The sequence below is a fragment of the Solanum lycopersicum genome, chromosome 3 (assembly GCF_036512215.1).
Source record: "Solanum lycopersicum chromosome 3, SLM_r2.1".
NCBI lineage: Eukaryota > Viridiplantae > Streptophyta > Magnoliopsida > Solanales > Solanaceae > Solanum > Solanum lycopersicum.
The window spans coordinates 50,011,091-50,083,179 of NC_090802.1; the positions used below are offsets into that span (position 1 = coordinate 50,011,091).

At 31.2% G+C, this 72,089-nt stretch overlaps 4 protein-coding genes and 2 long non-coding RNA genes across 17 annotated transcripts; 4 read left to right on the forward strand and 2 right to left on the reverse strand.

Annotated features, from left to right (window-relative positions):
* The first annotated feature begins 24,313 nt into the window (after positions 1-24,313).
* On the forward strand, positions 24,314-28,369 carry LOC101255179 (zinc finger protein CO3). 4 transcript variants are annotated; one of them, XM_004234910.5, is made up of 4 exons: positions 24,314-24,702; positions 26,516-26,998; positions 27,728-27,874; positions 28,060-28,369. In XM_004234910.5, exons 1-4 carry the CDS (start codon positions 24,598-24,600, stop codon positions 28,150-28,152), a joined length of 828 nt encoding a protein of 275 aa, XP_004234958.2. In that variant the 5' UTR covers positions 24,314-24,597; the 3' UTR covers positions 28,153-28,369. The 4 variants fall into 4 exon arrangements, with proteins under 4 accessions (XP_004234958.2, XP_025885720.2, XP_069151163.1 ...); XM_026029935.2 differs by having other exon boundaries at positions 24,316-25,629; XM_069295062.1 differs by lacking the exon at positions 24,314-24,702 and adding an exon at positions 25,689-26,091.
* Positions 28,370-30,336: 1,967 nt separating this feature from the next.
* LOC101251759 (histone-lysine N-methyltransferase ATX4) lies at positions 30,337-41,908 on the forward strand. The gene is made up of 23 exons (XM_010319711.4): positions 30,337-32,381; positions 32,491-32,546; positions 32,628-32,853; positions 33,069-33,194; positions 33,297-33,365; positions 33,482-33,550; positions 33,645-33,736; positions 33,810-33,905; positions 34,405-34,540; positions 35,528-35,633; positions 36,604-36,703; positions 37,078-37,202; positions 37,322-37,467; positions 38,298-38,402; positions 38,581-38,645; positions 38,806-39,013; positions 39,527-39,613; positions 39,735-39,791; positions 39,878-39,967; positions 40,292-40,378; positions 40,470-40,544; positions 41,232-41,332; positions 41,470-41,908. The coding sequence occupies exons 1-23, from the start codon at positions 31,422-31,424 to the stop codon at positions 41,558-41,560; spliced, it is 3,273 nt and encodes a 1,090-aa protein (XP_010318013.1). The 5' UTR covers positions 30,337-31,421; the 3' UTR covers positions 41,561-41,908.
* LOC104646381 (uncharacterized) lies at positions 39,949-41,309 on the reverse strand. Its single transcript, XR_740480.4, has 3 exons — positions 41,174-41,309; positions 40,572-40,749; positions 39,949-40,419 (listed from the first exon to the last, which is right to left on the reverse strand). It is a non-coding gene; the product is annotated as an uncharacterized lncRNA (long non-coding RNA).
* Positions 41,909-42,592: 684 nt separating the features above from the next.
* LOC101254880 (probable plastid-lipid-associated protein 14, chloroplastic) lies at positions 42,593-49,696 on the forward strand. Of its 7 annotated transcripts, none has more exons than XM_010319709.4 (14): positions 42,593-42,886; positions 43,112-43,467; positions 43,588-43,631; positions 43,719-43,797; positions 43,895-44,011; positions 44,278-44,460; positions 44,554-44,640; positions 45,220-45,326; positions 45,416-45,503; positions 45,576-45,656; positions 46,453-46,529; positions 47,081-47,216; positions 48,364-48,426; positions 48,947-49,696. In XM_010319709.4, exons 2-14 carry the CDS (start codon positions 43,159-43,161, stop codon positions 49,586-49,588), a joined length of 2,013 nt encoding a protein of 670 aa, XP_010318011.2. In that variant the 5' UTR covers positions 42,593-42,886; positions 43,112-43,158; the 3' UTR covers positions 49,589-49,696. The 7 variants fall into 7 exon arrangements, with proteins under 7 accessions (XP_010318011.2, XP_069151158.1, XP_004234957.2 ...); XM_004234909.5 differs by having other exon boundaries at positions 42,638-42,951; XM_069295055.1 differs by having other exon boundaries at positions 42,842-42,972.
* Positions 49,697-49,814: 118 nt separating this feature from the next.
* Positions 49,815-59,064, reverse strand: LOC101254575 (splicing factor SF3a60 homolog). Of its 3 annotated transcripts, none has more exons than XR_002027352.3 (14): positions 58,011-58,320; positions 57,808-57,921; positions 57,582-57,689; positions 56,518-56,660; positions 56,154-56,250; positions 55,355-55,519; positions 53,874-53,945; positions 53,585-53,740; positions 53,271-53,348; positions 52,251-52,379; positions 51,377-51,523; positions 50,330-50,495; positions 50,189-50,243; positions 49,815-50,110 (listed from the first exon to the last, which is right to left on the reverse strand). XR_002027352.3 is itself a non-coding variant. In XM_069295060.1 (14 exons), exons 2-13 carry the CDS (start codon positions 58,182-58,184, stop codon positions 50,349-50,351), a joined length of 1,530 nt encoding a protein of 509 aa, XP_069151161.1. In that variant the 5' UTR covers positions 58,185-58,319; positions 58,937-59,064; the 3' UTR covers positions 49,815-50,243; positions 50,330-50,348. The 3 variants fall into 3 exon arrangements, 2 of the variants coding, with proteins under 2 accessions (XP_069151161.1, XP_004234956.1); XM_069295060.1 differs by adding an exon at positions 58,937-59,064 and having other exon boundaries at positions 49,815-50,243; positions 58,011-58,319; XM_004234908.5 differs by having other exon boundaries at positions 49,815-50,243.
* Positions 59,065-61,070: 2,006 nt separating this feature from the next.
* LOC138347762 (uncharacterized) lies at positions 61,071-62,049 on the forward strand. The gene is made up of 2 exons (XR_011220293.1): positions 61,071-61,630; positions 61,737-62,049. It is a non-coding gene; the product is annotated as an uncharacterized lncRNA (long non-coding RNA).
* Positions 62,050-72,089: the final 10,040 nt, after the last annotated feature.

Consider the following 72,089-nt stretch of genomic DNA (forward strand, 5'->3'; position numbering starts at 1 on the left):
TCTTGAGGGGACCGTCACACCAGTAAACTTCCATTATACGACAAAACCATCAATTTTTTAAATTTAATTTTTACTTCCTAAGTTTTTTTTAATGAAAAATTTTTATTAATCAGAAATTTTAGATTTGAGTTTACGAATATAAAAAATTATTTGATAAGAAGCTTTTTTTCTCGATTAAAATCTTACACGATATAAATTTTAAAATAATCAAATTTTAATATAAATATTGTTCGATCGACTCAGAAAAAGATGTATTAAGGAGTTATATTACTTCTAAGTACAAGGTTTAGCCCAAATATAAAACAAACATGGTCCCTAAAAATGGACAAGCAGTTCTTTTGGGCCCATTATACATTATATATAAAGCTCAAGGGCTCACAATAATAATTTTGTGATTGAAAATATTTAAAGTTGCGGTAAATCATAATTTGTGGAATATTATGATATAAAATATAAATTTTTGTTTCAAAAAAAAATATTTACTATGAGAGATAAAAATTAAAGATCAATAAAAAATGAGGACAAAAGTGTATATGGACCATGATTTTTTTTATAAGATTTCAATTTAAAGAAAAGAGAATCTTAAATTATGATTCAAAAACTCTATCAATTACGATCGAAATTAATTAAAAAAAAAAAAAAGGGACGATGGACGAAAATTTCTTAATCTCATCAAAGTGTCGATTCAAATTCCATTGTTGATTCAATTGTAGCCCTTCATACTTATTCCGAATAAGTCCAATTTCCCTCCTCAACCTTCGTGATAAAAAGTAGAATATAAATTATTATTATTATTATTATTGTATTTTCATAAATCTTTTAATTGATGCATAGCAATACTACATCCCATTCCCAATTATATAAACGAATATAATTTCTTCTTTATTTTTATTTACTTGTTATTTTTTACTCGGAACATTTATTTAGAAAAAGTAATATACTTTTCGTTTCTTAAAAAATGACCTGATTTGACTTGGCACTAAATTTAAGAAAATAAAAAAAATTTTAAATTTTGCGGTTTTAAATTAAAGTTATATGGAATGTACAAAACTTTTTTTATTTTTGTGGCCTTAAACATGTCACGTGAAAAGTTAAAATCAAACTGTTACTAAAAAAAGAAAGAGGTCACTTTTTTAACAGATTAAAAAAAAAAGGAGATCATTCTTTTTTAAGCGGAGGAAGTAATTTATATGAGAGTTTATCATTTTACCCTTATTTGTTGATAAAGTTCTAAAATCATTGACTCATTAAAGAGGTTCTCCTTTTAAAAACATAAACTCTACAAATAAATTGAAGGTATTTATAGATAAAAAAATATCGTCTTTCTTAATTTATCAAAATTGACAAGTAAAGAATTAAAATTGAACAAGTTAAAAAGAGCAGCGAGAATAGATGAAAATTATTCATTATCACGAAAATTCATCCTATACTAGCTAATTTTGTTTTTGTTTCAAGTTTATCATATCCCTTTTCTTGAAATATAAAAAATGATAATATAAACAAAGTCATGTCGACAAAATTAAATTCAGAAGTTCTAGAAAAATAGTAGTTCTATATGTGCAAGTAGAAATTCATTATTCACCTAATGACAACATAGAATAATTAAGTAATGCTGAAATTAACTTCGATCTGAAAATAAATATTAGTAAAATTACACACCTAGAAAAAAACAAAAGATTAATGAAACAAAATGCTAACTGATTAAGGATAGTGATGTCTTGTTTGCTGAGTTAATTCCTAAAAATTGATAGGTGTATTATTATTTGATAACAAAATTTTTTAAACACAAATAAATCAAGATAGGGAGATAAAATAATAGGATTAAGTTCTACTGCAACAATTGATTACTTGATAAATGAATTATTAGTATCTTCTAATTAGTCAAGGCTTTTTTGGGGGGTTAATAATCTTTTCATGTCCTAATTCTTGTGATATAAATTAGGTGATCAAATTAGAGTCGATGAAATTATAATTTGTCTAATAATAATAGAGCTTGCATATCAGTGAGTTGTCGTGGCGAAAAATCATATCTTTGGTCCTTCGGCGAAAAATTATATTATTCTTATATTATTAAAATAATTTTTTTTTACTATATACAATAGATATCAGTTCCCATGTAGTTACTTTGTGTGTCTGTTTCTTTAAATTATAAATTTTTTTATCAAAAATTTTTGCTCCGCTAGTGGTTGTGGGATGGTTGAAATTCCTCCATCTTTAATCAGAAGTCATAGATTTGTGTTCCTTGGAATCGAAAAAGATATTGTGGGAAGATGATCGCCTCAAAATATAATTCACGATATTCAAATTTAATTAAGCTTTAACGTAAATATCAAATACCGAGCGAAAACTAAGTACAAAGTGTTTGTCTATGTCCTTAGTGTGTACAGAATTATCACGTGTCTTTTGTATAGTTATTGAAGTTTCGCATTCAGTCCAGCAAATTCATTACATGGAGAAACATCAACTTTAAATTATTCCAAGTGCCAAAAGTGGAGGCTTAATGCATCATAGTCTGCAGTGCTGTATGGGACTTTCTGCATTAATGTTTGTACATTGTACATGAATGCAACAATACCCTAAAAAGGTCTCAAAAAAGTGAAAAGTATTTAAAAAATAACACAAACTCATTACGTGTAGCACAAGAATTCATATCCAAAACAACACGAATCATAATAGCTTAGTTGATTGGTTATCTGAATTTTTATCTAATACGTGAGGGTTTGATTTCCCAGATTGTAATCACTTTCTCGGACCCCCTTCCTCCCCCCCCCCCCCCTTTTTTTTAATTTGATGGAGAGTTGTAGAAAAAAAATCTCTTTAATTCTCAATGAACCATTAATGTTGAGTTTTCTTCTTGTCCTTGTCATTTTTACACGCGTATTCACCATTATAGAGTATATTTCATGGTGTTTGACATTGTCATTTTTCAACTCTTGATTCTCACATATTTGGATTCCATGTAAAGGAATTTCTTTACTCTTCTAGTCTTATTTTATGTAATTTTTTGTAGGTCGACACCCCTTTTTTTTTTTTTGTAGTTTCTACTTTAAGCTTCACTAATGTATTTGACAAGATTAGAATCTCACAAGAACAATTCTATTATTAATCTCTATCGAGTTTTAGTGTAAGTTCATTCATGATGATCGCATCACACTGAGTATATTGCGATTACGACTATAAATAAATTTCACCTATCAAAAAAATTTCTGACAAGTCATTTTCAACAGAGTTAAGTACGTCTCTAAGTACCATCTTAAATATTTCACTGAGAATATCTTTTACAAATAAGCGAAATTTATAATAGTATTTCTGACTATATACGAAGATGTTCTACTCTCTACTCTAATTGAAGGACTAAGGGTTCCTTCTAAAGATATATAAATCGCCAACCTCGATAATCATGAATTTTATTGTTTCAAGCCTATATCGATCTAGTCAGAAAGACTTTGATGATTCAAGGTCATTGATATAGAGCAAAAACTTAAATTTGTCAATAACAAAAACCATAATTTTTTTATAGGGTTTGATGTACCTAAATTAGGTTTGGACAAAGGTTTTTTTCTACCAAAGCATATTTGTCAATGTCAACTAGGTAGATGCCACTCTCAAACCATCTAATCATCTTTTTTATGCTTCCATTCAGAAAATACAAAAAAAAGTTCCTTAGAAGTTAAAATGGCAAACCAAATGGGGTCCAATTTTTTTATTTTTTTTTTGGAAAAGCAAAATCACTTCCATTGCCCAATTCCTATTTGTCTACAAGGACAAGAGAATGCACTATGAGACGATCCACTCCAGCTGTTCTATTTTCCCTTTTTCTTTTTATTTTTTTTGAGTTCTTTTTCATACTTCCATTCCTTTCACCCCCTAAAAAAATTTCTTTAAAAAAAAGAGAGTAAGTAATAATTAAATGGAATAAAATGAAGCAATTGAAAATGAGTGTAGTAGTGATAGCAGGCAAAGTGCTAGCTTTAGTGGAGGTAGCTTTATTTTATACTCACTCTTTTTGTTGGTTTTTTTTCACGTTTTAGGATTATGATTAGTTCACACTTATATTTAGAAAATTTAATTTTAAAATAAAATATTCAGAATTTAAATTCGCGATCCTTAATTAATAATTGAAGGAGTACCGATTAATGACCACTCCATAACAACATTTTGGTGTTACTAACTTTGTTTTTTTGTGCTACAAAAGAAAATGGACAACATGCCCCACCTCTAACTCTTTCACATCACATTTATAGAAGCCAAGCCAAAACCTGTGATAAATGTGACTAGATTCATTTTAACACTATTTGTGCCATTGTGTGTGTGTGTGTGTTTTCAAGAATTAATTGTGAATTTGGTTCACTTCATTTAGACTTGTATTATTTATATTAGGAAAAAATAAAATAACAAGGTGTTACGTTATACTTTTCTTCTTCCACACTCAAACAAAGTCTTCTTTGTCAACCCACTCCCTTGGGACCAAAACAACCAAATTATAGTGTAGTCTCTGAAAAATACAAGTCATATTATTAGAATTTGCTAGACAAATTTGGTTGAGTTTTTGAAATGATGAGAAGGTTGATATAAGAAAGGATACAAGTAAACTTATGCAAATGTTATATTATGGCACAAAAATGTTGACTTTGCTTGATCTATGGTACTATTTTACTTTTATTAATTCGTAACTATATTAGGGTGAGTTTGTTCACATTGTCAGTTTCAAATTCAAAGAAAGGTCACGATAGGTTGACATTTAAAATCTATCAATTTAAGAATGAATTTTTACAATTAACATGATTTATAATAAGAATTCATATATTCGAATTAACTTATTTAGAACTAAAATATAATTATTATTACAATCTTCTTTTTATTAATAGTTGCTAAGGTATAAGTGAAAAATTGAGAACTTAGAACTATAATAACAAAGATGTTGTAGTGCTCCAAGTGGTGTGACATGAAGGCCTAATTACTAGTTGATACTACTTTTTTATTTTTTATTTTTTTGGGGGATGAATCAAATTAAAGGCAAAATAATGAGGACAAAATGAACCCAACATGCATGCTTAAAAGTGTTATTATCTAGCTTTCTCTTTACATTTCCTCTTTTTCCAAATGTGGTAATAATTTAAGGTTTTTAAATATATTCCCATCATCCAATAAAATTGAATCTTCTAGATCACCTTTCTTGTTATAAGTATTTCTTGCATCTCATTTCATATAATTAAAAATACTATTGAAATTTTAAAATTAAAATTTTTAAATATTTTTATTATAAATTTACAAATAAGTGCTTTAAGGTATATAAAATAAAATCCATATGCTTAAAAATTATATAAAAAATATTATAAATTATAATAATTAACAATTTAAAATATTTTAAAACCACATAAAGAAATTCTTCTTATTATTTTTTTAAAAAATTCTTTTTAAATAACTTGATTGACCCTCAAAAATTTAAATTGTGCTATATAAATTGAGATGAAGGAAGTATAAGCTATTGAGGATGTAATCGAAAGTAAAAATATTTTTTTTATTTTTAATTTGATATGTCAAATTTAAATTCTAGATTTGAAATCACCTTAATTATTAAGGATCATTTACCTTTGAAACAAAATATTGTGTCACCAATTTAAATTTAAGCAGATCTCAATACGAGCATCGAATGTCCAAATGTATGAGCTGGCCTGCTCGCTAGCTATTTTGTATTGTTCACTATTCTTGTTGCTACGTCTATCTCATGAGTTAAAAAGTTGGCATATACTGATTATTCATTCCACTCTATTTCCCTTAAGTTAATTGGAGCTAATTTTGGTTGAAATTCTTTTAAACTTTTCACACATACTTTACAACCCAATTTGTGAATACATATTATTCCTCACATTTCTTTTCAGACTTTAAATAACTATTTGACCTTTCACTAAAATGGCACTTAATATGGAATAATCATACTAGCTACCTAGCTAGTGCATTTTCACTATTCTCATTAATGACTACTTTTTTCTCCCAAGTCAATTCTTATTCTATGCTTCATTTTTTAATATATATATATATATATATATATATATATATATATATATATATATATATCGTAGCCCTTAATTTCTTTCTTATTTATATTGACATTTTTTTTAAGGTTGAAACAATCAAGAATTGAACATGATTAAGTGATATCTAAATTAGAACAGACAAAGTTGGATTTTTGAGTTAATAAGTTAGTGATTTTATTTTGAAAAAACATATATTTTATTGAATTCTAAATACTAATTACATGTTATAAATATGAAAAAAGATCACTACGTTAAAGTTATTGAGTTTTAACGATTTGTAAGAGGAATTATAGCCTTATCCCCCACTAAATGGATTTATGGAGCCATTCACCCTTAGCCTAAAATTGAAACGGTTCTTATTTCCTTTCTTTCTTTTAATTACTGTTTTTTTGGATTATTTGAAAAGTAAAAATTGTGGTGGAATAGTAAATATTTTTTTATTTTTAGTTAGAGATTTCGAGTTTGAGTCTCTATGAATACATAGTGACCTTTGTTAGGAAGTGTTTTACCACAATTTGAACTTTCTGGCATGCATTCAGATATATAGTCGTGCTTCAAAATGAATATCAGATATCAAATAGAAAAAAATGGAAAATTCTTTGTATGTGGGGGCATGTATAGAGTCAACTCTAGCGAAAGTTTGAACCAGTATACACCTCTCGTCAAAAAAAAATTATATAAAATATATAGATTAAATGTTAATTATATTGAGCGTAGATAATGTTGCATATCTTTAACATTAAAAAGGATTGAGTCTTTTTTTCATAAAAATTCTGATTTCGCCACTCCAACAGTGTGATGATGGGTTATGGTGCACTTTGGAGAATCCATCCTATTTAGATGACATGAGAAGTTTAAGATGCAAGTTTCCGACCTTTGCATGATTGCAAGTACAAACATCTTTTACAACAATATTCGCTGACACTCGGAATGGGACAAAAGTTTTACGGTACTCGTTTTAATTTATTTATCTGATTTTACTTTGTTATGAAATTTAAGAAAAAATAAATTAATTTTATAACTATTAAATTAAATATATATATTTTTTATATATATATAGAATATATTAACATATTGTTTAATGTTGATCTTAACAAGTTATGAAAAAATTAAATTAAAAAAATAAGACAAAAAAAAAATTACATAAAAAAATAGTAATTTAAAATATGAATATTTCCTATTACAGTTTGCAAATTGCAATGAGGAAGTGTATATATATAGAGAGGGGCTCACAACTTTTTGAAAATAGAATTTTTATGCATAATTTGATCCAACTGGAAGGTGGAATCTTTTTTTCTTTCTCAATTACAGCTAATGTATTCAGGTGTTGTTTCAACCTTTTCATAGAAATAAAACAAAGAATTCACACTTTTAATTAAATGCCAAAAAAGTTAACTCGGAATTAGTGGTTCATCCGAATCTTTTTTGATAAAATTTATGTACATTATTTATATATAATTTAAAAAATATTATGCTTATACATAAAATAGATATTAAATTCTTTTTAATTAAATTATATATTTATTTTTTCATATTTTAAATTTGTTAATGAAAATTCTGACTATAACGTTTAAAGGAAGTTTATTTGCATCTAACTTTTAGACTAGAGAATCGGAGTCCAATAGATGAGCCAAAACACGTAGAAATAGTTGCACGGACGGTGCGCTGTAATTCGTCCGTGAAAAATGTTTCGATGCTATGTTATTTACTAGTTTGCAATTTTAAAAAAAATAATTATTTTAAATTATTTATTATTTTAAAAGTTCAAGATAACATTAATACAATTTTTTCTAAAGTAATAACTGATCTTGAAGATTACCAAATATTTTAGTAGAATATATGTTTAATTAAGAAAGAGTATATTTTAAGATATAATTAGGATAAAGTATTATTAAGGTTAATTTGTTTGTGGATTTTGAAAATTTGTAAGCAAATAGTATTATCTTGTAAATATTTATATTAGCATTTTAAAATTAGAATTTAAATTTAATATATAGAGAGAATTTTAAATTTAGAATTTAAATTTAATATATATATATAGAGTGAGTGGTTCGGCGCAATTAGAACCACAGATTCATATAGTATATTAATCATATGGAAAAAGAGATAAAATTACACGTGAACTATGTGAAATAGATTGCTTATACTTTTTATTATATTTTGAGATAAAAAATGTCTTTGCTGTTATCTTAAGAGATCATATATATTGTCAAGAGTTAACACCTCATATTTTTATTGACTTGACAAGCCACGTGAGACTAATCTTTCCACCTAAATTTTGCGAAGTGGGATTCAATACAAAAGAACTACACCTTTTGCGGCGACAATAATCGCCGCAAAAGCCCAGAAAATCGCCACAAAAAGCTTTAAACATTAAATTCTAACTTTATCGTTTCTTCTTCATTGTTTTTAAAAAACAAAAATTATATCAATTGAGTAGGAGTTTGAAGACACTGTATGTTTTAATTTTATGTCATATGTAAATGTATAAAATGTACAATGACGCATTATATAGTAGGAGGTGTGAATCGAGAAGTAATTTTCATGATTTTTCGTAATAATATTGGATGTTTTTAATGTTGATGTTGCAAGTTATTTATTTAGAAAATTAGGTTGCAATAAAAAATTAATTGTCATGGTTTTTTGTTGAAAAAATAGATTTTACTAGCGAATAATTATTTGGAGCCTTAGTCACCACTAAAAATCACCCATAACCTTTAGTGGCAATATTTTAGGCAAAGTCGCCACAAAAGGTCAACTTCTTTTGTAGTGAATCTTAGTTGGCAATGCTTAGGTGGAGGGATTAGTCCCAATGTGGCTTTCCACGTCACTAAAAAATTGGGGTGTTAACTGTTGAGGGTATTTGTGGTCTCCCAAGACAACGATGGAGTTTTTTTTAATTACAAAGTGTAATTGACGATATAAATAGCCTATTTCACATAGTTCATGGGCGATTTTGACTTGTTTCTCTTAATAATATTAGGAAAATTATGCCGAATAACAAACACTTAGCCTATATTAGGTATTATACCTATAGTTTAAGAAAATTATAATTCGTGGTTATGATTTCTTCAATTATTGCTATTCAACCGATTTGTATAATCCACATGATTAGTATAATTTTGTTTCTGATTGTATAGATTTAGAATTTGTATAATTTAGTATATGATTTGTATAAATCTAGAATTTAAATAGTTTGGTATCTGATTTGTATAAATATAGAATTTGTATAATTTGACTCTTGATTGTATAGATGCAGTATTATATTATTCAATTCTTGATTGAATAAATCTAAAATTTTTGTATATGCTTACCCTAAATATTTGTATACAATTTATGAGAAATTCATAATAAACATGTTTGTATATTGACGTGTGGAATATACGAACGAAGTTCTGAATAATTTCTAAAGGTATAAATACAAAATTTTGTATGAATTTACTTTGTTTGTATATTCATAGGTTAAATATACAAATGTGCAGAAATATAGAAAACGCAACCTCCATATAAAATAAAATTATAGTTACAAAACGCAATTATCAAAATCATAATTATAAGGTCTTATTATGTTTATTATGTTTGCTATTTCTAAATCTTTTTTTATAATAATAATATATATACTTTTATATATAAGTTGAGGCAGATGTTAAAATTTAAAAATAAGTCTATAATTATATTATCCAAAGAAAATTGACAACATTCATGGAATATTTTTTTCCAAAAATATATGTTATGTAATTTAGTGTGCACCACTCTCAGGACGCGAAATTGAAACGATTAATTAGACATTACTCTTCTGTCAGTTTGTCCACTTATTTTGATTATAACTTTCTTTTTATTATAACTTTCTTTCTAATAATTTTTGTTTAAATCATTTACGCATCATAATATGATAACAAATTAAAAGATGACAATATATGTATTTGAGCTGTAAAACAATAATTTAAATTTAAATTTTTGTTATTTATCTGTTTAAAAAATTATTTTTTATAAAATATACACCATGAGCTCAGTTATTGTGGTTTACTTTTTAATGTTACGTAATTATAACTTTGATTGAACATTTGTTGTCTAATAAAATGTTTGTTGTCGATGTGGCTTTGGTTTTCCTTTTTATCTGCTTTTGAAATTTTGTTTTAAACTTAAATCTGTTCTCCCTTTTCAACTTCTTTTTCTGAATTTTTTTTGTTTTTTAGTTCATTTTTATTAAATTCACATAGTAATATTGTTATTTTTAGAACTAAGGTTTCATTTTAGTTAATAAGACGTTAGCCATATGTTTGTAATATATTACCTTAGATGTTAATTATTGTAAAAACATTCATTATTAATAGAAATATATTAATTATTTAATTCGAAGCTCTAAAAAATGTTTTTGATAAAATGTAGTTAGTTTTTGTTACAATTTTCAATATTGTTTTAACTTGAAAATTTATATTTTCTAATAAGGTTTGGATGTATAGCTTTGTTTTTGAGTTTTTCTAATTCTAGTATGGTACTTTCTCTGTCCCTAATTACTTGTCCACATTTTATGTAATATTTCGTCATTTTAGAAAAGCCAATGGAGAAAAATTTTAGGTCAAAATTTTTTTCGTATAACTTGAAATTTTTCAATCTATTCCAGATTTGTAGAAATCAGGGTCATTAAAGTCTAATAAAATGTGGTAACAATTGGATGATATAATCATAAATTTGATCACATGAGTGGATAGATTAGAAATTAAGGAACTCAATACAATGTTACTGAATTGAATTCGGGCGAGTAGAACTCCCGAAATTGATCTTAGCATGAATGGGTAGTTTCTGAGTGTAGTTGATTGAAGGTGTGTTGTGAAATGAGAATTTGAAATTTTCAAATCAATTCACTGGTTCCATGCAAGCCGTTGTGACAGAATTATTCCCGCCAAGGAAAGACAACTGTAGCGGTGTGGGGGTCGCAGCAATATTGATGGAGAAGAGTTTTGATCTGGAAGTTATGGTGAACAAAGCCTAATTTGAGCATGGGAATCATGGGTATGATAGGGTTGATACGTTTGTTAGTAATTCGGGTTATTAGTCATTGTTTATTGATTCCTGTATTATATTAATTGTTTGTAGACCAAGAACAAGGAGAACGAATTCGAAAAGGTAAAAATCAAGTTTCTTAGGATATTAAAGCTTTATTCGAGGCAAGTGATAGTTGTGATTTCATGATTGTGTCATATATGCTTGTACTTTATTATAGTATGTGTATGTATGCAAACATTGCATTATTGATCACACTAGTTGTAAATGAGATAGATGAATGATGATTCTCATGAATCATGACTTTATTGTATGATTTTTTATAAAATATATCATGGTTGTAATTGTGGTTGTTGAATGAATCAGGTGTTATGTTTCGACACACTAACTTAGATTGATTACCACGTTCTAGCATAAATATGGGATCAGTTGTCACGTTCCGTCATAATCATTGAATCACGTACCACATTCTGATATGTTAACAATTTGTTTGGATTTCATGAGAGGGCCAATGACTTGATGTAATTGTGGATCTTAAGAAATGTGAATATGTATGTTGTCGTAAATGATGATGTAATCGTATATATTCGTTGTATACATGTTATATAATATTGTGTTGACTTATGTATGTTGCACTTAGTGGGATAACCACGTGATCCTACCAATAAACTGTGGTTGTGTACTTATACTGCACTTGCTCTTTTTTTGTTGAGTATATGACATCTTCAGGCTGCTATTGACATACCTCTTTTAGAAGATTAGTGGTAGTTTGGATTCAAAGTTGAGCCATTTTTTCCAAGCTGCCATGAGCTCTCTTTCTGTCTATGTCCAAATTTCGGACTTATACTTTCTAGTTTTTTGTTTATATATTAGTTTGGGGGTTGTAACCCTTCTTGTTTAGACTTATATTGTTTTGACTTATGGATCTTATTAGAGTTTTGGTACATTCACTTTCAGGTTATAGACATTTACTTCCGCATATGTTTTAGTTGTTAGAGTTTTGGTACATTGACTTTCAGGTTCTAGGCATTTACTTCCGCATTTGATTATCCCACCGTGGGGTTTAGTGTGGGTGCCAATCATGAGGTCTAGGTCGTGACATTTCATTTTATAGTTGTCCCTAATTACTTGTTCATTTTGACAAATCAAGAAAGAACAATTCTTTTACCTATTATACCCTCAATTAATTACTTTGAAAATAGTAGAACTTTTTGAAAATCTTAAGCTTTTAATTCATTCACTTTACAATTAATAGGGATAAAACGGTAAATTCACTACGTCAATAATTTTTTTCTTAATAGGTGTGCTAATTCAAAAATGGACAAGTTATTAGAAAGATATATTTAACTAGTAAACAATATTCAAATTAAATAGTTAAAAATTTGAATATCATTTTCAAGCAATTTGTTGGAACAAATACTTGACTCCATCGACATTCAATAGTGACAATCTCATTTAGCTAATATTGATACCATTATATATAAACATGAAGTAACATTTAAAAAAGGTAATTAATCAACTAAAATATATTATTTAAGTAAAAATTCCCAAAAACATTGTTTACCTAAATAATTGGACTCAAACACACCTTTGATTCTGTAATATAGGTGAAATACACTCCTAAATTCTTGTCATGTTTATAATTGTTTTCAATATTTTTCTCGACTTTCAATTAAGAGATTCATGCTCTTATAAGAGTTTGAGTCTTTAATATTACTTGTTATGTCATATGAAAAATCTAGGTGTATTTAAAATTCTAAATTTAGTTAGTCAAGTAAAAATGCGTTTTTAAGAATATTAATAATTTAAGTACTCTCTCTGTCCCTAATCACTTGTCCACATTTTTTTTAGTTGTACCTATTTACTTGTGTATTTTGACAAATCAAGAAAGAACAATTTTTTTACCTATGAGTTGATTACTTTGAAAAAGATAGATTTTCTTGAAAATATTAATTTTTTAATTAATCTCCATAATTAATATGGGTAAAATAATAAACTCAGTATCTCAATTATCAATTTCTTAATAGGTGTGTCAATTTAAAAGTGGACAAATAATTAAAAACAAAAGAAGTATAAAATTGATAATTCACGCCAAAATCAGACGCATTTTTAAATACTTCTTACTTTTTTTTAATCAACAATTTTGGTTTTCAATAATACTCCTCTCGTACTGAAAAAACAATAATAAATTAATAATTGTCACGACCCAAACCGGGTTGTGACTGGCACCCACACTTACCCTCCTATGTGAGCGAACCAACCAATCTAAACCTTAACATTTCAATGTAACATCAACAGAAAATAATGCGGAAGACTTAAACTCATTAATAAAAACCAATTCAATAACTATCAATATTCAACATCTACTATTCCCAAAACCTGGAAGTCATCATCACAAGAACATCTACTTTAAACTACTAATTCTAAGAGTTTCTAAAAGCTAAAAATACATAAGAAGCTAGTCCATGCCGGAGGTTCAAGGCATCAAGACATGAAGGAGAAGATCCAGTCCAAGCTAGACGCGTTAGCTCACCCTGAAGATCCGGTGTGACGAAGACTGGCTTGAGTTACTGTTGAGTCGAAGATGACGGCACGTTTGCTGCACTCCACAAATAACAAGAAGAAAAACATAAAAGTAGGGGTCAGTACAAACCACGGGTACTGAGTAGATATCATCGGCCAACTCAAAATAGGGAACAGTATGTATTAAGCAATATCATAAAATCAACTAATATCCTTAACATGCAGCATTTATAGTTACCATAACCCTTGGTTACAACACCAAGCACATCAATGAGGACTCACGCCTCCTCATCATACTCATTTGGGAATTCAATTCATTAGATTGAATATATTAACATATTTCAAGATTCATTATCTTTATTCCCCTCGTGCCGGTACGTGACACTCCGCTCCTCAATATACTATCCTGGTGTCGGGACGTGACACTCCGATCCTCATTCTATCCTGGTACCGGAACGTGGCACCCGATCCATTTACTATCCTGGTGTCGGAACGTGACACCCGATCCATATTCTATCCTGGTACCGGAATGTGGCACCCGATCCATATACTATCCTGGTGTCGGAACGTGACACCCGATCCATATTCTATCCTGGTACCGGAACGTGGCACCCGATCCCCTAATCTCACCACTTTCGTTCATCAAGCCTTCTTTTATACCAAGGCATCATCATTAACAAAGTAGATTAGGGTTTATTTTCAAGATTTGGGATTCAATAGCTTCATCATGCTTATTTATTCACAATTACGTAATCACATCATTCATGCAAGCATACAATTAAGCATATAGAAGGTTTGCAATACTACTAACACATATCATTCGCTATTAAGAGTTTACTACGAATAGCATGAAAACCATAACCTACCTCCACTGAAGAATTGCGATCAACAAGCTATCTTCTCAAAATCCTTGCTATCCTTTTCGTTTCTCTCTCTCTCTACTCGTTCTTTTTCTTTTTCTGTCTCTCTTCGTTCTTTCTATTTTTTTCTTATTCAAACCCTCTTTCTTTTACCCTAATTAGTATATAATTAAGAATAAAAGATGGCAATAATACCCCACTAATTAACTTAGGGTTACCTCTTTTAACCCCCAAGAATTTGAGTTATTAATATAAACCCACGAAATCTATAATTAAGGAAAGAATAGTCCCAAAACGTCCCTTAAAACGTGTAAGGAAATCCGATTCTGCCTGGGATTTGCGCAACCTGTGACGGGCCGTCGTGCCTGCGACGGTCCGTCCTGCAGGTCGTCGCAAAGTTCAGAGAATGAATTTTCACTAAAGTCTCTGTGACGGTCCGTCACGCCTGTGACGGTCCGTCCTGCCTGTGACGGTCCGTCCTGCCATTCCGTCACGAAGTTCAGAGAGTCGATTTTCAGTACCCAATTTCAGATTTTCTAAGTGTTTTGAAACGAGACCCTGCGACGGTCCGTCGTGGGGTTCGTCGCTTCTGCCAGTTTTTCCAGAATTGAAGTCTGTTGCTCAAGACGACTAAACGGGTCGTTACAATAATATTCCACTCACTACTGTGTAAAAAGAGGAAATACTCCTTTGATGATGTAAGTTTTCTATGATCAATGAATTTTAATTTTTCATAATAGATATGTTATCCTTTTTATCAAATTATAATTAATATTTATACCTAATAAGTAATTTGAAACAAAATATTTAGGATCCGCATGTAGATTAGTTAAAGCCACCTTATTATTGGTGAGGGTTAGGCAAACCCTAATTATGTTTAAAAATAACCAATAGCAACACACATATACGAGGGGAAAAATAGTGCGTGAATTTATATATATATAGTTTTGATATCTTCATTTAATTTGTGTTCATTTTTTTTTATATATACACTCTCCTCAATTGCATCTCAATTTTATAATGTCAGGAAGCTAATTTTGATAAAGTTTAACTTCAATAACAATGTTGGAAGTTTTATATAGCTGAAATTTACGAATATATGTCTGAAGTTAATTTATTTTTACATGTGATTATAGTTTAATTAATTATGTTTGTCAAATATATTTATATATATACGCTTAAACTTCAATTATACTCAATCATTTTGCCTTAATTTTAGTAAAATGTTGTCCAAGTTCAATCTTCTGTCTAATTTTAATTATTTTCATAAAAAAAATTTATGCACATATAGCTGAAAAAGGATAAAATCGGACAAAGATAACTAAATTCAAGCATTTATAAATGAACTTCAGACATAAATACATAAAATCTGTTCATAATATCTGAAAGTTAATTTTATAATACTTAACTTCACATATCTAGCTAAACAAGCTAATATGATATAAAAATATTTTTAAAATAAAAACACATTAAATAACTAAATCAAAACAAACTTGTTACAATTTTTTTTTATCTTTTTCGAAATAGGATTCCCACTACTGAAGCCCAAACCCAATACAATTTCTTCATGTTTTAACGTGTTAGGCACAATGATTATTAAAGTTTGTGAGCAAGCCTTTCACACTCTGATCATATTCAGTGACATGATTTGTTTAATAATAACCTTTCTTGACGGTGTTTAAAGTTTATAAGAAGCTCTGATTAAATTTGAATTATGTATTGTAAGATTTGACGTTAATCAATACATTTAACATAATTTTTTTAATATATACGATTCAAACTCGAAATCTCTAGTTAAGAATGAAACAATCTTATTACTACACCACAATCCATATCGAAGCGGTGTTTGGACTATTATTAGCCACTGGCTTAGCACAGCCCCATTCAAGTGCTTTCATTATTTCTGAATCTAGCCAGTGGAATGATAAAGACACTGCAACTTGAAGGGGATATTGATTTATTTAATTTTTAAGAATATATAATTTTATATAGTTAAATTTCTTCATGTGACGATATATGTAACGACAGTTTTATGATTGATGTAGTAAGATAGTTATTTTATCTTATTATATATGATTAATGAAATACTTATTAATTAAAATTTAAAAAATTAGTATATTACTAATAAATCTATATAACTAATTGGACCGAATTGATAAAGAATTAAATATAAGAAATATAAGGTAAAACTTACCCACATCGAATATTTAAAATTTGAAAATTACATTAACTTAATCTAAGCATCTGATGCGGGTAAATTTTTCTGAAGATATGACTTGATAATTGATTTAAAATTTTAAATTTTAAATTTAACATAAATTTTTATAATCGAAATTATTATGTATATTCGAGTCTCTTAGTGACCAAGACACAAATTGATAATGGTAGTAATATGTTTCCATACAAAGATAATTTTTAACTTTATACGTAAAAAGTCTCGATGAGTAGTTAATGCTCCTGAATAAAAGTAACTTTTTATTTAGAAAAACATAGAATAGTAACTTCGAAAGAATTCGTTTCTATTTTCCTCTTATATGCAAATGGACTATATATACCTACCATTTTTGAAAGTTTTTAAGGTACCAACATGAGATGCGGTGTATTGATATAAAAATTATTAAGTATAAAATAATTAAATGATGATATCAAGGATAGTCACACAACCTCAAATATTTTTTATAACCCCTTAATCACTGTACTAAACCTTCAACTTATAAGATGTGTCTATACTTGTATAAATATTCATAAAATTAAATTTTGATCTATTTATACAATGTGATTTTCTGACAAACGGATGTCACCCCTTGTCCTAGGGTAGCTCCGCACATGTTAATCAGTTCTCCTATTCAAGTTCTAATATGAAAAAAAACCTTGTTGAAAGCGTTAATTTTAAATAGGCTCTGTAATACGTGATCTGAATTTGATTGAAACTCTAATGTAGACTGTTAAATTTAGTTAGAACTTCATAAAAATATCGATCACCAGATGAAAAATAAGATTTTGAATTGGATATCTAGTGAATTAAATATTTGTAGAAGTGAAATGAATCATGAGAAGTAGTGCAAAGGCATATACGAAGAATCTTCCCAAAGATTTCTTCAAATATCGTATGGTTTGACCGTTTGACCATTTGATTTAAAATATATTGGCTCATATTTTGTATATACCGTCAAAATAATGGGTATTATTATATATGTATATTGATAATTGATATTTAATTAAATAATATTTAGTTATTTTCAATAAAAGTATACAAAATTAAAGAGTATGAATGTAAAATATGTAAATGTCAATAATTGTTTTTTCATAAAGCTATGATTATAAACGGCGAATACATAATGCCAGTTAAATATTTTTTTGTTTTCTCTTAGATATTTGCAAAAATTCAAATTTAAATGTACATAACATTTATAATTATAAATATTATGTATATTATGTATCTTTTATAAAATATAATCACACAATATTTTAGTATGAATGTTATTGATGGATAATTCTATAAATTGTCTATGACATTATTACACAATATTATTTTGGCTATTATTTTCACATATACATAAGATCAATTCAATATATGCATGTCATGTGTCTTAATTAAATAATATATATTTTGATAAAAATTAAATTAATTTGACGTAAATAGCTGATGTGGATAAGTGTTTTCTGTGCCAACCCTACATTGTACTATTCCCCAGTCCCCACCTTAACAAATTAAAAAAAATAGAGTTAAAATGAAAAATAATTACTCATTTGATATATGAAATCATCTTTCTCTAGTTTCTTTTTAGGAATTATACATCACAAAACGATTTACGAATTTTAATTATATTTTATGTAGATATAAATTAGCACGATAAGAAAAAAGATAATATTCTTTGACTGTACGATTTAATTTTGATAAAAAATTATCCTTCCCAATCACCTCTGCACAATTATTGCTACAGGTTACTAACATGCATATTACGATTACCATCAATTCACTACAATAAAAATAACTTTTAACAGCAATAAATATTGATATTAATAAAAAATGTAAAAAAATTTATCTGCATTGGTTAATGTTATTAGAATAGATGTTGTTAAATATTTTAGGAACATATACAAAGAGTGTTAATTGTCACTAAAAATAAATATTAACGGCTATTAAAAATTAATTAATGATAATAATCATTTTTGATGTAGTGTATCATCACCAACCAATATATATATATATATATATATATATATATATATATATAAAGGAACAAAATCAAAGTTCATTTATTGGGAAGTGTCTTAGAATATAGATGATGATAATAATATGAATAAAAAAAGGTAATTCTTCTTGACAAGAAGGAGAATTTTTGGATTAGTAAACACCTTTTACTTTCAAAGGTTGCAAGTCTAAGCCACTGAGAAAGGGAACATAGAGCTTCAGAAGGGCGTGTGTGGGCAGTGGCGGACCTAGGATTCTCGTTCAGGAGATTCGAAAAATAAAAGTATAAACATGTAAATAAGTATTTAGAAATGGATTCCTTGAAGTTTTGGGTTTAAAAACACACTTTAGCACATTTTAAAATAAGGCGAAAAAAGTCTTAATATTCAGGGGACTTGTCACTTAGCCATCTATTTCTATTTGTTTTTAGAGGCTTTAAAATATGTATATTTACAAAAGTACATTAAATTTACCTTATATATATCGTGTATTTTTTTGCCGAGAAAATTCGAGTGAACCTCCTGAACCCAACGTGATCCGCCCCAGTAGGGGGGTGGGGGCGGGGGGGGGGGGGGGGATTAGAAAAAGCAAATAGAATATCTTTTATTTCCCTTAAATCATCAATCAATTTTGATAAAAGTACTAGATTTACAATTTTCTTTTCTTTCTTTCCAAAAAAACATATCAATAAAAGACCATATCATATTATTTTTTGAATTAGAAAACTTCTTTTTAGAGTATGTATTAGTACACATTTGTTTAACTCAAGAGACATAGATTTGACTTCTCACGATGTGAATTGTCATAATTTTGAGTACTCTTTAATCATTCAAAAATCATTTATAGAACATGAATCTATTCACAATATATTTAGGTTATAAAATTAGCTATTTTTGATCAAATGTCAATTATATTGCAAATGAAGGTAACACTATCCTCTTTTTTGTTACCAAAATATCATTATCATGACCCACAATCCAATAATAGGGAGACATTACGAAGGAAAAAGATTCACTTCACATGTAATAACTACTTAAAAACGGTAAACTATTCAAAACATATAGTACGGATTGTTCTATCCAAAATAACGCGTGTTACACCCTTAGGTAAGAGGTCTGTTCAGAATCAAATTTAGAATTGTAATTATATATAAGGAACGAGTACACCCACATATATGGTCGGAAATATATGTCTCTCCTATTGTTAGATAGTTACTAACTTAATTATTATATGTACTAATTAATCAAACAAAAATTATAAATTTACGTGGCAATATAAAGACACTCAACGAGATAAAGGAGATTAATCATGATATGAATTAACGAAAGATTGCTTGAGGTAAAGAGGGTTAGTCATTATTATCGTCTTCAGACTTCACCTAATCATTATCAATCTACTTGATTCTCCATACATTAAGAGAACAATTCGAAGATTTCATGTTTGAATTTCAACTAGTAGCGTACTAACTCATTTGTTTTAATTGTGATAAACATGGTTTCTGGTCACTGGTATTTATAGGCTAGAGCTAATTGCACGATGAATTAGTTGATGTGCACATAAGTTGGTCCGAACAATAATATTAAAAAAACAACTATTTACCCTCAATTTAGACATGGTTGTCACTTATTCTTTCACGATGTATCATATTGTATTGTTTAAATGAATACATAATAGCATACATCAACAATTTCAATAATAATGTGCTCATACCAAATCAATTATAACACAAAATAAATCTTTTTCATCATTATCTAATAATGAATTTAAACGATACGATCTAATTGATAAAATTAAATCTCAATCAAAATTAAATATAGTATACAAATTAATAGCATAATACAATACAATATAACAGATCGACTAACAAACCATCCAAACAATCATTTATCTCGTGATGGTTTTGTACATGATCACCAACATTATTGAATTTTTTATAACAAAATTATATGTATATCGTTCCCACAATGTGGATGCACAACGCACGTGAACAAAGGCAATGCATTACCACTAATGGAATGAGCTACTTATGGGTATCCCCACTAAAATAATAATAGTAATAATAAAAAAAGTAAATCAATATTTTACAAATATAAAAATTTTATTTAAAAAATTAAAAATTTTATACATAAATACATAATTAATTTAAAATATTTAAATCTTAAAAAATAAAATATATCGTATGAATTGAGACAGAAAGGATGTAATAATAATAATAATAATAATAATAATAATAATAATAATAATGCCTCTAAGTCTAATATAGTCAGCTTCTCCGCCATTATTCCAATTCACTAGCTACCAAACTTTCTTGGTCGGATCGATCACTTATTTTATTACTAAAAAAAAACTCAAAAAGATATATTTATAAAATAATTTTTTATTTCATTTTAAGTCACAATTAAATATCAATATTTCATTCAAATTACGTTATTTATACCATCATAATAATATTGGATATTTAAATCTTATTTAATTATTACAAACCAAAATATGCATAGAATCTATTTTTTAATATTATAAAAAATTACAAAATTATTTTAATCCCAAAGATATCCATACTTCATTAACTATCGTATATTAGAATGATTTTCACTACTTGTTATAAATAAAAGATTATTATAACTAGGAAGGTGAAATATAACATAAAAAATCAATATGCCAACAATGAAGCAATTCCAAGATTTTTATGTAACACTAGCGAAATCGAAATTTAAATATAAAGTTTATGAAATATTATAATATTTTCATATATATCAAATAATAATTTAAAACAAAAATTTTGAAATTCGATCGAAAAATTCATACATTATTCTCTAGCTCCGTCTCCGCGCACTACCAAGAAAAAAGGACGAAATTTTTCGTCCACAAGCCTGGGAGGGTTGCTTGGACTTTAGTAAGGTTCAAATGACTAGTACTTTTACTCCATAAAATATGTTCCACTAATTTATATATTATATAATAACATTAAAAAAATGGGTTTGGTGCATTCACCAGTATCCTCCATATACAAACAATATAATATACAATTGGCTTACGATTAAATTACTAAGAGTGATCATACAATTACGTAATAAATGATGTTGATGTTGTTCTTTTGTACACTTCCTATTCATCAAACACTCTTTGTTTTTTTTTTTATGTCAATGACTACATTTTTCGTCATCATTTTAAAAAAATAATAGAATGAAGTGTTTCATTCATATTTCAATTTTAATGAAATTGATAATGTAGAAATTAAATTGAAGAAAATTATGTACTTCTTTTTTCAGATTTACAATATATACGTTAAAATTGAGATAAGATTTGCTTACAGTATCTTTTACTTAAATTCCAATTATGAGATATATATTAAGGAGTAGTTTGATAGCTCACTAGAGCTGTATGTATTAGTAATATAATGGTTGATTATGAGTGAATTCACGTATTATTTTATGTAGAGGTTAATGACTCTATCTTTTATCTTGCGTAAAATAATACATAGATTTTCTCGAATACCATATTTAATTTTATACATGAATAACTCAATTGCTATCTATCCACCAAACGTCATATAAGTTATACGAAAATTAATATATAAATAACTTATTTCTTATTTAGCTATCAAATGACCCTCTCTTTCGTAATAAAATAAAATTATTCTCGTTTCGATTTTTTCTTCTGAAACGCTATATATAAAACTAAATAAAAAAAATAAGGATTTATACTCAAAACACCAAAAAGGAAAGGAAAATTTTGACGGATTATGGATTTATTTTTTAAAATAAAAACGTATATGACCAAAATTTTCAAAAGAAAACCCTTTGTAACCAAATTAATCTAAATTATAGGAGTACAATCTATTACTAATAGCTAATAAATTGTTCGGTAACTAGCATTTATATTTTAGTCCTATCTTTTTCATTTTCTTCTTTTTTTTCCCTAAGTTTCATTCACATGTTTTTGTAGGTAGGTAGATGATTTTACTGTTGTCATATTTTTCTTTGTCATAATAATATTTATATAGATTAATTTTAAATATTTATAAATAATATATATAAAATTAAATAAATAAATATATCTATTTATTACGTAGGCTAATATGACAATCTAAGTCATGTGGTACCGGTATCTCTTTTTGTGTAGACTTGCCAGAGATAAACCTACCTATTTTAATTAGTTTTAATCTATCAATTCTCTGATATTTATGGCCAATTTAATTTATCAACTTGTACTAATACCTAGAAAATGACCTTTTTATAGAGTAATAGCTTTTTGGTATAATTACATCATTATTAAATTGTCATTCTTTCTTTCAAATGTCCCTATCCCTATTCTAATATTTATTTTTTTATATAATAAGAAAAAATTCAATTTAAATAATGTGATCACAATATTTAATTCTTAATAAAATTATTTTATCATATAAATTAAGATAAAAGAAAACAATAGTAATAATGAATGCAATATAATACAATATATTTTATAATGAGTAATTTTTCTAGATAGTCACCCATATTTGAGAAATTATCCAGGAATATCACTTATGTTTGTGTTAGGACTACAATATCATCCAACTTTGCCTATTTTACTTAAAATATATTTGACATAAAAACTACATATTTCTCTTCTACTAGGGAGTTATGTCACATTTTTAATTTATTATTAATATTTTTCTAATTCTTATGAAGAACAAGAAGAACTCACATATTTTTTTGAAGAACCGAAGGAGTTCATATTACAGTTCTGTAATTTTTTCTACTAGGTATAATATGTGGGTTTCTCTATTTTTATTTTAAAAAAATCTATCTATATATAAAAGAGAAGTAAAAAGTGTCACATGTAAGCACCACAAATATTTAAGAATTTTAATTTTTCAAAAAATATTTTAAATATGCTCTGAAAATACTATTAAAAAACATGAATTTTAATATAGCTATTTTAAATAGAAAATAAAAGTTCTTTTGTTAAAAAAAACTATAACAACAAAAATGAATGATTTTCAAATGCCCCTAATTTCAATTTTAGAGGAAAAAAATGAAAAAACTATTTTTTTTATAAAAATAGTAATGGCTATTGCTGGAAAAAATGAAAGATCTTTAAATGCTTCAAATTTTAATTTTTAAGGTTAAAAAATGAAAAATGAAAATTGGATTATTTTATAAAAAACTATAATGTCTATTTATATTTATCATACTTTCAGTGATTTTAGGGAATGCTCCTACAAAATAGATTGTAAAAATATCTATCTAAATATGAGAAGAAAAAGTGCACTATAAAAAATCTATAATTATTATTTAAAAAATTAATTAAAAACTTGTGTAAAAGATAATAATTATCATTAAAAAATTAAAAAAAACTTATTTTTAAGATATATTTAGTTGTAGAAATGAGATGCTTTTTTTAAATTTATTTTAAAAATTTATCTTTATATACCTAAAAAATAAAATATTTTCAAAAAACATAAATAGAAAATAATATTTTATAAAAAAAGAAATATTGTAACCTAACGTTTACATAGGTTTAAAATATAATTTTTTCAATAATAAAAAAATAATGTGACATAACATCCTAATAGGAAAGAGAGAATATATTTTTTGTATCAAATATAATTTAAAATAAATAAATAAAATTAAATAATATTATAATTCTAAAACAAAGTGATATTTCTAAAAATTACTCATTATATAAAAAAAGGAACAAGTTATTTTTCTCTTCTAAAATAAAATAAAATAAAATTATTTTACTTGAATGAAGACTCTAAGAAGCAGCCAAAAACATATTCTTTTTCAACACCTCCTTTTTACTCTCTCTCTCTCTCTCTGTTTATGTTTCTGCTCTGTGCTACTACTGCTTTTGTTTTTTGCTCTGTTTTTGACACCTATAAATGCCCCTTTTCCTTCATTGAACTACCTTCTTATTCATTCAATTCAATTCAATTCACACAAAAGGGGTTTTAAAGCTTTTTTTGTTTGTTAAGAGACTCAACTGTGGAACAAAAATGTATGCAGAGACTGGGTTAATGTACCCTTACTTTCAGACTTTCCCTTCCGAAATTCAACACTTTGAAGATTTCTGTAGCTCACATGAACCAAATGCATCAATGGTAGTTACCTTGTTGCTTTGTTGTTTGTGGGTTTTTTTTTTATTGGCATTTTTCTGATTTATTTAAGCTTCATCGATTTGAAGTTTGAAGATTGAAATGTGATATGATGTAGCGTTAGGGTTAATGGGGTTTTCTTAAATTTGGGGGTTTAAACTTAGGGTTGCTGATTTTAACTATTTTGAGGTGAAATCTTGGTGCAAATTTCTCAGTTTTTACTTTGTGGGTTTTGTTTCCTTTCGAGTGATTTGTGAAATGAAGAGCTTGATTTTGATTACCCTTTTCAGTTTCTTCATCAGTAATTGAAGAAATGAAGGGAAAACCCAGTTTTTTTTTTTTGCTGTTAATTTCTTCCATTTTTTGCTTGATTGTGTAAACTTAATAGGAGTTATCTTGTCTGCTATCACTATTGATTAAGAGAAGAAGAAGAAGAGAAAAAGTTTGATTCTTGTTTGTTTGTTTTTTTGCTTGTTTATAGAGTTAAAATGGATATCATGTGAGTTCATGAGATGTGCTAGATCTGTATATTGTTGAATAAAGAAAAAGAAATGAGTATTTCAAAATCATGAGTTCCTTTCCGTGTTGATTATTCTCTCTTACCTTCATATAAAAACATAAGTGGCCACCACTTACTTCCCATGTAAATTCCCTTTTCTGATTCTTTCTTTCCTTTTTTGGCGGCCAAGTTGTCGTTAAGGCCTCACTTTTCAACCGCACTTAAAAGAGTTGAAAGATTGAAAAGTTGGAAAAAAAGAGAAAAGCAAAAGTTAAGTTTCACCTTTGTTGTTTAGAGGATAGGGAGTTTTTGTTTGGTTTGGTTAGTGTGCTGATTGATTCTCTGAGAGAAGATAACATTGCTGAAAAGTTACAGGTCTCTCCATACTAGAAGAATTTGGATAGTTTCTAACCAATGGCTTTGAGAGCATAAAGGTTAATGATTTGTAACTTTCAGAACCTATTTGGTCTGAGTAAACCACTTAGTTCTTTTCATATGGAAAATATCAAATTCATGGTTGATTTGGTCCGGTCTTATCTTGCTTGAAATGAACCAATGACAACGGCTGATTCTTTTATCTTTAGTTGTTGGTTTTGTTCCTTTTCTGGTTTGTTTAACTTAATGGACATTATCGAGTTTCCACTATCTGTATGAATGTGCTCTATCTCTCTCAGTTTCTCCCCTTTTTCCTTCTAGGGGCATGTGTAAGCTGAATTCCTTGAAAAGTTGTTTGGTTCTTCTACACCACCTTTTATTAACTTTTTATATGCGTAAGAGAGAATAAGCAAGGGCTATCGTTATCTATAGCTGTTTCTAAATTGATTATCTGTTTGTCACTAGAATCCTTGTGCCTTTTGCTCGTACCAAAAAAACGTCCTTTACAGAAATATCTGATGGTGAGCTGTGAGCATATAACCCTGGTATTCTAGAATTGACGTGTTGTAGAAGTTCATGTGGTTAATATTTGTGCTTCTGGCATGACACAAATGTTTAAGTCCTTTTGATTTTCTATAAGTGATGGTGTATTTTGTTAACTTATGTTGGGTTTGAGTGATCTTGACAGTCCTGATTGCATTTGAGTGAAATGTTTTATCTTACTCTACTTTTTTATTGATTGGTGTATTTAATTTAAACTCTGCGCCAGACCGTAACCAAGTATGACATTTAAATTCTGTGATGAGTTGACTACTCTATGCCTTTGAACTTGGTTGTGCTAATTATACATGTCTGCTTCAAATTTTACAATGACAATTTTGAAGCATTTTATGTCATGTTCTTTACCGCTTTGATTATGTATTCTTACGTGCATAACCTCAACAGGGATCAACCATATCAGAATATGACCTCGGGGGAGAAGGGGATCTCTTTAAAGCCCCTCAACCAATTCTTGAACAACCATTGATGGGCCTTGATCCTATGACTTCTGCTATTTCTATGATTTCGTGTTCAGAAGATGCCATCTCCCCCCAAGGACTCAAAGTTTCTGATCTAGAAACTTCAATTGAGAATGAACAACTCCTGAGTGAAGTTTTCTATGAATGCAAAAAAGATCTATTTGAAAAAGATGCGCTCTCTGAAGTCTTGGACATGAAAATTCCTATTGTGAAGGCTGATGGAAGCCTTACTGCAGATGAAAACTTGGTTTCTGAGGGATCCTTCCAGAAAAGTATTAGTTCAGGGTGTCTTAGCTCCATGGAGTGGATACATGGGGCTCCAATGAGGGCAAATTTTATAGATTTTGGTGGAATGGACTTTGGAGCTGTTTATGGTATGCGACGATCATTCAGTGAAGGGGACATAAAGGTTGATCTTTACTCTAAATATTTCGTTATGATTTGTTTGTGTTCCACCTTTGTTCCTTTTAACCTGTTTTGGTAAATCTGAATTAGTACTCTTTGTTCTTTAGAAATGAAAGTCATTTTTTCTCTTTCTTGGTAAGCTTGATATAAATGTATTATTGTTAATATCTAAAAGCAATCAGAGATAAACAGTCAAATTTGTCCATCAGGATAGTATAGATCATGTTCAAGAGTCATTAATTGAATTTTGAGATTAAGAACTCTATAGTTGGAAGATCCATGTATTAGCAACGTAAAACTGCCTCTAGTAAGGTTATACAAAGTGTATCAAATCAAATGAGATTCTTAGTATTCCTTTGAGTATGTGAACTGGTTAATCATAGGCCTCTTAAGTCCAACTAGTGGACTGTATCATTTGTTGATGCTCATACTGGTCTGCTTACCACCATTTTCTTCTTGATTTGGTTCATCTTCAAGTTCTAAGAAACTGACGCTATCATTTTTTTCTCCATCACTCTCAATGTATTGTTAACTGGAGAGATGTAGAAAATTTAGGGATGGTGTACTCCACTTACTTTATTGTAGTGAGAGTCTGAGAGCCATAGCTGTCAATAAGTTGCACCATTGTTTCAGTGTTGGCTGCTAGATGAAGTACCAGCTCACAAATGTATAGATGTTTTTGTCCTTTTTAACAGAATGTGGTTAGGTCACTCATACTGAGTTTTTACTGCAGACTCTGGGCAATGGCAACATAAATGTGATCCATTCTCCACGGGGTCAACCACAGATTATCGGAACTTCCACTTCTGATGTTCGCAAGGAACAGCTCTCCAGATACCGGAACAAGAAGAACAAGAGGAATTTTGGCAGAAAAATCAAGGTATTGATCAACCATTTCTTCTCTGTAATTTCAATAGTTAGCCTGATGCTGTATTTCCGAACTCTCGAAAGTGTGAAATTGATTTGAATCGGAACACTTGTTCATGAAACATTCGGTAAACCCAAAGGCAGTCTATGCCTCTAGTGTGCAACGCAAGTGATGGTTCTGTTATGTGTGTTATGCAGTATGCTTGCAGGAAGGCGTTGGCTGATAGTCAACCAAGGATCCGTGGAAGGTTTGCAAAAACAGAAGAAATGGATATATCGAAGAAGCATTAACTGTTAACAGTGGAAGAGAAATATATAGTAAGGTAGTAATGGGACTGCTGATATTAGCTTTAGAATAGGATCTGCTCAAATAAGCTGGGGGTCCATCCAACATGTTGCAAGTTTGTTAAATCTTTGGGTAGTGGCAATAATCTTTGTAGATTAGACAAACCAACTAGTCTTGTATATAGTGTTTGTTAAATAAAACTCAGTAACTTGTTATTATTAATGCTGCTTTCCTTCCATTTAACAACTAGTTTCATTAATTTTGTAAAACTCATTAACACCTCCCACCCCCACAACACTCCAATTCCAAACTAGTTGGGGTTTGTGTGTGTATATATATATATATACACAAACATTAAATCTGAAAAAATAAAAGTTATTTGCTCATCATGCGTACGCTTTGTATCTGTTAGCTATGATATAGAGCGAATTGATGTACTGTATCATGAATTTGAACTATTGTTATGTTCGATAAATAGCCAAAACTATAGCTATGATTAATAATTAGGGCTTAGAGCGGAGAATGGATTGATTAAGCCCATGGGCTAGCAGTTGTTATGACGTTAGGCAATAATTATTTAAACAAAGCCCACTTACTAAAAATACAGTGAGATGAAGTCACTGGTCACATCTTTTGAAGTACTAATATGATGAGAGTACTTCCCCATACACACGATTACCAAATCCAACTTCCATGAATATTCAAGTTTGTTTATTCCTTCTTCTTTTGATCACCGTTTCTTCTAGCTCCACTCATTTACATGAGATATATTCACTTCGAATTCATTGAAGTTCGACTAAAAGGAGAAGAGATAAAAATTGGACCCATGCCCTTGTTACTTGTGTAGCCTTTCCTAGGGTAAGATTTCCCAACCACCTACAACGGTTCGGGTGGTACTTGAGTCAGCCAACAAGAGCCAAGGTCATGTTGATTCTTCTTGTGTTTTAGGCCTAATTCCACTCTTTTTATATTATCAAAAATTGAAAATCTTGTTGAATTTAAGTTTGTTGCTTCAACTACTTCCAAACAACCATCTATTTCGCTTAGGTTGAAAGAACCAATTTCAATCACGGTGTAATAAGCTGGTGGCGCGTAAAGGACGCAAAAAAGACCAAGAATGATCAGTATAATGGTTCTTCAAGATGTATATGTATGGAAAATTCTTTTTTTAACCCCCTTCTAATAGGGTAGCTCCATCTTTGGCTGGAATTCAGCTTCCCAACATTCTGCAACTTTAAGTCATAGTCCCTGCCAAAAATTTGACAAAAGACGAACAGATAAATTAAGATCCTCGTAGAAATTCACTAATTTCAAAATTTTGATATGCGTTTGACTCAAACAATACCTTCCTCGATTCTCTCTCTTATCCCCTTTGGCTATTTCTTCCGATTTCTCCAACAACAATACCAGTCGTTCAAATTTGTTTTCAACCAACAAATCTTTTCCTTCTCATCCATCTTCCCACCCACCAATACATAGAATCGTTGTTGCAGTATTTGAATTTATTGCTTTAGACCAGGTTAAATAAAACAAAAGAATAGTCTTTCCTCTTATTATTGAAGAATTTGTACCAGAAACACCAATTTTTTCATATGTAACCCAATTCAAGTCAGATCTAGATCCATAAAATAAACACTAGTAGCACCCTCACCTCTAGTAGAAAAAAAAAACCCAACTTTTTACAAGAAAAAAAAAGAAAGAAAGAGAGTCATCACAAAACCACCATGACCTCTCTTCCCCCAAATTGCCCATCGTACTACCTATTTATAATTACGTTACAAAAATGAACAGTGCAAATCGTCAATAAACAAAGGTATCACAAAACTAAAGAAGATGAAAAAACTAAAATTGCATATGTCCCACCTCTATACTAAATTTTTTTCATAGCTCCAACTTCCACAAATATCATTTGCAACATCATCTACCACTCTCCGGCAGCTAAAAAAAAAAAAAGCACAAAAACTCCTACGAGTATCCGCTCAAAAAAAAAATTCATATAAATTGATGCTTTTCGAAAAAAGTCAAATTAATCACGAATACAAAATTATAACTATTTTCAGGTATGAGCGGGATTTTTTGATATTAGAGTCTCAAAATTCAAAGAAATTAATCCAATGATTCACTGTCACTCTCTCTCTCTCTGTTTATTCTCTTCACCATAAATTCCTACTTTCTTCAATACCCAATTCGATCCATCCACTAGAAAGAAAAAAAAAAGAAGCAGCAAAATTCCAATAACAAATTAATTTTCTTGTACAATCACCAATTTAAACCCGTGAATTTATTCATATTCACCACCTAATTCTTGATTTATTATTTTAACAAAATGAATTAACATAAAACACTTACAAAGATTAGTCAATAATCAATCCATTCCCAAACTCCCGCTTTTTTTTTTTTTTTCATTTAGCCAACAACGTAACAAAACCTCTTCAATTGGATTCTTCCTTTCTTCACCTCCAAAAAAAAATAAAAATTCGCTTTCATTCTCTTGTTGCTAATCAAAAATCGAAAAATCACAATACGCAACATCAAATTGAGCCATCTTTTTTCTTTTCTAAGAATGTACGAATTTCAGATTTCAAATTTTCGACTTTCAAAGAAATACATAAAACGAATAAAATGAAATTGATAAAATATGAATTATCCATTTCACTTTTTTCTTCCAAGTTCTTTGGAAAACACTCTTGTAACAAAAAAACAAAAACAACCACCTCTGCAACATCAAAAAAAAAAAAACTTCAATTTAGCCATGTCTCAAACTAAATTGCTTACCTTTAACCCTCTATTACCAGTCATCCTTATTCACTTTCCTCTCTAACTTGCAGTCCATATATACATACACACAATCTATATCTATATATAAAAAATGTTCCTTAATTCGACATTTTCACTTGCATACATTTTATTTATTTTATTAAATATAAAATCGTTTCCTTCAATCTCTCTCTTCTCTCTCATATAGACAGTTTTGGAAAAAACTTGGTGGAACAGAGATCCCTATTCTTTCAGCTAATCAGATCTTCTTCTCGATTTCAGTATATAAATTTATCTTCTTCTCTGTTTTTCTTCTTTCACTTTCTGGGTGTTTTAATTGGGTTTTGCTTTGATTTTTCTGTTTCTCTGTTGTTGGGTTGAATCTTTTTTTACTATTTTCTCACTTGGTGTGGGAATTTTTTTTTTGCTGGGTTTGGGTTTTCTTCAGTCAAAATTAGGGTTTCGGAATTGAGGATTGATTGCCGAATTGAGACTTTAGAGAAAGTTGTTACTGGAGATGATTATAAAGAAGAGCTTGAAAACGGTAATGCCGAGTTTGAAACGGTGTCGTGTGAGTGATTCGGGAGCGGATGAGGACGATTTTTCTGGGAATAATAATCGGAAGAAGAGGAAGAGTAGTGGTGGGTATTACCCTTTGCATCTGCTTGGTGAGGTTGCCGCTGGTATAATTCCGTTTAATGGTTACCGTATTCAGACAATTCTAGCCGCCGGAGGTGACGGTGGAGCTGCGGCGGCAGCGGCGGCGTCGTGGTGCACGGAGGTTTCACGCTGTGCTGGTGAGGCTGAGATGAATTCCCCGCCGAAACAGAGGAGTAATCCAGTGAATGAGGCTTCACGGCCGCCATTAGTGAGGACTTCAAGGGGGCGTGTTCAGGTACTTCCGTCTAGATTTAATGACTCTGTTCTCGATAATTGGAAGAAAGAGAAGAGTAAAACTACTGTAAAAGAATCAACTTTGGACCCTGAATTTAATCCGTATAGAGAAAAAGGTAGCTTGAAAAACGCCAAACGTGAAATTGGAACTAAGAAGCGTGTGGATGACAGGGTAAATTACCAATGTCGTGTGTTTTCGCCTGATGGAACAGTAGAAATTGGGTATAATGGGTCAAAGCGTTTAGATTGTAGGAAATACTCTACTTCTCGCAGTACATTAACATCATTAAATGAGCGATTGAGAGATGCAGACACGCTTGATGGGGAGTTTGATGAAGCTATAGATTTAAGCGGCACAGATGCAATGGTGATGCAGGAGGGAGGGAGGAGAGCTTATAGGTATGGTCATGGGGGTTTTAATTCAGGAGACATAGTTTGGGCAATATCTGGAAGACATTGTCCTGCTTGGCCGGCAATTGTACTTGATTCAGAGACACAAGCTCCTCAACAAGTTCTAAATTATCGTGTTGCTGGAACAGTATGTGTCATGTTCTTTGGCTACTCTGGAAATGGAACGCAAAGGGTAAGACTTATCTTTTGTCCTTCTGCAGACTCCCGCTATGCAAAAATATCTAATTGATAGAAGTATGAAGTATGGTGTATCTACTATGATGACACATTTTCATGAGCAGGACTATGCATGGATTAGACGCGGGATGCTATTTCCATTTCAGGAACATGTAGACAGGTTTGTGACAGTTATCTGTATTTTAATGTTGATATAAAGTTTGGGTACTGTCTGGGTGTGGTGAAACTTTGCTTCGTTTAGGTTTCAGGGGCAGACTGACTTGAACGACAGCACGCCTGCTGATCTTCGCTCTGCCATAGAAGAGGCGTTTCTTGCTGAAAATGGTGTTGTTGAGATGTTGATGGTTGAAATAAATGCAGCAGCTGGTAATCTAGATTATCTCCGGTCTCTTCCCCGAGGAGTATTTGAGGCCTGTGATTCAAATCAGGACCAAGAGTGTAACTCTCCAAGCCAGGCACGTTTCAAGGTGACTGAGGTTTCTTCCCTGCTTTTCCTAACATACTACCATCAAGGGACCTCTAATAAGTTTTGTTTAGTTAACATTCCTATACTTCTCTGAGTGGAAAAATTCTGCTAAAATTTCAGTTCAGTACTTCTCCTTACATACCCTAAAACCAAGAGAAAAAACAAATGTCTTAGACGATCTCCAGTAAGTTTACCATGTATGAAATCTCCGTGCAGGGACTGTTGAAGAAGAAAGAACTTGACTCTTGTGATGCTTGTGGATCAAGGCTTTCGTCTAAGCCATCCAGGAAATTGAACGACTCAACTCTTAGGAGCCATCGTCTGTGTACTGCTTGTGCGAGGGTCTGTTACAGCTTTCAATTCTAGCTTTCTTTGACTAAGTTTCATAAAAGATCTGGATGTGATGATGTCATAAATATTAATAATCTGTGACTTATATTCCAGTTAAAGAAGAGTAAACATTATTGTGGTGTATGCAAGAAGATTCGGAATCCCTCAGATAGTGGAACTTGGGTGAGAAATTTGCTATCTTTTGGTGGTCATTTTGAACCACTTTCTACTTCTTTCCATGAAATTAATTATGGTGATATTTCTTCATTGAAGCAGCTCTAATTTCTTTTCTGGTTTAGGTACGTTGTGATGGTTGCAAAGTGTGGGTGCATGCTCAGTGTGACAAAATTTCAAGCAGAAATTTGAAGGTATCAATCTTGCTTTAAATTTTTCTCCCTTTGCAATATCTATGTTTTATTTACTTCTTTGGTTAACATAATCTGCTGTTTTGTATATTTCCAGGAGTTGAGTACCTCTGATTACTATTGTCCAGAATGCAGAGCAAGATTTAACTTTGAATTATCAGACTCAGAAAACATGAATTCTAAGGCTAAGTAAGTGTCAATTAGTTATCCTTAAGTTGACAGCTTGTGGTTTGAACTAACGAGTTACTGTTTCCTGGTTCAGAAACAACAAAAATGATACTCAGACAGTAGCATTACCAGACAAGGTTTCTGTAATCTGCTCAAATGTGGAAGGCATTTATTTCCCAAGACTTCACCTGTAAGTGTACATGGGCATTTGTTATGTGTACAGTTTTTTTAAATCACTTGTCAGTGATTGGCTGTGTCTGATGCTGTACATAACTTCCTTCAAGTTGTCTGACTTTTAAAGAATTTTACTACCTGATTTTTCCTGTAATAGCTCTCATACTTCTGAACCTTACTCTATTTTTGTTGGTGGTTCCTTTAGATACCTCAGATTTTATGATCAAGTGTAGGTTCAGACACTTAGATGTTTCCTTTTGAAAATTAACTGATTAATTCTATCCTTCATTTGTCTTATTAAAATAATTTCTATCTATCCTTTGTGGAAAGCAAAACAGAAAAAACATGAATGGAAGTCACTGTCAGAAAGTTGCTTTATCAAGTTATTTACATGAGTTTTTTTCTGAGTGGACTTATGTTCTCTTCAAGGCAATTTTGAGCATTAAGAGATGAAGGATTGGCTTATCATTGACTCAGGCCATAGTTTGTAATCATAATCTCCTTTTTTTTTCCAGAGTTGTTTGTAAGTGCGGCTATTGTGGAGCACAAAAACAGGCACTTAGTGAATGGGAGCGGCACACAGGTTCTAAAATAAAAAACTGGAAGACCAGTGTTAGGGTGAAGGGTTCTTTGCTACCTCTAGAACAATGGGTTTGTATTCTTAAATTACTGATGCTGCTTATGTTTTGAAATGAACTTCTCCTTTTTATTGGAAACTATCATACAATTGACAATACAATTTACAGCTTTGCAAATTAGATCACCAGTAAGTTAAAGAGCAATGGGAGTGCCCAGTTGTTTCCTTTATGTGTGGCATTGTATCAGTGTGTGGTGGCTGCATTTATTTTCTACAAATGAATATGTTGAATGTCAATGTGGGCCTGCCATAATTTGACTGTGTACAGCGATAAAGTTAGATTTTCTTCGTTAGTGGCAGGAAGAGATATAACATGATGTCTTAAACTGATTATGTTATAAATTCTGTTCAGAAATGGGTAGTAAGTACATAATACTGTAACTAGTCAAACCAAATATGTACTGCTTACTTTTTTGCTTCTTAAGATACTTTATGCATGAGTATGTTGTGAAGCTTATCCACATCAAAGTAGCTGAATAAATAATTGTCAAGGAAAAAGAAACTAATCAAGTGTAATGCAATTTTGAAGTGCTAACGTGAAAGAAGAAGTATGATCTTGACAATCAAATTTAAAACTTGATCCTTTTGTCCCCCTCCTTTTACTCCTTCCCTATTTTTCTTTTGTTGGGGATGACATCACTTAGACAGCCTGATGACAACAGCAGGGTATTCCTTTGAAATGAGAACATTTTGGAGAGGGAGATGGGTGCGGGGGTGGGGGGAGGTTTGACAAAGGGAAACAGTGCTCTCATTATTACATGGCATGGGCTCATTGTCAGATTGTTTTATGTGAGGTCACAGTTCAGTTATACCATTTTTCTCCCCGCCTTTAGTCTATTCTAATTAATTGCATGCCTTACTGAAATTATATTTTAGGTGAACCACACTACTTTTCATATTCTATAGCTCAAGTCTTATTATTATGCTGTAGCCATAATATGTTCTTTGGATTTTCCTTTAGCAATGAAGTAAGACAGGTAACATGTTGTTTTTCTCCACAGATGCTGCAAATGGCGGAGTATCATGCTCAGAATGTTGTTTCTACCAAATCAGTTAAACGTCCTTCTTTAAAAGTGCGGAGACAAAAGCTGCTTAGCTTTCTCCAAGGTATATGCTTTGCTTGAATTTACTTGTTATGTCAAAGACATTCCACATCTATGCATCATAGACACTAAATGTGCATTGTTCCATCATAACAGAAGATATGTGTTCAGACCAACATACCTTGTTAACATATTATGTTTTATTCATCTTTCACTATTCGACTATTAATGTTGTCCTCAGTAATGTCTTAGCAAATTCTCTTTCTTTTTCCTCCCACCATTCTTATGGTCTTAATCATAACCTTGGAGAAGAACTTTCAGTTTTTCGAGATGCATTTGGTTTTACAAAAAAGAAGAGGAGAGGTACATCTAACATCTATATCAAGAAGAAGACTCTGTAACTATTACAAACTTATAATATGATAATAACATTCAACAATAAATGTCCATATAAATGTTCGTGCCCATTAAATCAAATTAAGTTGTGTATGAACTTGAACTAGGGATCAGAAAATATAAATGTTACTTTAAATATTTGAAACCATCATCCATGTGTGTCTGTCTTATTGCATGTTGGTTGTCACTTGCATATCTCTGGGCAACCACTATTTGGTCCAATTAAGTAACAATGCCAGGAATTGACCTAAATATTTAGTCACTACCTAGTAACCTCTTCTTTTTCTCAAAATAATAATTTGCATGTTGGTTGTCATTTGCATAGCTCTGGGCTACCACTTTTTGGTCCAATTAAGTAACAATGCCGTGAATTGACCTAACTATTTAGTCACTACCTAGTAACCTCCTTTTTTCCCCAAAATAATAATAGATGCTTACATAATTGAATCCCTTATACCCATATTTGTGTATCTATCTGGATCTGAATCCTAATTTTCAAGTTTGACATGTCTGACGTCTGCATCTATACTTGTAGTAGTACACTTGACTAGTTCCGTAGGACTTAACTACATGTTCTGCTTTATAATTAAGATTCTGATCAGTTGGCAATTTTTTTTATTTTTTTTTATATAATACAGAAAAATATGAACCTGTTTATGCAAAGTGGACCACAGAAAGGTGTGCAGTATGTCGATGGGTTGAAGATTGGGACTACAACAAAATTATTATATGCATAAGGTATGACTAACATCAAAATCTTGTCTGTCTGATGGGAGATTAGTGCAAATTTTCCATATGTTTTCAATTTCTGGAGACACTATTTGCTATTATTTGATCTAAAAAACAGTTTCTTGATACTATTCATCGGAAAAGATTTTGATCTGAAGTAGGATTTGTGATTGTCTAGGTTTCATTATATATATATATATATATGTATTTATTTATTTATTTATTTATTTTGATGAAGAGGTTTAATTGTATTTTTTGGTGGGTTACTCAAGTAATTGCATAATTCCTTGTAGATTTCTTTGCGAATGTTACTTAGTGTTAAGATGATAGTCCAATTTTTTTTCTGAAAGAAACAATGGTACTGAAATTCTATTTTCCATCAGGTGTCAAATTGCTGTTCATCAAGAATGCTATGGAGCAAGAAATGTTCGTGATTTCACTTCATGGGTCTGCAGATCTTGCGAGACTCCTGAGATTGAACGGGAGTGCTGTCTGTGTCCTGTGAAAGGCATGCCACTAGTTACTATCTTTTTCATTAATTGTAGTGTTGTTGGACTTCGGCGAACTGTTCTCAAAACCATATCCTTTCACCTGCTATTACTAACCTAAGATTGTTGATTAATTTAGGAGGTGCTTTGAAGCCCACAGATATACAGCAATTGTGGGTTCATATTACTTGTGCTTGGTTCCAACCTGAAGTTTGTTTTGCTAGTGATGAGAAAATGGAGCCTGCAGTTGGAATTTTGAGAATACCTTCAAATTCTTTTGTAAAGGTAAGATTCTTGTTTTTGGAAATGTTATTCTACTTTGTGGTGGAAATTCGGGGGTCCTCACTTCACTTTTATCCCAGAAGGAAAATGGCTCTGGGTCATGCAGAAAATATTGGTGTTATGACACAAAAGCGTGTAACATAGGCTTTTATCTTCTTAAGAATTAAGACATAATACGTTACATATCACATTTCCTATCATTTGCTTAGGAGATTTTTATCCCGGATAGCTGATGGAACCAAGAAAATTTGAACTGAGTGAAATGTAAAATGAGTTCATAACCATACATCATGAAAATTTTCTGTAGCAATATAACATTATCTATGCTGCTGATTTATGTGCCAGGTTTCTTTCACAAATTTAAAGGACATAATATTCTATTGTAAATATTTGTGTTGCTGTTTTGCTACTCCAGACCTCATAATGGACATTATGAAAACATGGTGGATGCTTGAGAATTTGAATAACTCAGCCTGCCCTGTAAAAGGGAGCATTGCTTGTAGAGGCAAACATTGTAACAATATCTTATTAAAGTGTAAAAAGCTCCTCTGGTTGCTATCTTACTAACACTAATGCACCGGATCCCCTCGTTAGAGTGGAAAGAGCTCCTCACCAAATCATTCGATTGATATATATTACAAATGTACAATTATAAGACTTTTACTTTGTCATGTGATCATCTATAATGTAATGTGTTATCAGATTGGTGTTATTGCTCCAGTTAATATAGGTGTGATACATATCTGAGTCTCGAATTAAAATGAGAAAACATCATGTACTAGCAAGAAATCTGCAATTGAATCTGAAGTGAGCATTGATTTTGTAAATATCAGATATGTGTGATCTGCAAACAAATTCATGGTTCCTGCACACAATGTTGTAAGTGCTCGACATATTACCATGCCATGTGCGCATCAAGGGCTGGGTATCGCATGGAGGTGAGATTACTTATCTAGTTAACCTGTTTTGTCATTGATTTAGGTTCTAAATTTAAATTGACACGATGACTAGTTAATTTGTATTGTTTAGTCAATGCATTCTACACTTTAAGCTTTATTTCCCCTATCCTTTTTCTTGGTCATTCGCTCCTGGATGTTAATACTTTTCGACCTGCAGCTACACTGCTCGGAGAAAAATGGGAAACAGGTTACAAGAATGGTCTCGTATTGTGCCTACCACAGGTACTGCTCCATTTTCTCTGAATCACTGATTAGAAAAGGAGAACGATGGAAGCGAGAGTCATTTATGAGAACTGCTTCAGTCAAAATAATGGATGCTTGATTATTCAAGCTGTGATATTTAATGGGGGCTTTCAAGTCTAATGAATTTGTGGTTTTACAGGGCTCCTAATCCAGATACCGTTCTCATCATTCAGACTCCCAAAGGAGTATTCTCTGCAAGAAGCCTTCTTCAAAACAATAAGCGCACAGGTTCACGTCTAATTTCAACAAGCAGACTGAAACTTGAGGAGGCTCCAGCAGCAGAGATAGAAGAGATTGAGCCATTCTCTGCAGCAAAATGTCGTGTTTATAATCGATTGCGTGATAAGGTACTACACCATGTCACTGATATGAAAAGTTGTGATTGGTGCTTCCAAGTTCTTTTAATTTCAATGTGAAGGAAATGAAAGATATTTGTTTTATTTAGCTACTTGAATCTTTATGACAGTAGGCAACTTAAAACATTGTTGCCTTTTGGCTTTTGAACTGTTAAAACTCTGTATGAGTGAATTCATTATTAGCATCCGCTTGCGCTAGACATTAGAGATATAAGAACTAACTTTATTGTGAATGTCTATGTACAATTTGCTTATTTTATTGACGCTTAATATCTTCCCAATGTTTGTTCTATTTATAAGTCTAATAACAATAGTTGCTTTTAGTCATGCTTTTTAGCTACCTTAAACTTTCTAGTTATGCTCCCTGGTAATGATAAAGTCATGCTTCTCCGTATCTTTTGTATGTGGTTGTAAGTTTTTTAGTTGACATTCACATATCTGCCTTATGATTGCAAATTTTTTATTTGCTGGTTTGTGTTATATCCTTATTTTTTCGCTTGTCAGGGAACAGGAGAAACTGCCATTGCTCACCACGTGAGGGGACCTTGTCACCATTCTTCAAGTTCAATGCGGAGTTTGAGCATTATTAGAGTAAATTTCTTCCGCCTTCCCTCCCTCCTTCATGACTTCCTATGTTAAGTGATGATCTCCTGTCACTTTTCGTAGCTACTATGGTGATTTTGAATGTTATTCCTTCTTCCCCTTTTAACAGGAAGTCAGGGGATCCAAAACATTTTCTACTTTTAGGGAGCGGCTTCGTGAATTGCAGGCATTCTTCTTAACAACTCTGTTCATCAAGTTAACAGTTTTCCAGTTAACTTTCTCAATGTCTACATCTTATTTTTCCAATTGCAGAGAACAGAAAATGATCGAGTTTGCTTTGGTAGATCTGGGATACATAGATGGGGCTTGTTTGCTCGTAGAAATATTCCAGAAGGAGAGATGGTATAAAAATCTTTTATAGTTGTTACTAGTTACCCCTAGTCAGTACTTTGATCATATTAGGAAAAGATGTAAATGGCAGTCCGTGTAATTGCATGAAAATGGAGTTCTTTATCTTTTCATCATGAGGAGCTATTCTTGATAGTCAATGATTTGTGTCATAACCTGTGAACATTTCCAATGAGATGTAGTTCCTCCTTGCCTGAGTATGCTACAGATCATCTTGTTGTGTCGAGAATCAGTTAATAACCGAAGTGCTCGTATTTCTAATAACTTCAGCATCAAATATAGAAGTCACTCAGTGGAGCATACATTTACTTGTTTCAGGTTCTGGAGTATCGTGGTGAGCAGGTCAGACGCAGTGTTGCAGATTTGAGGGAGGCACGATATCGTGTTGAGGGAAAAGATTGCTATGTAGGTTCTTTTCACTCTTTTCTTTGTGCTCTCTCTCCAACCTGTATGTTGTCACAAGCACCAATTAATGTTGCTGAATTATCTTCTGCAGCTATTTAAGATTAGTGAAGAAGTTGTGGTTGATGCCACTGACAAGGGAAACATTGCACGTTTAATTAACCATTCAGTAAGTATCACTTATCTTTCATTGTACCTGACTCTTCTCTTCATATGTGGAATCAAACTAGAATTATATATTTGATGATGCTTCTCCTTCTGTCATGCTCTGTATATCTTATTAGTTCCTCTTCTTTTCTCTTGAGAAAGTGATCTTGTATTCCGTGTTCTTTTCGTGTCTTATCGACTTTTGTGCTGCTCCTTGTTATCAAAACCTGCAGAGGAAAAAGCAAAGGCTAGTGAACTAAATTAGGTAAAAGAAAATAAAATACACAGGTGCAATTCGTCTTCTAAAACTGAAGGACATCATTTTCAAACCCATTATGTGGTTACATCTATGGTATTAATCTCATTGAAGGTTTCAACAGGGAAAGAAATTGAGTATTGATCAGAATCCCACAAGATTATACTAGAATTGTTTGTAATCTGAATCTAATCTGATATCAGTGAAGATTTCTCCGATTGGATCTTAAATATACTCCTAATTTGATAAATATGTTTCAATATACTATGCATGGCAAAGACTCCTGAGAATGATAGAAATTATTTTCCCCTTTCAAAGCATATTTTGTTCTATAATTTATCTGTGATAAGCAAATTTAGCATGTCAATAAATGCGGTATTTCATTCTCAAGTTACCTTAGTCAATGAGTCCCTCTTACAGTCTTTTTGCGTTTTTGCTTTGTTATTTGCGCAGTGCATGCCAAACTGCTATGCACGGATCATGAGTGTAGGAGCTGATGAGAGTCGGATTGTACTTATCGCAAAGGCAAATGTGGCTGCTGGTGATGAATTAACGTATTTCTCTCTCTTCCCCTCTCTCTCTCTCACTCTCTCATAAAGTATGCAGCACTCGCACACGCTCACACAAAATAATGCCTACATTTTGTAAGTCTCGCCCCTGATATATTTCATTTGGCTGCAATACTTGACAGGTACGACTACTTGTTTGATCCAGACGAATGTGAGGATTTCAAGGTTCCTTGCCTGTGTAAAGCCCCAAACTGCAGAAAGTTCATGAATTAGGTTTCACATTTCCATAAAAATTTTTTACCTCCAGAAGGAGATAGATCTAACCATTACGTGCTCTGCTCTGCTATGCTATACCTGACCTCACAGCTTGCTAATTAGTGATTCTACAGAATTTATGTAAACGTTTTCTTCTAGGGTATTTCTTTCCATAGATGATTTGGGGTCTCAATAATATTGGCGAAAGTTGGGTCTGAATTATATTATGTATCTATAGATTCAGACAAAAGGCAGATACTTTTTTTATTCTTCCTCCTTCTGCCATTAAACACATATGTAAACCCCTTCTCTCTTTATTTTTGTGGGAGAGTAACAAAAATCAAAAATCAAAAAGATTCAAACAAATTCCTTTTTTTTTTTTATTTCCTTTTCACTTTACTATCTTCAATCCTCAAGTTTCTCCATTAACAAAACTCTTAACCCCTATCCCCTCCCCTCAAAAAAAAAAAGAGGAGTTATCAGGCCAACACTGACAAATATCGCTCAATGATCAATGAAGTAGAAAGAGAGACATAGGAAATTCAAGCAACGATAAAGAGATAAAAAATCATAAAAACAGAGTTACTTCGTACCTGTACTGGTGGGAATTATAACGTTGACAACATGGATGGGATAGGGGTGCAAGAGAAATAGGCAAACCGTCATCGTTGATGTATGATTTGTTGTGAGTTGTGTTATTTCTCTGAAAGCTACAAATTCGATGAGAAAAATTGGTTCTGTAACTTGACTGGCTGTCGGCCATTTCTCTAGATCGGATGAAGAGATTCTCTGTGAAGAAATATTTCTCATTTTTTTTGTAACAATAGTTAGGGCTAAAGCTGATTTTTGTTACTACAAATATTATTTTCTAGTTATATATGATGGTGGTAATTGGTATGTGTACATAATTAGACATTTATTTATTTTGATTCTGAAATTAAATGTTATGATTGACTATTTAAATTGCAATTTTAGTCCCTCATTTATCTACAAAAATGAACAAATTCGTTCTCCTTGTTTTCCTAATCCTAGTTCAGTCCCCTTCCCCACACTCCATGACAAAAAACTCACTTGTATCAGAGCATTTAAAGACTCAATAATTAACAGTAAATATTCTCTTTTATACACTCCTCCTTTATAAATCCTCAATAATTCTGTAAACTACGAGTTTATGTTTGTAATGAAATAATATCACATAAATTAAAATTCAAATGTTTTAGTAGAAGATATTTGGATAGGCGGACGTATACACACGGTAGACTCGTGTCGAAACGCCTCAAACTTAGTCTTACACGCCACTCTCACAAGCTTCGTCTTCTTCTCTGCGACTCTCTTACTATTTATGTGAACAATATTTCTCTCTCTTCTCTAAGCTTTTCTCCATCTTCTTCTTCTTCTCTCTATAACTGGTATTCTTTTTGCTAGGTTTGGTAATTTTTTAAATTTTTAGATGATTCTAGTTGAATCTATGAATACGATCCAACACAGTTGCATCAGCTCAATCTAATTTGTTTCGTTTCTAATTTTCTTCATTCTTACCTAATTTTGTGCTTATTTGTTATTTTGCAGTTTTGTGGTAAGTGTATCTCTTTGATCGTGGAGAATTTGACGTAAAAATGGCGGCTATCGGAGTATATTCAACTCCAAAAATGGAATATGTTGAAGGACGTTGCATAAGTTCTATTCATTCGTCGACTAGTCTTAAACTATGGCCTATGATTGGGAGAACCGGCTTTCCGATTCGGAGGAAAAGGTTGGAAGTGAATTGTTCATTGCCTAATACTATGTCTCCGTTAGAATCGGAGGAGGATGCAGCAACCTTAAGTAGCAGTGATTCCCTAGAGGATGAGTTCAGCCATGTGACGAAGTTCAAAATGTCCGATTTTAAGATAAGGAATCGTGTTAGCATTGGCCTTGGTGGCAGGGTAATGGAATCTCCTTGATTATTCTATTCGAACTGTGAAAACGTTTTCATGTTGACGTATAATATCGGTAGCTGGTTGATGCTTAATATTGGGTTGTATTTTGTGCTTTGTTTGTGGCAGGGAGATGAAATAGTGTTTGAAGCAATGGTGAATGATCCTCATAGGTAAGTTGTTTTTTTATAGTACAATTTTGAGTAGAAGACTGAATTACAGTAAAACTCATCATTTCCTGATTTCAACAATAACTGCAGCCCATTGTATAAGACCAGAGTTGTACTTAGACAACTTATAAGTCCTCGAGCCAAGCGGAGAGGACATCGTGCAATAGAGGTATATTGCACCTAGCTGTTGCTTTTTTGATTTGTTTATCAGTTCTGAAAATGCCTAGTGATTTGTCCATTAACTATTGATAGTCCATGTGTTCTAGGTGTTGAAGAGACTGGGACGTCGTAAACTCATGTATCATTCGTACTCTATGCAAGTTCATGGATATATCTGCTCATCCATGATAGATGAGAATAGTTCATTCACCCTAGTTCATGGGGTATGCCGATTTCTATGTTAAGCTCATTGTTTATTTTTAAGGGACTATTCTTCGACTTGATAACATAATGAAGATAAATATACTAGCTTAGTCTCAAAAGTTCTGAGTACTTTCTAGTTTCATGCTTGCTCACTTAGGTGCCTGAGAAGTAACTAAATACAAGTACTATGCACCTGTTCAAATAACATAATGAGTTCTCCTCTCTGTGAATTATGTTAGACTTTCATATAGTTGACATTTTTGAGGACCTTGGTTTGTTCTCTCAGCATCATGGAAGTGCTTCATTGAGACACTGGCTTCAACGGTCTGACTGGCTTCCAACTCTAGAAGCTACTCTTTCCCTAGATCAGGAGTCTGTTAGAAGGGTGGGGGATGATACTATAGGAGGGCCAGCTATTTCCCGGCAACTGCGGCTAATCCGAATTTTAATGAGGGATCTCTTGATTGGAGTATGTGCTGTGTGTGTCGATTCTTATCTGAACAGGTACCAGATAACTAGTTTTTCTCTTATTTGTTGATTGATCCTTGACTCTCTCTCTCAGGTGAACTATGTGCACAGCCATGGCCTTGCACATACAGAGCTAAGGCTTGAAAATTTGCACATTAGCGCGGTGGATAAACATATTAAGGTGAGTGTCATTCATTTTGTCTATTGTAGTAGGGATTGGATAGTATTAGTACAATAAGGACAAAGTACTGCAGCTAACACTAGGATGCTTGCACATAAGACCGTATGGCTTATACTGTAAAGGAATATGTTCAATTATAATTAAGGCTCTACTCTCTGTAGGTTCTGAGTTGTCTGGTGGAAGAGACAAGTTTTCTTCAGTGAAACTAGAGCTATGTATTAATTATTACTAGATGTAGAATGCATGTATAATGTGTACATTTGACAGTACTTCAGCATACCTGAGTTTGATCAGGATAGTCACTGTTTTCCAAAAGGACAATGATCCACTACATTTTGTTTTGATAATTACGAACTCTTAAGTAGCATGTGCCAATATCCCTACATTTTGTTTTTTCTTTCTGATCGCTAGGTTTTGATACTTATTGCTAATATGGTTCAATTTGGAAACATTGTGCTATACTTGAAAATTGAAACTAAAATTTGCCTTTTCGTTGGTTACATTTAAACTTTTCCTATATGAGAAGAAGAGTTATATTTCCTTTCGTGTGGATTGTTCCAACTGACCCCTTCTTATCAGGTAGGTATATTGGGAAATGCTTCTGACTTTAATGAGGCTGATCCTGCGGATAACACATCATATGACAATATGGATAGGAGGAGAATGATGATTGCATTTGACATGAGGTATGAGTGCATGCTTAGATATTTATGTTTTTTATTTAGCGTGAAGCAAGCTATTCATGAGTTTCTATCTGCTTTTACCTGTTGCAAAGATGTGTTGGATTCATCATGGCAAAAATGGTTTTGAGGGAACTCATGGACCCAACGATCTTTGCCAAGTTCAAAGCATTCCTCACCAAGGTTGTGCACTAGTTTTAGATGTTCCCATATACATGCTTTCACTTGCAATAACTTTGTTCACATCACCTTCAGGGAAATGATCCCTCCTGTTTGCGGGAGTTTCTTCTGCATGCTGTAAAAAGAAATTCTTCGGTCGGAAACTTTGGTATACAAGTTAGTACCCCAGTCCCTTGTTTATCGTTGATCGTTCCATTGTTGCTCAAAGTCAAGAGAATTTGTATTAGTTATAATCAATTATGACAAATGTATTCTTTTGTTCACTATATTTATTAACTACCTCTATTTTTTTTATAAACATAATTATGTAAGTTCTTTGGTGCTACTCAATTTCCAAGAGTGTCAGCCAAATATTACATTTCTCAAAAGATGTCAAATGTGGTCGGTTATGAAGATTAGAAATGTGTGAGTTAATAAAAGAGTCATGTCTCAACTCGTACATGATTTTCTCTAGTCAAGATGCATTAGTAAGAGTGTTATAGCTTAACTCAAAACGACTCTTCTATTTGTGTTATTCTTTGAGTATAATTGAAGAAGATTTGTTATGCTTTTCCAATATAATGAGGATTCTTATGACGTGGTCCTGTTCCTACTAGATTAGAAAATGAGTTATGATGGGGTGGATTCAAATATATGAAGGTTTATGCAAATGAGTAATTTTTTTATCACACAGTTCATCTGCTATAACGAAGCATGGATTTGGTAACACATGGTAAAATATTTATAATTTGTGTAGCCTTATTTTGGTAATTCACTTAGATAAAGGTGGATATTCACTTATTCAGGTTATTCTCTCTTTTCAATATTTTATTTTCCCTATATCATGTAGTTTGATATCATCTTATTTCTAGTCCTGCTGCATAAGACCCCCTCTGGGATATTGCCTATAATAGTTTAAGACAAGTTCTCTTCCCATTTTTTGGTAAGGTACTAATTATTGTTCTTCTTGCAGATACTCGATAGGAACTGGGGTGCAGGTTGGCATTTGCTTTCAGTACTCCTTGCACCTAAACCTTTGGACAGGATAAGGTAGACTGAGTCATTATGGGTTATGATGCCTTCTGGAAACTTTCATACGCATGCATCAGATATTAATTTATATTTCAAGCTATGCAGGTTTAATTAAAACCAGTCTCTGTTAGATGATAATTTATGGTGTAGAGGCTTAGAGCAAATTTTCTTGAAAATGACAGAATTGGTATTCTTCTAACTGATTTCTGCAAGAGCCCTAGTTACTTAAATATTTGAAAGATTTTTGGAGGAACACGTATCTTCTTATCAGAACCTCAAAATTATTTTGGGGGTTGTTGATCAAGGGGAAGCTTCTTCTAATGAATGATGAGTTTTCTTGGTAAAATGGGGTTTATGACCTCTAATGGAGTAGCTAATAAGAATTTCTACATTATAAGCTAGAAGGCAGGACAGGTTGCATGTACATGATTCTAGATAAATTTATTTCAAGTGCTGATATTTATTTCTGAAACGGCACTATTAACTAGGGTACCACCATTTATAGTCAAGTCGATGACAATAATGTAAACTTACTTGAGCATTAATGATCTGTACCTGATATCTTGCAGTTGCTTAAATGCTCTGAGGCATCCCTTCTTGTGTGGACCAAAATGGCGTGTGAACCCATCTATTGATCTAATCAGATGGAGTCTTGGCTCAACCACTGTTCGAATTGCAGAGGAATATATTTATGGGCAACAGCAGGTAATAACTGTCAGCTGATCGTGAAAAGTATTTCCTTATCATTGGTGAAATAGTTGATTTGATACCTACAGAGAGTATTTGATCTTTTACTGTATAATCACTTCTATTTCCCCTCCTAGTTTCTCAACGATGTCTTTGAAAAACATACCTCCTTATTTCAGCTGGAATTTCTAATGTGCTTCACTCCTATTGTTTACTGTTCTGGAAATTTACGATGGGTACAAATAACCTGCTTCCCCATTTATTTTTAAACATTAAATGCTTCCTTTTCAGAAGAGTAGTTCATCTTTAAGTTTTTTTTTTCCTCTTATTAGCTGAGTTTATAATTATCTATGCTTCTTATGCTTTCTACTCCTTCAGATGGAGTTTATAATCTTTCCATCTCAATATATTGTCATTGTTTGGAGAGGTTTGGACAAGCAATTTTGACTTCAAATTTGAACTTTTGATATTGAAATTTGTGTTTGTTTATGGTATTTTGAATAAAACTTCTTCCACTTGAAATTTTGGTGGTATTTCAATTTCAAATTTGTGATTCAACTTGGCCGATAGTTCTATATTTTGCAAAAAAAGACCCACATTATTGCAATAGTAATTACCAAGCCTACTTTACCCAAAAACTAGCTCCTTCTCCAAACAGCCACATCCTGAATCCAGCCAAGTTGTGGCTGTCCTGATCCGCAGATGAGAGTTATCTCTGACAGCCATCATTTGTGACGGAACTCTTTGATGGTAATTTGGGAAGTTTTGATAGTTTTCACAAATTGTGGGGTTTTCGTGTTTATGAGAGAAAGTACAACTTCTGGAGTTCAGATTGCATCTCCCAACACAATTTTAACTTCAAATCAACCTCTACCCGAATCAATGATTTCAAATCATTATCTTAAGTTCATATTCAAACACCTACTGTCTTTCTACCCTATTGGGCCCTTAGTTTCATCTAGGAAAACCAGGAACTGTTAGATTTTCTAAAATGTGCCCCTCATATTGTCTTCAAGTATTATCAAATTATACTTCTATTTAGCTCGTCATTACAATATTTCTCTGGTCATTAATCTCTTTATCTTGTCACATCTGTTAGTTGGATCAGAAACCAAAAGACTTGCTCATCTTTTCTTTCTTCTGTTTTTCTTCTTCTTTTTCTCAGCGAAGTAGGCTTGCTCATTTTGTCGAATTAATGGAGATGCTGAATCCTTATCCAAAGCCAAAGGTGAAATTATTACGAGTTCCTTATGTTCTTTGGTTAGTGAAGAACTTCTGCATCATTTGGTTCTCAGTTTGACAATGTTTGTTTTACAGTTTCTCACCTAAAATATCACACATATTCTGCATTTCATGCTGCTGATCCTTTTTGTGCAATAACCTGCGTTGTGAGGTCTCCTCCTTGATGTTTGAGCATAATGTTTGTCTGTCGACTTTCTTCAGTGGTCTTTCTCAGCTGCCTGCCTAATTGTTACAAATTGACTTTGTAAATTGATTAAACACCTCATATCTGCTGCCCTTTTAGCAAACTTTGTTTTTTTTCCCTATTAGCATGCTCCACTTAATCTGGTTATGAACTCTATGCATTAAGTACTGTGTGAGGGTATATTTGTTGCACTGTCTTTATTGTTATTTAGGATACGTTGTCCAATTGGGAAGAATTGCTTCCTGGGTCTTGAGGCGACACCTCTTATGCCTTGAGCAATATGCTTACGCTTGCAACTGAACGAGTATCTTCTGATGTGCAGCATTGGTTGGGATTGCTTCCTGGAAAGTGGCGGCTGTTATATTGTACTGGAAGACATATAGGGTTGACCCTTCGACAGCCTTCTGTTAGAGTACTCATTGGGGAAGTATACCTAACAATATCTAAAGTGTCACAACCTAAGACCACATTTTCAGCTGCCTCACATATTAGCTTCACAGTTATGGCTGGTCGTGACTGGGCTCATGACAAGTCTGGCGTTGGGGGAGAACTGCAAGTTAATTCCTTTTTCAGATTGAGAGCTGGGAGACGGTTATATCTTGAGGAGGAAACTATCAGCTCAAAGTTTCCTTCAGCTACACAGGATGCTCAAGCTTCCGTCCTGAAAAGGCTATCTAGTAAAAAGTGGAGGAAAGCAATCCCGATATACGAAATCCCTTCCAGCCTTTCCGTAGCTAAACTTGTGTCGGATGAAATCGATGTGATGATGAGTCTTAATAAACCACTGAATGGAAACATGGAAGTTGCACAGAAAGCAATTCAAGAAGTACGCACCCAAATACCTCCTGAAATGTTCGATCTGTCAAAAATCGTTTGCGGAACATATTTAGATTCAAGATTGCTTGTCCTTCGAAGTGTAAATGGATCTGCCCTCTTCTTCCATAGATGTACAAATGACAGCTGATTGCGAGTAAAAATAGCTTGTTCATGCACTTTGTAAATAAGATCATATTTTTAGTTTTCTGTAACAGGAGTTCGGCAAAAGAATAGAAGCCAAGATTTGTGTCTTAAACTTGCAAAGATTCTCCCTTACTATCGCACCAACTTTCTAGCAAACGATTATGCTCATTACAGAGCAAAAGGATACCTCTATTTTTTTCTCGGGCGTGGATTCTTTTGACGAGCTAGACTTGGCAATAAGATGCACCAGCTTTCGTTCATTTACTAATACTACTACAGCTTCAAAGTACAGATAACAGTGATGTATACAGAAATATCCGGATGTCTTCATCGAAACCCCAAGCGGCCCATGAAAAATACCAAACGAACCAAGGACCACAACTTTGTTTCAAGAAAAAAAAACTAAAAAAACAACAAATAGCCCATCTAAAAACATCCTCGCTTCTTTCATTCATTCACTCCAAATAGAGGTTTCTGTCTCGTCCCTCAGTCCCCCACTTGGTGAATTCGAAATTCCAAGCAACTTCTGAGAGGGGTTACCAGGTGAATACATCAAATCACATAAGAATCATATCTCTGGGATAATTCATTAACTATCGCTTACTTAATAAGAAGCTTGCTCAACCAAAACCAAGACATCTGGCCTTGTCCATAATCATCTAGAAAAAATTAAAAAGAAAATGCATAAGCAAAGAGGAGCAGAACATTCCCATCCAGATCAACTAGAACCAATAAAGCAACATACCACCAAATGGAATGATGAACTATATCAATCCCTGGCGTTGAAGATCAGTATATGTCTTTTTGTTGTAGATGTTGCCCTCTTGATCTTCATATTCTTCTTCAAGATCAGGGCGCCACTTATTCACCCCTTGTCTTTCTTGGATTCTTTCCCAAAGTAGCTTGGCTTCCTGCGACACAATAAGAAAGATGCATCAGACAGTAAAATAAGCTAAGACATGGTTAAGACAGACCGAGGAAGAGGTAAGGTCTCTTTGAAGCCTAGACAGCAGAAAGGCATTACTGTCTGTCCAAACATGTTAAGTATGAGCTCGAATGGCTATTAGATAAGTCACGGACAATGACACCTGTTTACACTTTCTGTGCTGACTTTATCAGGACAGTGACAAACATCATGCAAGAACTTATGCTTCAACTAATACCTAAAAACCCTTTAGCCTATAAAATAAAATAAAAATCAAAAGCAAGACATCCAAAGGGAAGGAAGACTGGGCACAGAAACCAAGACAACAAGAAACAGGAGGAGGGAACCGTTATTTTTTGTTTTACAAAAAGAAATGAAATGAAGGTAAAGGAATTATCACAAACAACATAGCATAGGAGGTCTCTTTACGTCTGTCCAAACAAAAATCTGTTTCTTTTGAAATTAAGGCAAAATAATGTGAAACTCTTCTGTTCTTTCTCTCCCTTTCTTCATCCAGAACATCCATTTACATGAGAGAGATCACTCGTTAAGCCAACATAAGCAACACAGATGTCTAAATGATCAGTTTCATTATTGTGATCGGTGAAGGTATAAATTTATTGTACCAGAAGCACTATTGAGTGTGCTGAATATATACAGCAAAAAGTAAATGAATACTTGCCCTCTGTTCTAAATATCAGTGTTGTTATATAGACACCTTTCAGATGAATAGCATACACTACAATTGTTTTGCAATTACATTTAATTGTGAACAGCAAATGTTTTAATATAGTTTAAAATCTAGAAACCTAAACAAACATTGTATTGTGACAATGCTGAACTGAAATGCAGCTTAGAGAAACATACTTCGATTGATGTGATCTCATTGAAGTTTTTAGTATTTGGGATACCGAGACAACGCATCCCATGTTGATGTCTCCATTCCTTGAAATGCCGCTCATAAGCCCTACGGCCCCAGTAACTATGGTTCCCACATATCTCACACTTGAACTCCTGAAAGCATTCATACAAGAGTGCCTAAGAGCGAGCTCACATATCAAAATAAGTGGGGCACATAGAGATGAATTTTAAAGATAATCAACCATCAGAAGCAGACAACGACCTATTGATCCAACAAGCAAACAGTTGTAATCATTTAGATATCAAAGATATGAAAAAAAGGCATTATCCTGTGGAAGCATCTTCTAATCCTCTTCCAGACCCCTTTTTTGTCCCTTTTTTTCCTACTAATTTTTTGAGGATTCCTTTCTCCTTTCCATGCTCATTTTGAGGCAGGTAAGGAAGTTTTTAACTGTACTTTTTAGGGCCTGGTTCAGAGAAAGGGTGAATTTCATCTCCAAAAAGAGAAGTTCTAAACAATACGAACTGTATGACAAATCTGTGATGATTTAACCTCAAGCCTATAACAAGGACCTTGAGAACAAAAAGAAGACCAGCACCAGCGCCCAAGCAAAATTTACTCCAAGTCAAATACCTATTCAAGTCAAATACCTATCCAAGTCAAATACCTATTCAAAAGCTAAAAGCCAAAGATTCCAATCTTCAAAACATAATTTGGGACTATGTAAGATGATGATACAAGTCAACATCCAAAATACAAATGGAAACTGTAAAATTCAACGAAAATTCACTCGGCAAAAGGAAGAAGAAGAACAGCATTAACAATGTGATCACCAACCCGTGACAGACATCAAAAACCAAACACACCAAAAGAAATTACCTGACCAAGACCGTGAAGTTTATACAACCAGTATGGAATAGGTTTCCCATCCCAGCCCATTGGCAATTTCAGAGGATTATAAATTTGTTGGTCTTCATCATCACTCTCAGACTCAGCCTGAACATCGTCCTGAAAGAAATCATTGAGACAGCATTGTTGTCAGAAAGCATGAAAAGTCATCCGACAACAAATCCTAAAAACCAATAATTAGTGTGACCAAAGATCCCTAAAGAGCAAACTTTATGGTTCTGTTGATTCTTCAATCCAACATTAATAATCAATGCAATAAACTCCAAGAGGCTATTCCATTGTATAGTCCATTTTAATAGCTATGATCTCAACTTAAAGCAAATAAAACATCTTCATTGGTTATATTTGTTAAACATAAAAAGAAGGTACTGTGTCCCCCAACTTCTTAAATTGTGCAACTTCTCTTTGTTAATAAGGACAAATTTGCAGTAATAGTCAAATGTGAGTCTAAGACCCTATTCTAGCAACCAGGCACGAGGACAAAACAAAGTGGTAATTATTCAGTCTTCATTAAGTGCAAACAAATAGAGCCTAAACTTAAAAAATAGTTTCAGAGAGACCAGATGTGTATTTTACTCTAAACAAATTTTTTGGACATTGCTTTGGAACGCATTATGTTGGAATTTTGAAAAAGAATTTTGTTAAGATGACTGATGAGTGGGTTTTTAAAGATGGAGCAGATGACATTTTTTGGTCATTCAGATGGTAAGAGGGAAAATGGGACACTTCAAAAATTTAATGATAAAACACTAGTGAAGATTTCCATTTGGAAGGTGGACATCATCTCCTTTCTTTCCCTTTTTTTTTTGGTTTGGCTTGGTTGGTTGGTTCTGGGGCAGAGAAGGAGGGGCTTACCAATTTTACCAAAATTTGAGATAGAAATAGAAGGCGACAAACCCCACATAAAGCCAACTTTGGCATCAAGGCATTGATCTCTTTTATGATGGTGTTCTCTTTCCCAAAAAAGGTTACAGGTCACTCATGAATTACCTCTTCACGTTCTGCCTCCATTTCTTCATATGTCAAAGCCTGCTTTTTCTCAACATTTTCTCTTGTCCGCACAATTGTCTGCAAGGTAATAAAATATAAATAAAAGAAGAGTCAGTGCACCAACTCTGGGGTTTGACATAACATAGATCTGCACACCATGCTTGTTATCTTCCCCAAACATGACTCAAAAAATTGTTAGTATGTGGTGCATAAAGGATCCATTTTCTGAATTTACTCCACATTAATTCAAATGTGAGCATGTTGCCTCAGATATATTTCCCTTCAGGAGATAATAGAAGTGTTGTGTCACCCACCTCATCCAACAGATCACATAGCCTTCTTATCTTGGCTTCCAAGAGAGCAATCTCTTTAACATCACCCACGTGAGAAGTCGCAACAACACTGTTTTGTTCTGGTTTCCACGAACCCTTGGCGAAATGCTTTCTGTCTAGTTTTTCAAGCGAGATGTTCTGTCAAAACATCAAGCAACAAATTTATGCATGCCGAAACCAATTCACAAATAATTTGTAAAAAGAAGCAATCAAATCCTCAACCATCTAGGAGAGAATACTTTATTCTTGGGTAAAGATGCTTGCAACTGACCTTCGTAAGGAAAAGTCTCTCGGCACGTTGCTGAATAGTACCTCCTGTCTTCAGTCCCAGTGCTCCCAATGCCTACAACAGATGCCACAATATTAAAGTTCCGTATCAACATCCATCACACTGAAGTCTTGCCCAATATTTAATACCATATAATATAAATTTGCATCATGAGAATGACATATATAAGGAGTACATGGAACAAATAGAACATGACAACTGGCAGGCAAAGAGAATTAAAGAAAAAATCTGGGCAAATAGGAAAATGTGAAACTGATACAATTTTCTAAACAACCCACCAATACGAAGTTTGATTTGGTAAAATCAGAAGTCCAAAACCCACACATTCACAAATTGCAATTTTCGTTTTAACAAAATTGCAAAATTAATGGGTGAAGGGAATCTCCAACCATCAAACAGTCCATGTCTCCATGCAAATATGAAGCAATGATCAAAGATCTGTCTAGAGTATTCTTTCAATGTGCGTTTACCATACAGCCACTACGAAAAACAGTTGAATACAAAGAAAAGAATTCCAATGAACCAGAGAAAAAGAAAGGATTTGACAAAATAATGTCTTAAAGAATGGAGACTACAACGCAGGAGATTGGAGAACCAAAGATCTAATTGATGATATTATTATCGCTGGAATGAGAAACACTAAGAGCTTGAAGTGAAAATCTGAAAGAATTAGGAAACAAGGCCTATTACCACTAAAAGCACTAGAATGATTAGATCGCCTACTTACAGAAACCTTCTGTAATAGATTGGTTTTTGGGACCAGAACATTCTCCAGATAGAGACTACTGAATAAAGAGTAGGGTTCTTCAACCTGGGAGTTAACAATCTCAATTGCATACTTCTACTTGACATCCTAAGCATCTGCCACAATTCAGTCCAAGAGCAATTGAGTTCAAATAATAATTGACCTATAATAGTCTGAAGTAACTAAAAGCAAACAAGAACTTCAGTAAGCATTCCGACAAAAGGCTATAAGAGTTGCTATATATATAAACATCAAACTATCCAGAAATATATGCTTAAATGCCTTGTGTACAAATAAAATAAGTTGTCACTCCATTCAACGTTATAATCTGTGTGGTAATTACAAAACAAAACAAACTGGGGGTGCACATAATTAAAATTCAAGATTCACTTCAAAACTTGTAAAAGAAATCTAATAAAGGATGAGTTCCAATCAAATTATCAACTCAAGTCAAACCATCAGTATCAGTTTGTTTTGATGGATGAACCAGATCAAGTAGATACCAAGTACAACATTTTTTTTATCGGTCACTTAGCACATTTCCTTCTTTCTACATCCAGCAAATCAGATCAGCTACACATAACTCCCAAGTTTAATTGCAAAATAACAGTGTAACTCCTATGAATGTTGGTATATCCTCAGCTCAATGTGCTCCAAAACTTGAAGGCATTCCATTAAAGAAAAATAGATGAGAAACAATTTAAAGAAACTACCATACCTCCTTTAACTTCTCTGGTCCCACTACCATCAGCTCCTCAGCTGTACTATAATAATCAAGATCAATCACAGTATAATTCTCTGGAGCACTTCCATTTTCCTGACCATTATTTTCCCATCCTTCTACCTTGCCCAAAGTCCACTCCTCTTCGAATTCACTTGTTACCTGTCAGAAATTAGTTATACATAAAAAAACAATAGAAGTGCTCTTTTTCTTTTTTTTGGGGGGGGAAGGGGGGTAAGAAGTATTGGTGAGTGAATGAGGATAAGTCAAGTATCATTCCATAAGCGCATATAGAAGTTAACCATAACCACCATACAAAATCAGTCATATTCACCGATAAAACTCGATAACAGTGAGAGTTATTTGGAATTTTCAAAACAGACATTAAAATGTCAATGTGAACGATATATATAAAGTATGACAGCATAACCTCCTCATATTAGAAGAAACAATCCTTAAACTACACTATTTAAGCAGTAAACTATGAAACAGATAAGTTATACAGTGTTTCCAATGAGAACACATGTGAGCAATGACTTCCACATAGCAAAACATCCAACTAACACCAATTCAAAACTCACAAATCCAAAAAAATGCATTAATTTTTACAAGCAGATAAACAGAAACCTTCTCTGATGTGTTCACTTAACTCTCCCATTATTTTTAAAAGGGGGAGAAAGACTGTATATACACTTCCCAACGATGTCAGACAGAAAGAAGTATGCAACAAGCAAGCAATTGTCACTCAATAATAAAATCAGACTGAGGAACAGCATGTTGATAAAAAAAATGGCACCTTTGAAAATATCCTATCAAGATCCTGCAAGGGCTCCGTCCGCTCAAAAAAGTAGACCAGATACTCCAATAGTTTCTGCAAATATTCTAGGTACCGCCTGTAAAACAGCAAAATACGCAATTATTGCATATCACAAAGACGTAGAAATCATAAAGAGGAGGGAATGGTTTTACATTCAAATTTGAACTTCACAGGAACAACAAGATTTCACCAAAACTAACAGGCAGTTATTGAAGAAGCTGTTATTTCAAAAGATGTTCCCTGAAACTGTATATACCTCATTTAACTATATTAAGCAACAAATTCTGAACGATATATCTAATTTGAAAGATTGAATATTCACACCAACTAGAGAAATTCTTACCTAGTCGTCTTTGCTTTACGAGGAATCTTCTGTGGTTCAGAAAATACATTAAGATAAGCCGTGTATTCAATTGGTTCACCAAATTTGGAGTTGATATACTCGTTAAACAATTCATGTAAGTCAAGGTATCGCCCAGAACCTTCCTGTCAACATGTCACAATAGCAAAATGGAATATAAGACAACTAGTATCACACAATTACAAGAAGCAATAGACACCAAGGGGGACAGATTTAACAGAGAAGTCCCTGCTTCAAAAGTTATACAGAGTTACACGTAGGCATAATCTCACTGCAGAACCATTAAATTAAAATGGAAAAATTCACATGAACATCAGCTATGAAAAGAATTACTAATTCGTGATCTGGCATGTATGGAATGAAAAATATATTCTCAATTCTCCCGGAACTTCTATGAAAGCTTTCATTTCTTCTCTTCGATGAACTTTGATTTTCCCAAAGATTATTCTAATTTTTGGCCTAAATCTTCTTTTGACAATCAATACAACCTTTGATAAAAAGATATACCTTGATTATATTTCATCTCTCCAACAAGTTTAGTAGTGAAGAGGCCCTATTGTTCCAATTGAGAGAACAACCAATGATTTAGCATTTATATAAACTTCTAGTTCTCTCTTTTGCATTAAGTAGACAAAGTCAGTCTAATTTCAAGTTCCAATACCAACACTAGTTTTTACGACAAGCTGGTAACAACCCAACGACTAAGCATATGCTTTTATACGACATAAATTTCCTTATCATAAAGCTATAGGATCGGTGAATGTTCGATTGCATTAGCTTTTCAATACAACTGCTGTCTCGCAACTGCAAATACTCAGAGCAAAAAAGGATGTCTACAACTTAGCCAATGCCCAATAAATGAACAGTGTAAACATGTAATATGCTAAAAACTACTAAAATCACTGTAGTAATTAATATTTCAAGCAAACTCGCTAAACATGCAGCGAGAATCCATCATCTCATAAAAAAAAATACAAGCAAGCAATTTCCTGCCAGAAAGAAACAGTATATGAGGCACAGACAGGAGACAGAAGAGTGACACTGACCTCGCCGCTAAACTCAATTTGTGGTTCTTCTTTGAGGAGCTGCTCATATTCATCACCAGTATCAATAATAGCACGCGCAGCAGGATGCCTTCTATGGTACTCACGAATCTAAATATCACAAGCACAAATACACAGAGAAAGTTCATAAAATAAAACAAAAAAAAATTGAACAACGCAACCACAGTACATTAAATATGAAAACAAAAAGAGCTGAGACTGTTTTAACCTCTTTCAATCTGTCATAAAATGCACTAAACACATTTGTTCCAGTTGCTGTCTGGCCTCCCAGAGCTGCAATTTCATCCTTCCTCGCTCCGTCTTTGTCTTCATATATATCTACCTACAACACAAACATCAATTGTTAACTAAACTTCGAGTAGAAATTAAAATGCAAAATTAATTCAATTGTAAGCGAGAACAAGAAATTACTAGTTTGTGTGTGGTATCAATGATTTGCTCGATCATGTTACGAACGCGGTGGCTCTGGTGGAGCCGGTCCTTGTTAGTGGCCGGCTCAGTCTGGAGATCCTTCACAATAAGGCGCTCGAACCGCTCAACTTCCTCGTGCGATGCACGAGTCACCTCCAGTAGAGTCGACGACATTGTTCTTCGACTTCCACTGCTACTGCTTTACGCTCTGCAAGTACTAGGGTTTCGAGTTCGTCTCCTATTTTTTCCTTTTCGCCTAGAACTTGCCGGTTCAGAGGAGCTCGGATATGCCGGGTTGGAATGATATTTCTATGGGTTTATTTAAATGTTGAACTTTTAGAATGTAAATGTATTTTCTATAAATATAATTTTAAGAAAAAAAATTATTTTTAATTTTTGAAATTGTATTTGAAATTTTTATTAACAAACATTTATCTTTGAATAAAATGAAAATTCTCATAGTCAAATGGTTAGGCTATGTGCGGTCTTTCTCCGATGCGTATTATTAAATAGTGTAGTTACGTTCCTTGTCCTTGCTCGCGCGAGATTACGCCGCGTTAAGTTTTAAGGATGCTTGAATCGATCAAGTCATCCTTTTCTATTCACCATCTAAAATTTTATTAAGAATTTTAAGTATTAAATCAACATATTCTTGTTCTTGAAATAAAAATTTTGAAATTTGAACTCCAAATGTCCCCAATCTTTATCCGATCTCTGTCTGATTCCAACCATTTTCCCCCAATTCATGCCCTAATTTGTCCCCTATTTAAAGCCCTCACCCCATTTGTTTTGATGGGTTGGGAGATAGCTTACATTGAATTAGTAAAGAAGTTGTAAAACAGAGAGAAAGGGTTTAGAGATACATCATATACATAGAGAACACAGTGAGATAAACTCCAAAGAAAGTAATTAACTGACATACTTACAAAACGTGCAGATCTCAGGTCCAGAATTTTATTTTCAAAGCTTTCTTTGAAGCTCTTTGTCAAAGCTTTGTGTTTAGAAATTGAAGTTGTTGCTCCTCTGTTCGTTTTGTCTCAATTCTGCTGCTCCAAAAAAGTTCAATTGAACTCATGTGCCTCTGCATCCTTGTGTTGAGGCATCCTTGTGTTTGGACTTTGGATTGCGTCTTAACAAACAACGTGATCGGGTCTGTCTTAGGTGAAGTATATATCCTGAAAGCTAAAAAATGGATTGTATACACTAAGTATACATCAGATATACAGGAAAAGTAGGTGATATACACAGATATAGGAAGTGTATACAGTTGACACAAGGATGAAAGAATGGGCCAGTCCAATTTTTTACATCAAGTCCAAGAAGAGAAGAAGAGGGCTGAGGCCCATTTTATGTCGGCAGGCCCATCTTAGAATTAGGATAGGTTAAGTTTTTGGGCCAAAAGTCCAATAGCTTTGAATTTGACAAAGAAGCCCAAATTTGAGAATATTCCTTCATTCCTTCATTATTATTTGTTGACTGTTAATTGTATTAATTCCAACTTTATTTGTTTTGTTTGAATTTAATTAAATTCCTTAAGGGCAACTTTCACATATAGCAAACAAAAAAATTATGTTTGTATAATACAGCAAAATTTGCATAATTGCGCTCCATAGCAAACTTAAAAACTGTATAATTCGCTATACATATAAAAGTGTATAATTCGCTGGCCTAAATTGTATAATTCGCTGGCCTATTTCGCTGCAATTGTATAATTAGCTTTGCATACAGTTGAATCGAATTAAAATGTATGTATATTGCATAATTATAAGTGTATAGCAAGAAGATATATATTTTTCTCGCTTTATACAAAAACAGAAACACAATATATACACTTCTGTTGTATAAAGCTAGAAAAAATTGTATTTCACTGCAATTGTATAAGTCACAGTTGTATAATTCTTTGGCCTTTTTCTCTGCAATATTTGAAGTAAAATATTTGTAAATTATATAATTAAGTGTATAACACGAAGATATACATTTTTGCATGTGTATATACAATTTTCTCTCGCTTTATACAAAACAGAAACAGAAATTATACACTTCTGTGTATAAAGCGAGAGAGGCGAGAATAGGAGAGTGGCGAGCGAGACTTCTGGGAGAGAGACGCTTGGCAAATTTTTGTCAATGTTTGCTATGGAGCACAATTAAATCAAACCCTAGCTATTCAATTTAATTTAGGTTATTAGTTTGCTATTTTATACAATTTTCCCATTCCTTAACAAAGAACCTTTTGTGTTGAGGCCCAAGTTCTCAACTATTATTTGCAAATTATATTTAGGTGAAGATATTAGTGAAGTTTCACCATGTCTTCAAACTTCCTCAAAAAATATTTGACTTTTCAAGATTTATATCTTTTAAGTTCTAAAAATTAATTAATTACCTGAATATACAACTTAAGTTTACATATTCTCCATATTTCCCTTATTTTTTTAAAAAATACTAAAATTCTATTTTTTAATAAGTCTAATTTAACAGATACATTATTAAATTAGAATCCTAATAAATCCTAACCAATTAAATCTTATCCCTAATTTTACTCTTTATTTTCCCAAAATAAAGAACCCATTTACACCACTCCCAAAATTAATGCGTCAATTTCTCAACGGTTCATCTTCTCAATTTTGAAAATCAAAATTTGTGCTCTCCATCCGTCAGCCTTCGTCTAATCTGTCCGCCATTTTTGTCTACTTTGTCAGCCTTTGAAAATCAAAATTTTGCTCTCCGTCCGTCCGTCTTCATCTAATCTGTCCGCCATTTTTGTCTACTCTGTCCGCCTTAAAAAATCAAATCGCCAATTTCGTCTACTCTGTCCGCCATTTTTGTCCAATATTCTTGAAAGGTATTGTGTTCTTCTTCGATTCTCTCTTTTCATTCTTCTATTTTTCTAATATTTCATGGATCATCTGTCATTTAGTATTGGGATTACTCAAATAATCACTTCAAACTCTAAACAAATCTATATTTTTGAAGATCCGAAATTGGTTGAAAACAAGTCTAAGAGCTTGCATAATTGGTTTGCATTGTGTTGTTACAATTATGTATCAAGCACAATTTATGTTTCATGTATCATGTTAAAGTTTATCGTTTATATAAAGTATCAAGTAGACAGACTTATAACTATAGTTACACGTATGTATCAAGTACAACTTTGCATTTTTTGTATCATGTTAGTATCAAGTAGACAGACTTATAACTGTAGTTACACTTATGTATCAAGTACAACTTTGCATTTTTTGTATCATGTTAGGCTATAAAGTGTCTGTTAAGTATCATTTTGACTGACGTATGATATGTTGTTAGAATTATGTATCAAGTTTATTTTGCATTTTATGTATCATATTAACAACTTTGCATTTTTTGTATCATGTTAGTATCAAGTAGACAGACTTATAATTGTAGTTACCTTTATGTATCAAGTACAACTTTGCATTTTTTGTATCATGTTAGGCTATAAAGTGTCTGTTAAGTATAATTTTGACTGACTTATGATATGTTGTTAGAACAGATTGGGCAGCATTGGATGCATATAAAGACAAGAAAACTGGAGAACTTTTGGGTCCACAACATTCGTTTAATGTGGAGTTTGCTCAAGACAACATGCAACAAATAAGTGATAGCCTGTGAGTATTGTTTATTATTTTATTTTATTTTTTGTATCTATTCATCCTTATAATTATTCTTATTGTTTTTGTAGTGATTACGGACTATTCGTAGTTGTATATGCAGAATTCTGAGTGACAAAATCAACATGTCATGTAATAGTTTTAAGAGTAGCTATCTTCGCAAAAGATATGCGATTCTTTTATTGAAGTATGGTCTCGACAAGATGAATGCTGGATATGTTAGCAACAGTGATGACCCTTCAAGAATGAAGAATGTATTAAACCCATCATCTGAAAATGAAATTGTTAATGTAGGCTAGTTAGTTTTCAATGTTTGATTTTTTTTTGTTTTTTGGAGTTAAACAAGATGTTTAAGTATTTATTAACATAACAACACATATTGTTAAATTATGAAAGTGTTTTGATTTTTAAAATTATTTATTCTATTACTTTAATTTTATTTTTATTACCGTTATGAATTCAGGAATTATGTATACTATTATTGGGACATGAATGTCATTATTGTATCAAAACTATAATAATAATTACATTAATGTAATTATTGTCATAAAAAAACACTTATTATATATACGTAAATATATTGCATGATACAAAAAAAGAAAATTATATACGTAATTATATTTTGTATATGATACATGAAATATCAAAATATATAATATCACAAACAGTGATACTAGTTATTACACTAGATACACGTCAGTTTTTTTTAAAAAAAAAATTAATATCTTTTGTACAAATAAGATATATTCAGTACTATGATTTATATATATTACGAACAATTATTTGTCCTTTCAAAATATGAAATTTTTTTAAGTATCTACACACATGATACTATATTACTAAGTTAAATTAAATTAGAACTGACAATAATTTGGGTGAAATATCCGCAATTAATATTGATTAAAGTAAGTTTGAACAAAGATTATAAAATAAAGTATTTGATATATAAATATAATATAAAATTTAAATAGTGTTTAACAAAAAAAAAAAGAATTAGTCTGCCAAAAAAAAAGGAAAGATCACTAATGAAAAATTATAATTTAATTTAGAGTTTTATATTGGATAAAACTGATTTTGAAACACACAAGTTAATGCTTTTTTTTATGGGATTAATAACTGTAGCATATTAAAAGTAGGAATTAATTCAAATTTCAGTTTTTAATCCCCCAAATCACTCAACAAACGGATAAAATAGCATAATATAGAATGTATCCGACTGTTTTATTATGTATCAGAAACTTCTTAAAAAATTTTTTGTAAATTGAAAAAAAGTAGGGATAGAAGGTAATTTATGTTTTACACTATGTGATTTACATAATTTTTACTTAAAATTATCCATAAATTTATATTATCATTTTATAATAAATATGTTCTATTAAAAAATAACATTGTAATATATTTGATAACAGTCAACAATAACAAAATAACAATATAGGCAAGACAATACATTAATCACATAATCAAATTTGTCATTGATTCAGTTATAATTATAACTCATTAAACATAAATTATTCCTTTTTCTTAATTTTACCACTCAAATTAGAATTAGAATTTTCTCGAAGGAGATAGTAACAAATATTAGTTAAAAGTAATAAAGGGAAACATAAAAGGCTACTTTCGTCCCAGATCCAACAAACAATCAGAAGTAAATGTCAGGTCTCATTTGTTTGCACTTATTTGGAGTCCGAATCTTAATCATTCAGATTCGTCTCATTAAGTGTGTTTATTTTTTTAGAAAGCGTGTTAAAGTCTTTACCGACATTAATTAGTTAAGTGTTATTAGATCCAATATCGCTAAAGCCTTTAGTGACATATATAAGAAATGTTAATTACCGCTAAAGCTCATTTTTGATGTAGTGAACTACCCTCCAAAGTCCGAACAAAATATAAGTAGTAAGAAATATTTTCGTATACGACGGAGGTGTATATAACCTTTCTAACCCCTTACAAATTTGTTATTGGTTTTATACCTTTTTTTGGCTACTAAAGGATCCTAATTTTACACGCAAAGACCTAGGAAAATAACAGACAACAGATATTTGCATGATCATAATCGATCTTCTGTTACAAATTGTAAATGGTCTTAATCAAGATGAGCTACACAATTTTAATTTGCTTACTACAAAAATGTATAAAAACCAAAAACAAATTAGTACTTTTGGGTATATGTTGGTATTATATATGACAAGGTCTCCTAAACAAAACAAATGAACGTGCAAGTAAAGTAGTATCAGAAAAAGAAAAAAAAATATTTTTGCCTTTTGTATGCAACAACTCGATTATACTTATTAATTAAAAGTTTTCTTTCTGACTCTTCAAATCCAACACAGCTAACAATGACCGACCTTTGGAATCTGCAAAGACTATAATCGAATTATGAGAGCCAATTTAAACCCACTTTTCCCATTAACTGTACTTATAAATAATCAAATTCTTTCTCCCTCAATCTCTTCACGTCTCTCTAATTATATATAAGTTGGATAGTGCATTTCACTCCATCTCGTTGATTTATCATTTAATTATTATCCAAATTTACTCGTATAAGATATTTATGTATGTTAATAGTAAATAATATATATTTATTGAAAAGATAATGTAACTAGCATTTTAGTTGTGGCTTAATGCTTAGTGAAGGCTCAGAATCATAACGTCTTAGTGAAAGAAAACTCTTTCCATCTGTCCAAATTAAATTAGTTGAGATGTGCGTATATCACATTATCTTATTTGGATTTTCTTAATCGGCATATATAATAATTTCATTAAATATAGTCTAACACAAATTTATTCTAAATTGGGATAATGTCCAAGTATCCCTCAATCTATGTCCGAAATCTCATAGACACACTTATACTATACTAAGGTCCTATTACCCTCCTGAACTTATTTTATTAATAATTTTTTATCCCTTTTTAGCCTACGTGGCACTATCTTGTGGGTCCAATGATGGTTGATTTTTTTTTCAAACTAGTGACACGTAAGCTAAAAAGATGTAGAAAATTACTTATAAAATAAGTTCAGGGGTAATAGGACCTTAGTATAGTATAAGTGTGTCTCTGTGATTTCGGCCATATGTTGAGAGAGTACTTGTGCATTTTCCCTTCTAAATTAAATAAAAGTAGATTTTTTTACTTGTCATTCCAATTTGGCAATTTTGTCCGTTCGCCGCATCCTGACACAATTTGCCATCATCCAATATATATTAATTTGTGTATCAATTATAATTAGGTTTTTTCAGATAAGGTAGAGTCGCATGAGTTCAGTCAAATTCAATAATTTTAGTTTAAATCTCATATTTTTCTTAAGAAATTATATTATTTAGTTTATAATGCAGTAAGTTAAAAGAGATAAAATGTTGAATCTTTAAGTTTTGAATCCTGATTTCTCTTTTTGATCAGTAGAATTAGCCTAATATTTTAATGGAGAAGGGATAAAAAAAAATTCAATTCTAACCCATGATTCAATCACTTTATAGTTAATATTGTTCAATTTATTATGTTACATTCAGGGAAGTGACAAAATAATTTGCCAGTGAAGGATAGTGACCATTTAACTGCTACCAATTTCTATTCATAATTTTAATTATTGCTAGTGTCTCACTTTTATTTTATTTTATTTTATTTGAATTGAATTGCTTAGTTTATTTTAATATTCTATATATTCTGTGGTTTTGCCGCCTCCACTGGGTACAATGTAAGTCAACAATGCTACAGTAAATGATTAGTTGTATAAATTGCCATATTTTATTTCTCTTTAATTAAATAATAGATTAATTAAAGTCTTCTCGTTTAATTTACTAAAATAAAATATTCACATAAATTTAAAGATCTTTTGAGCATCCTGATTAAAATATAGTTTGTTTGTTTTTTTTTGATAGATTCCAATTTCCATCCCTACGAATGTATTTTTTTTTCAATTGATTCTTCTTTATTTTGTACGAATTATTCATTTTGGATTTTGATAGTAACGCCATTAAAGATGCTTCCATTTGTTTTATTCCTAATTGTTAATTTATTGTTAGTAAAAAAATTAAGTTATGAATTCAAGTGAAAGGTAAGTGATCAGAACATATCATATTAAATGAAAAAAATGATAGACATAAAATCTTAATGATTATAGAAATTTATTTGCACTCAATATTTATACAAATCAACCTAATTAATACATAACACTTACACTGACTAATCTTTCCTTTTCTGATTAAACATATATGCAATTCAAAATCTGAGAGAATCTTTCCATTTTAAAATCTAACATGTTTAACTTTGCATCAAATTGTTCGATAAATTAAACATGTCCATAATATATATGTCTCATTACCTTTTACATGTCCCATCGAATTTTAATCTACTTTATACTTTTATGATCATTTTTCATTTTCACATACAAGAAAGTCACCCTCTCAAGACCTGAAAAGCCTAATAATAATTGCATAAATAGAATAAAGTGACTAATTAAAAGTAGAAGGTGATGAAATTGTTCGATTGATTATTAGTTAATAAAAATGTTCCATCTAATTAGCGGAAATGATATTTTATGATCACTTACAAATTGAATAGAATACTATAATCTTTTCAATTTTTTTTTTTAAAAAAAAACATGAAACTAAAAACAAATTTGTAAAGAACAGTGAATCAAATCTATATTGAATTTACTCATATTATGTGCTGATAAGCACGTTTCACTCTCAAAGTTTATTTTATAATATAAGCAATATCATTTATATAATATAAGCAATATTTTTAATCTTTTAGTACTATTATATCATTTTGAATTCTGACACATTACCAAACATTTTTGTTTTTATCTAACTGATTATATATAAGTGGACGTGAAGCACGCCATCGTTCTCAACTGTTTGTACTACTAAAAAAAAAATTAAAATAAACACACGGGGTCCCTAATTATAGATCAGTACACTTTATTTTGGCCTTATAAAACAACTTTTTTCATATATATTTTTTTTTTACTAGAGAATTTTTTATTTTATTTTTATATATATATACGATATGATTTTGAAAGTATTTAGTTGTTAAAAACGAGGGTTTAATATTTAGGTAGTTCACTAAGTTAGGGGTGAGCTTTAGAAATAAGTAATTGTGTTTAGACGTTTTAAGATTTCAATATTAGTTAACATTTGAAGCATGGACATAGACCATAGTATAAAGATTTTTGCGAATATCTTCCTTCGTACAACTTAGAAGTTCTAATTTTGTAAGTGTGATAATATAATTTCGGATTGAAAGAACAGAGACGTATGCATTGTTGCATCGCAATAAATTAGATCTTGTATTCGCTTCAGATTCCGAACTCAAATTAGTGACTGCTCAAGTGATGAAAAGTTGCTAAAACATAAAGATGGCTGTCATTTTCCACAAAGGAATGGGACCCTCTTAGTCCTACACTTTTTTGAACTGATTTTCACATAAGTGAGCCATGTGAGACGAACACTTTAGCAGTAACGTAGTGTCACTATATGGCCATACCCTCTACTCTCTACGTTTAAAACCAATATTTAGCTCTCGATATATATCACGACAGAATTAAAATTATTAATAAGAGAATTTAAAATATAAATAATAATCACACAAATTGATATAATGAGATTCAACATCTGACGTATATATATATAAAAACAAGTTAATTATATACGAATAATAATATTTTTCTACGAAAGAGGTATATAGTCTCCATCGAAGAAAAAGAAATATAACTACCGACGAGATTTGGCAAGGGGGACCATATGGACCACGTAAAAATGGAAAATCAGCGGCGGCAGAGAGATGTAACTAGTCACTCTCTAGTGCCATTTTGACTAATTTTTGTAACCAAATTGAATTTTATTTTTATTATTATTCATATTGGGTCCATTAAATCACCAAAAAGTTTTACATTTAAGAAATTTGAATTCAAAGCTACTATTAAAAATGAAAAATATTTATTATTCCGCTTTAATTCTTATTAGTCATGTTGGATTTTCTTGGTGGACCTTCGACATGAAAATCAAATAATTATTTGGCTGAACAAGTAGGTCAAATGATATATTACATGCAAATTTTGAAGGGAAACTTACGTAAATATACTATAATGAAAAAATATTTATCATTTATAGTAATAACTTTTTTTTCCACTTGATTACTTTTAATTCATTTATAATACAAGTTTAATATATATTACAAAAAATAATTTATTATTCACATATAATGCAAGTTTTAATGATGGATAATACATTTATCACACATTTTAATACACTTATACAATGTGACAATTTTTTATCAAACAAACATAATTCAAATATATTGAATACATAATTCACTTTTAATACATATTACAAATTTATTACAATATTGCTATAAATGGTAATAAACAAAAAGTATCGCTAAAATCAGTAATTATTTTTTAAAATATATTAATTTACTAATTTTTCCAATGTTTAATGTTTCTTTAGTTTATTTTTATTTGTCTATTTTTTATTTTACATGTATTTATAAATTAAGAATTAATATGAATATTTTAAGATAATATTCATGTTAATTGATGTATGGTCTCTTATATTTTAAAAATGATTTAGGAAATAAATAATTAATATTGACTGTGAGATTTATGAATTCTTTTATAATTATTTCAAATTAATATTCAACGATAATTATATTTATAATAAAATATATATAATTAATTAATAAGTATATAATATTTAAATGAAAGATTTAAATCGATCTCTTAAAATTGTCTGTATATTTCAGTTAAACAATATTGAGTTTGTTAGGTTTCACAATCATAATGTAAACGACTTTATAAAGTCTAAAGACGAAAGAATAATCCAAGATTTCCATTATTTTGTTCGATGTAGCTCTGCGATCCCACATGTTAACTCTACCATTTTAAATAGAGGCCATAACTGAAAACCTTTTAAGGCTATAACCAAAATAGTTTTTTTTCTGTTCCATTTTGTTTGTTGATTATATTTAATTTTTTTTTTTGTCTATCTTACTAAATGATCCAAAATGATTTATTATTTTTTAGCAAAAAATATGTTTATTAAAAAGCTGATAAATACAATTTACTATTCATATCGAATATATTTTGAAAATTAAATATTATTAAGAAGATAAAATATAAAATATATACTCTCTACGTTTAAAAAAGAATGATCCTGTTTTTTTTAGGTCTGTTTAAAAAAGAATGACTCATTTCATTTTTCGGCAACACTTTAACTTTAACTTTCCACGTGACATGTTTAAGACTACAAAATTAAAATGTATTTTGGTACATTTGACATAATTTTAATTTAGAACCACAAGATTAAAAAAAAAATCTTAAACTCTGTTCCAAATCAAACTAGGTCATCCTTTTTGAAATGGAGGAGTATATTATTTTTTCTTAATAAATGCTTTCTCTGTTTACTTTATTTTGTTCATGAACAAAGAAATGCAGGCATCATATTTTAAGCTGTTAATATTTCAAAATAATGTGGAAATTGTTTGGGGATGAATAGTTAATGTCAATAGTAAAATGTGAAGAAAAAATGTATTCTATTTTCATATTATAATCGATAAATATATATAAATAATTAAAAAGAGTATTTTCTTTTTTTTAAAAATAAAGTATAAAATTAACATATATCAAAGTAAAAAATATAAACGGATGGAGTAGGTAACTAGAGAAGAAAAAAGCAATTTGGGTACGTGGTTGTTGAGATTTTGACATTAATCAAAAGTCTAACATCATATTAACCATTGTTAGTGCGCCTAATCTCCCTATATTTTAATTAATTAAGGGGAAAAAATTCAAATTTGACTTTGCGTAATTCATTCCCTTTTTCCTGCTTCACGGTTTCGGATATATAATCATTTCTTGTACAAGTGCCACAACATATATTTCGTCCAAAAAATTATCCTTCTACTAAAAATTTATCCGTATCAAATATTTATATCAAATTAATGCTATAACTTATACTGATTAAGTAATTTAATGATATAAAAAATGTATTTTTAACATAACTTATACTTTTAGGCTATTAGCACTGGCTGATATTTCTGCATTAATTTATCCTTTTGGAAAACTTTGAACTTAATATTCAAATTTATGTATTGATATATTGATTTGGTATAAACACTCGAATATCATCCGCTAAAAACGCCAATTGCGTTTTGTTTGCATCCCTAAATATATGGCAAAATTTAAAGTGAAGTAATCAACTTCAATGAATAAACATGTGCAAATATATATATATATATATATATGCAAGTAGGCTATTGACATCAAAAAGGGGAAAAGAGAAAAAAAGTAACACTACGTGGCCTACTTTTTTTTGTCTGCAACAACTTAATTATAATAAAGATATCCACTTCTCTCGGTTTATATAATTTATTTATTTTAAAAGGAATAATATACTTATGTATTGAAATAATTTATAATAATACAAATTAAATTTTAAATTTTTTTAATTAAATTCTTAATTAAGTTAAACTGGTTCATATAAAATGAGACGGATATAAGTATATATATGAAAAGAAAAGTCTACTTTGTGACTCTTCAATGCAGTGACCTTAGTTATCAACAAAGACTAACGAATTGGTCCCCTCATTTACTGAAATGGCCAACTACTTGCAATAACTTGTCCTTCATTCTCTTCAACTTGCCTCATTCTATTTTATTACTCATCATGGACTTCCATCTCCTTTAATATACTACTCCTACTATTCTTTATACACTTCTATATTATATATAATATCAGTACAATTATTAGTGATTTATATGTATATAATATATATATATGTGTATGTATATATATTCTTTGACGATTGTTTTGTTGTTCTGGCTTCGCTCCTAACAATATAGTCATATAGAGTGTATTATCGGTTGCAACTTTTTTACGAGTGATTGATCATTAAAATATTATAATGGACAATAGATATATCAGGAGAGAAGTATTAAAAATATTTTTACACTTAAGGTGAATTAGTAATTTCGTTTCTGAACTATTGTCAATCTAAATAATATTCATTTCTTTAACTAATTTAATTTAAATACACTCCCAATCCAACAGCATGAGTAAAATACACCTTAAATGCTTGCTAAGTTTAGGAGTGTATTCAACATTATTCTCGATTTTTAATTAAAAAATTTTTCCTCTTAGGAGAGTTTGATACCAAAGAAAATGTCGTGTAACTACTTGTTATATCATGTAACAGATTGAAACTGAATTTAAGTTTAATTAAAACTGTTAATAGATCAAATTTAAAACTAATAATTTAACTCAAATTTATGAGCGTTTCCACTTTCCGTTATCAAAAACCCGAAATTGACCTTAATAAGTCTATATACTTTTACTAAAAACAATAACAACCAATTGGTTTTGAATTAAAACAAATACTTATTTTACTATCAATCCAATTTGGCAAATTTAGTCGTCCATTCGCCACATATTAACAATTCATCAATCATTCAAATTATTTTAATCAACTTATAATGCATCGATCAGTGTAAGACACATCCAATGTCTGTTAAACAAATATATCTTTTGTTATCAATCCAATTTGGCAAATTTTGTCTGTTCGCCACATATTGAAAATTAGTCAATCATTCAAATTTTATTTTTTAATTACTCTTATAACGTCATGGACTGTGTAATACACATTGTCCAAGTTCACTCAATTGTCCATTTGCTGATTTGCATTAGATTTCTTATAAATAATTAAATGTTCGTTTTACCTTCTTCAGATTTTATTTTTAAAATTATACTAAATTTGTTATCATTGGTATTGTCGAAAAAGGAAAAAGAACAAATTATTAGTTTAGTTGAAAATTATCATTTTCTAGAGCATAAATTAGTTTAACGTATTTTTTAATTCTAAGCCAGGGGTGTATCTTGTGTACTTCAATTCTTTATGTTGCATTCAGGATTATTGAACAACTAACTGCAACCAACTAATACTAATTAATTTTTAATTAGTGTTTTAATTATTGCTAGTGTCTCCTTTTTATTTTATTTTAATATTTAGTTTATTATATAGTTCTCTGGCTCGGCCACTTCCATTGGTTACAATGTAAGTCAACAATTGCTACATTAATTGGAAGCACATCGTAATTGGTTAATATAAGACAAAAAAAAATAGTTTCTAATTTTCTTATTTTATTTCTCTTTTGAACCACCAAGAATCTACAATTTCATTGTTTATTTTAATCCAATTAAATTATGAATTTTAAGATCCATTGAGCATTGTGATTAAATTATATATTTCTGATAGTTTCGTTTTCTGCAATTTTATTCTATTTAACTAAATTCTTTATTGAGTACAACGAACAATTCATTTTGGGATTTTGATAATGACGTTGTTAAGAAAGCTTAATTTTATTTTGCTTTTTTTTCTATCATAAGTTATTTATCGTAATTTTTTTTATACGTCTCTTGAAAACCTTTAATAATGAAGATCATTAACTACTTTATCCTTCATTT

Bases quoted from the DNA above. Each gene is read 5' to 3' on its own strand.
- LOC101255179 (XM_004234910.5), top strand. From the start codon at position 24,598: ATGTATGCAGAGACTGGGTTAATGTACCCTTACTTTCAGACTTTCCCT. The intron at 24,703-26,515 runs GTAGTTACCTTG...TAACCTCAACAG, and splicing joins ATGAACCAAATGCATCAATG to GGATCAACCATATCAGAATA. The intron at 26,999-27,727 runs GTTGATCTTTAC...TTTTTACTGCAG, and splicing joins TCAGTGAAGGGGACATAAAG to ACTCTGGGCAATGGCAACAT.
- LOC101254575 (XM_069295060.1), bottom strand. From the start codon at position 58,184: ATGTCGTCGACTCTACTGGAGGTGACTCGTGCATCGCACGAGGAAGTT. The intron at 56,251-56,517 runs GTAAGAATTTCT...GCTGTTTTACAG, and splicing joins CGTAAAGCAAAGACGACTAG to GCGGTACCTAGAATATTTGC. The intron at 51,524-52,250 runs GTAATTTCTTTT...GAATGCTTTCAG, and splicing joins AACTTCACGGTCTTGGTCAG to GAGTTCAAGTGTGAGATATG.
- LOC101254880 (XM_010319709.4), top strand. From the start codon at position 43,159: ATGGCGGCTATCGGAGTATATTCAACTCCAAAAATGGAATATGTTGAA. The intron at 43,468-43,587 runs GTAATGGAATCT...TGTTTGTGGCAG, and splicing joins GCATTGGCCTTGGTGGCAGG to GGAGATGAAATAGTGTTTGA. The intron at 43,632-43,718 runs GTAAGTTGTTTT...CAATAACTGCAG, and splicing joins ATGGTGAATGATCCTCATAG to CCCATTGTATAAGACCAGAG.
- LOC101251759 (XM_010319711.4), top strand. From the start codon at position 31,422: ATGATTATAAAGAAGAGCTTGAAAACGGTAATGCCGAGTTTGAAACGG. The intron at 33,551-33,644 runs GTATCAATCTTG...GTATATTTCCAG, and splicing joins TTTCAAGCAGAAATTTGAAG to GAGTTGAGTACCTCTGATTA. The intron at 37,203-37,321 runs GCATGCCACTAG...TGATTAATTTAG, and splicing joins CTGTCTGTGTCCTGTGAAAG to GAGGTGCTTTGAAGCCCACA.